This window comes from Talpa europaea (genome assembly GCF_964194135.1).
Source record: "Talpa europaea genome assembly, chromosome: 3".
Lineage (NCBI taxonomy): Eukaryota > Metazoa > Chordata > Mammalia > Eulipotyphla > Talpidae > Talpa > Talpa europaea.
Genome location: NC_140069.1, coordinates 29804587 through 29876675, shown reverse-complemented (window position 1 = coordinate 29876675; position 72089 = coordinate 29804587). Strand labels below are relative to the sequence as shown.

General features: G+C 36.6%; 1 protein-coding gene across 5 annotated transcripts; it reads left to right on the top strand.

Moving 5' to 3' along the window:
• Window positions 1–17636: 17636 nt before the first annotated feature.
• MTDH (metadherin) lies at window positions 17637–71583 on the top strand (the record flags this gene model as incomplete). Of its 5 annotated transcripts, XM_084229542.1 has the most annotated exons (13): window positions 17637–18017; window positions 29968–30069; window positions 47625–47709; window positions 48365–48541; window positions 49953–50018; window positions 51311–51547; window positions 53961–54050; window positions 56251–56349; window positions 62726–62850; window positions 65377–65484; window positions 67864–68004; window positions 70748–70904; window positions 71499–71583. In XM_084229542.1, the coding sequence occupies 13 exons, from the start codon at window positions 17637–17639 to the stop codon at window positions 71567–71569; spliced, it is 1839 nt and encodes a 612-aa protein (XP_084085668.1). In that variant the 3' UTR covers window positions 71570–71583. The 5 variants fall into 5 exon arrangements, with proteins under 5 accessions (XP_084085668.1, XP_084085669.1, XP_084085670.1 ...); XM_084229543.1 differs by lacking the exon at window positions 53961–54050; XM_084229544.1 differs by lacking the exons at window positions 49953–50018; window positions 53961–54050.
• Between the last annotated feature and the right edge of the window lie 506 nt (window positions 71584–72089).

Sequence of the window (72089 nt, the reverse complement as noted above, 5' to 3'; positions counted from 1 at the left end):
GGGCAGCCATGTGTTGACATGAAAGTTCACCAGATGGGAGTAGCCTGGATTGGCAGGTCACAGCAAGAAAGTCACCATCTTCTTCAAACTTCCTGTGAGGAAGAGATGATCTTTATAATGCTGAGCCACTTAGATTTAGAGGTTCATTTATTACCAAAACATATTCTATTCTTCCTTGCCTACATTCTCCCAGAAACCATACTCACTCTTATATCTCTCCATTTTACCAATGGAGAAATAAAGATATGTTAACAGTGAGTTGCCTAGACTTAGTCAATAAATAAAAAGGATACCTTGCCTTCTGGGCAAAAGCTGTGTCAAATGAGAAGTATGTTGAGATCAATTTAATAGGAGTTTAAAAAAAAAATAAAGCAAACTGCCCACGGTAGGCAATATCAGAATGCATTTCATGCATCAAATGTTGTTTTAGGAAGCTTTTATTTAAAATACGTATTCATGGCACAGTGCCTACCTAAATGTGTATGTACATGTGTATTAGAGAGTTGCCATGCAAATGCATTTCTTACTATATGTTACAGACAAAAACCATAAAAAATGCTTCATTATCCTGCTCAATGAGTTATTTAATGAGAGTCATTTTGACAAAGCTGTATAAGAATATTAATGAAGTGGGTGCATTGTTTTGATAGCATTTAATCAGAAGCTTTGTTACCAGAGGAAAAAATAGCATAAGAAGCATTAAGGATTCATTTTAAGATGCCGGGAAAAAAATCAAAAACTGTCATTCAGTGTTAATTAAAATAATATTAAATGTCAAAGAAAATGTAAGGGAATTCTGGGTAGCTGGAAGATGAAGGTTAGCATTTGGATTTGTTTACTCATCCATCCATTTATTCAGAAAATATTTATTAAGAGCCCATCGTGTGCCAGACACTAGGCTAGGCTCTGAGAAAACGGCTGTGAATAAACTAGAAATATTTTCTGCCTTTCTGGAGTTTTGTCACAAAACTCAAATGGCAATTGAAACTATCTTTTCTTGTAGTTGAGTGGTATTCCATTGTTTATAGATGCCATATCTTTTTAATCTACCCAGATGTCATTGGGCATTTAGGTTGTTTCCATCACTACCTAGTGAAATAGTGCTGCAATGAACATAGGAGGCCAGATATCCCTTCCAATTTAGTGTTTTGCATTTGGGAGATAAATACCAAGGAATGAAACTGCTGGATCATAAGGTAGATCTATTTTCAATATTTTGAGAAACCTCCATATTGTTTTCCAGAGGGACTGGACCAGTCTACATTCCCACCAACAGGGTCCCAGAACTCCTTTTTTCTCCATACCCTCATCAAATCTTTTGTTTCTGGCTTATTTTTGACAGGGGCCATTTTCTCAGGAGTGGAGTAGTTTGTATTTCCTTGATAAGTGTTTATCTGACTTATTGTACAAATATTTGCCTAAATATTAGATATATTTATATCCTTGTATGTGTGTGTGTGTGTGTATGTATGTGTATCTCCAGCTATATTTTTCTTACTCAATTTCAAACTACTAGGAGATAACCTGGGAATATTTGTCAGTGAGAATGGATGGAACTTATTTACTTCTGTAACAAGAAGAGAGAAATAGAGCCTGCATTTGTTGTATTTACTTTGATCCACAGGGCTAGACTGAGGGATTTTGTCTGTTACCTCATGTAAACCTCACAACAACCAGGAGATGTTAAATTTTAGCCTCATTTTGATGGATGAAGAGATTAAGTCTCAAAAGGATTAAGTAACTAGCCTGAGATCACACAGCTGGTGACACAGAACCAGGATTCTTTTGGCTGATTCTGAAGCAACTTTTTGCACTGTGCCATGGTAATAACCTCTTCAAGAATATTCTAGTGGTAAGACAACAGGCTAAAGCACAAGAATGCACTGTTGCCACAATTAGCTAGTCGTGAATGCATTAATTAGACAATTAGGAATAAATTTAGCCCACCTGTAGTTCAATTACAGTATCTTAAAGGATTCTTTTTCTCATGAAACAAGAAGGAAGTGGACCAGGCCTCAGCACACATACTTGAGGAAATCATCAAGTGCTCAGTCTCCTTTAGCTGCACATCATCAAGCTTCAGCATATGACTTTCTTCTTCAGGGTCGTAAGAGTGTTACTTGATCTCCAGGTATTGTCTCTACATTCCAGGCAAGAAGTAAAAAGATAATAAATATTATCTAAGTACTTGAAGTACTTCCCTTTTTTATGAGGGAAACAATCACTTTCCCAGAACTCCCATCCTGTGAGCTTTTGCCTACATCTCTTTGGCCAGAACTAGGTCACAAGACCACCCAACTTGCAAAGGATCCAGAGAATTTTGTCTTTTTAGCTGGACATAGTAATACTCTAACCCAATTGGGTCTTTGTTACAAAAGGAAAAGGAGACCCTGAATTTAGGGAAAGTGTAGGGACAGGAATGGACACAATATTTTTTCAAGTGGTTATCTTAAGAGAACTGTAATTATAAGCAGTGCTAACAGGGGAAACCCATCTCACTGAAGGAAATGTTCTTCTGACTGTAATGGCATCACCCACAAAAGCAGTTAAGTGTTCAAGTGAGGACTCCATGCCCAAGTTGATGACATTACTGCCATTCAAGTAAGCAAGTTTGATTTCCTAATCAGGAACGTTCCCTGTGGTACAATAGCCCTGAGAATGAGGAGGGTGGGGTCAGTATGAACTTTCCTTATTAGCCTATGACACACCCCCATTACCACTGCCACAATTATACAGTCCAGACCTTACTCTCTCCCAAGAAGTACCTTCTAACCCTGGAAATATTCAGAAGTCCAAAATCTAAGCATGAGAAGCCTGTCTCTCGTGATCACTGTAGGATTAAATGGTCTTTTTCAGGATTCTATTGTTTTGGCTTTTGGTTCTTTTCAGGATTTAATTTAAAGAAAGGATTTGTGCTGCTTATCTAAGGTGGTATCTTTTGTTATAATTACTAAAAGTCTAATTGGGCACTTGTATGTGGAAATGCTAATTTAAGAATGCTGCTGCTTTTTTTGCAGTGACTAATCTCTGATGTCCTACTGGAGTGCCAGTCCTTCAATTGTCCATCAGCTATCCCTCTTAGAGCTGTCAGACTCTGGAGCTTCCCACAAATTTTTTTTTGAGTGACCTGCTCAGCCTCTGGGGTCAGGGTCAGACTCTTGCACAGGGCCTTCACACCCAATCAGCTGTTTCTTCTGGCTCCATTTCAATCTCAATTCATATTCTATTTGAAGGACTGGAAGTAAAAACTGAGCCAAAGAAATAGCTAGAAGGTGACAACCACTAAGCCCCAAGGCTTTAAATAGACTAAGATGCCACCTAAGGAGAAGCCTCCTTTCAGAGATGGGTACCTACATAGTGACCATCTCTAGGACCTGGTAGCAGCCCAGTTAAAATCAAGGTGGGCCAGCAGCACCTCCATTTGCCAGGAGACTTACTCCTATCCATGTAATATATGGAAAAGTAGCACTTGTTATGCCAGAAAAAAAAAATATTTTCCAATACAAGTAAGAGGAATGTTTGTATTTGGTCAGTTATTAATTCATCTTACTCTAGTAGTTACTGAACTTCAGATAAATGATTCTTCACCCCGAGAGACTTTAGTTCATAAGGAGTCTTCCAAAGGCAGGGTAGGACAGGCTCCTAAATGTGTAAAAAAAAAAAAAAAAATAGAGCTTAACTGGCAAGTGCACATCCACCTAGAGATATTCAAATTTTAAAATATTTAAAAACAGAACTGGCCTTACAAAACCAAAACACAGCTGCAGACAAATCTGGTGCACAGATGCTGGCTTGCTTCACTGGCTCTCAGGTTAAGTAAAAAGATAATGAAAATCATCAAAGGCTTGGAAACGCTGCAGCTTTTTTATTTAACTCCATGGTTTCATTTTAGATAGCATGAATTGACTCTCTATGAAAGATAAGGTGATTCACTCTTGATCTTTATCCCACCTACACTTTTCTTCATCCCACTTTTCATTGCTTATATTACATTTTACTTTGCCAAGTTATAAACCATCTCATTGTGTTCTGTAAATCATGATACTCCTAGTTAGTTTTTGCTCTATTTTTAAAATGGACCCAGTGTCCATTTCCAGATTCTTTAGCCACTCCTAAATTCTTGACCTTCATTTATTTCCTTGACTACATTTCAATGTCAACTGGCTTTTTGTTTTGTTTTGTTTCAAGAAAGTCTCACCAGTTTTCATATCTCACCATTGTTTTTTTATGTTTGATGTCTCATGTTTCATGTTTGAGAAAGCCTGCTTGTTGACTTTATAACCAAACAATTGTTTGGCTGAGTTGCATGGTTTCTTGTCTCCAATAGTTTGTAAATACTGCTCTATTGCATTCTAACTTTGAAACTTGCCAAGAAGTCTACATATCGTAAGCTAATAGGTGATGACTTATTTTTTTTTTCCAGAATCATTTTCTTATCCTTGAATGTCAACAGCTTCATCAAAGTATGTCTCAATGTTTGTATCATTTTTCTTACCTTACAATGTACCCTGATAGCTAAGGACAAAACTTGTTGATTTCAAGAAATTTTCTTCCATTAGATATCTAACTACCCCTCTTATTCCATTTACCCTGTATGTTGGATGGTCTCTGTCCTCCATATTGATTGCCTTCTACATATCTTAATGTTTGTCCCTTTTCTCCTCATTCACTGATGATTGCAAGCACTTCCCCCAGTCCACTGATTTTATTTTCAGCCATTGTCTGTGCTGATCTTTGCTCTTCCTAAATTATTTATCAAATCTATAATGATGTTCTTTAGGTTCTCAATTAGTTTTGTTAGCTCTGAAATTCCCCTGTTCACTTCATCCTGCTTTATTCTCTCACTTTTGGCCCTTAGTTTTATGCACTAATAGCATCATAAAGTTACTCTATGCCGTACAGCACTCCCAGGAGTGCTGAGAAGGTATTTGGAGAAAGCATATTTTTATTTTTTTAAAATCCATCCATCCCCTTTAAAAGTGTGTCTTTTTACATGTTCTGTTATTTCTTTTTCTTCTCATTCTTTTCCTTCTCTTTTTCTCACTCCAATGTGGTTGCTTACTTGACACATCATTTCTTTGTTTTCCATTAGATCATGTGCTTCTGCTTTATATAGGACCAGTCTGTCAAATGTGTTGGAGTTCGTTTCACTCCACTTACCTGAGGACAGGGAGGGAGGTGTGTGAGAGGAGACCCTCCCTGGATTAGAAGAGCCACTGGTTTCTCCTCTGAGGTCCTGTGAGGCATCCTGCTCCAGTGCCCACCCCACCCAGCTGTGGGTGTTGCCCTCTCATTCATTCAGCTTCTCACCCCAACCTGTAAGTCTAGAAGCCACGGAGGACTTTTTTTTTTTCTTAATAACCGATCCCTTACTCTGTCAAAGATAGGTAGGTGTACATGGACCTTACTTTTCCCAGGGCTATGTACTCACTCTTTCAGACTGCTTTTGTCCAAACTGGAAGACATTAATAAAAATTATCAGAGTTCTCAATACTATCCCTATGGAGTGGTGTGGGAAAAGGACACATGTCAAAACTTGTCACTACCCTTGCTGTCCAATTTTTTTTTTTTTGTGGGACCCTTGCCCGTGGCCGGGGAACGAACCGGTACTGCAGAGGCTGCGGGCAGCCTCGCAGTCCAGCGCTCAACCACTGTGCCACCAGGGGAGGCCCTTGGCTGTCCATTTTTTAAGTTTATGCTATAATGGTCTCTGGCTACTGTTCATGAATTGTTTCCTTTTTAATGTCTTCACTGCTTCTTTTCATTTCATGAGACTTGAAGGAAGATTATTTAATATGGCTTTAATTTTCTATTTGCATTCAGTGCCTCTTTTTGTATTTTCAAATCTTAGAAATGTATAAGACTATATGGATGGAAAATATCTAGAGACATGTTGCAGGTATATAATTTGTCTAAAATTTGATCAGACCATTTATTGCTCTGGAGTAGTTAAACATTCTTCAAAATTGCGACAGTGTGATAGTTAACAAGTGTAGGCTTCAGTCTCCAAACTCTGGAGTCCCACAGACCAGCGTTCAAAATCTCCACTCTGCTCTTTAGCTCCTACAGTACATTTGTTGTTGTTGGGAAAATGTCACAATAAGAGGCATGTGTTGTGCCACTGCTGGGGCTCCAGGCCCACCACCATCAGAACTGGATGTGCCATGTACATGGCCACCTTGCCAGCGGAAGAGAAAGTATAACTGGACTGCCAAGGCTAAGAGACGAAATACCACTGGCACCAATTGAATGAGGCATCTAAAAATTGTATACCACAGATTCAAGCATGGGTTCCATGAAGGAACAACACCTACACCCAAGAGGGCAGCTGTTGAGCCATCCAAGTCATCTTAATGATTTCAACAATTAGTCACGCAATAAATTTCTACTTAAAGAAAAAAATCTCCACTCTACCACTCACTACTTGTGGGATATTGAGCAAGTTACCTAAAATGGTCTCAGTTCCCCCTTGTGCAAAAAGGGTGTGATAATAATACCTAGCTCATGAATTTTAAGGATTAAATTAAATCATACTCATAATCACAGTGCCTGGCACTAAACCGTCTTCTTTCTGCTTCCCCTTACATGATGCAGACCATGCAAGGGGAAGTTTAAGAGCTGAATGGAACATTAAAGGTTATCTTTACTATTACAAAAGATAAATTAAGATCATGAGAAATTACATCAGAAATAGTATTACTCCTGCGCGTCAGGCCCCTGATACTGGGATTGGTCAATAAATGTGACTGTTCTGATCTTGGGGAAGGCGCATTCTCATTGTAAATTATTAACTAGGTATTCAGTTGATTAAAAACACAACAAAATTATTTTAGCAGGAACTGTAACAATAATCTCAGTCCTCTGAATCTAAGTCCAGCGTGTGTTCTATTGATTGACAGCTTCTCTTACATTATTAAAGGAGCTATCTTTAATTGCAAAAAGGTTTATAAAATATTTATGCAGAAAGAACTGTAGTTGGCTTTTTTTAACTTGTTTAGGTTAGATAGACATATTATGAAAGATTATACTATTCATAAAATACTGGTCTCCCATAGAGATATACTAAGCTCATCAAAGGCTTGTTCACCAGTACAGTACAAAAGTTTTACTCAATATCCATTTAAAGATCACAGCATTGAAAATGCAGTGGTATAATTAGCTAAACAAATATGAATCCTTTAAAGAAAAAATATTTTACATATTAAACGGCAGTAATTTGGTGGTTATTTTATGTTACTTTCATCCCAGACATTCTCAGCCCGGAAAAGTCAGAGCAGGGGCTGTTTGGTAGAATGTGTGTGACTGGATGAAACTTGCGTGACGCTCCTGCTTTTCTGATGCATAGATACGCATACATGTTGTGCAACACAACCTAGGGCCCTGTTCTCCTAAGCTCAATAGGCCCCAAACAGTCCCCAGGCATTCAGACTGCATAGTTGCTGACTTACTATACAAACCTCTCTTACTCTGAACGTGGCAACCAGCTAATCAGATAAATGGGTCAGTTGTAAGTTGTTATGAGATAAAGAAGGCTGGAGATGCAACTTCCAACTCCCCATGCCCTCCAAGAAAATACAAGTTACTGTCAATTTCACAGACAATGTCTGCATCTTTTTTGCTTCATCTAAAGGAATGCCTTCAGTGGTAGAAAATTCATGGCACTGCAGTGAGAAGTAAGCTATAGTATCTCATTTGTTGGAGGTACCTAAGGGCTGTAGTAGACTACTAAGTGAAATATAAAATGACTGACTCCGGTGTGGAGGATTCCTCAAAGAAGCCCAAGCATATGGCTACTGGGTCCTGGCCTTGTATCAAAAATCTCACACCATCGTGGCTCTGATGTTACAGGACATGGTCACCCTGGTTGTTCCATCACCACCTGCTGAAATGAACCACTCTAAAATGAACCAGAGCAGAGAAGTATTGTATGACCCTTCTGCCTACTGAGCAGGAACTCCTGATCCTAACAATCATCTCTTTCCTCCAATCCACTTGGATCCAGGCTAGGGCACTGGATCTGTCACTCCCCTCCTGTCACTTAACTTGCTCTCAGAATGCACTTTTTTTTCCCTTCCCCAAACAGACAACAGGGCAACAGTAGAGCACTGGCCAGGAGACTGGAGAACACTGCTTCACTCCAGAACAGCTCTGATTAAGGTGGACACTGATGATGCTGTCTATCCTGTGCACAAAGTCAACGCACTTTCTAAGGAGCATGGGAGAAGCTCTGCCTAGTGAAACCCATCACTCTGTATGTACTTAGCTGAAAACTTAGCTACTCAAACCATCTAGTTTTCTTGGTAAGGCTGATTCTACCATGAAATTTCAGAACAAAGGGTCAGACAGAAATTTACATACAGCTAGGTTGTTCATTGTTTGCTCTAAATAAATTCAAAAGCTAAGTCTTTGAAAGTCAAACAATAGACATGCAAGTTAGAAGAACTTCTACTTCCGAAACCCATAGATGTATAAAAGAGTTCATTATACTTCATCTTTCACACTCAGTTTTTGACAACTTATTTTCAAGCATTTTGCTAATGACACATAATTTTATTTTTATTTTTTACTTTACAGTTGAATCCACAATCAACCAAGTTAGTCCAGTGAGTATTCACTTCAAACTGACATCACAAATTTTAGTATGCCATATCTATCTTCTCCCATTCCCTTAAGAAATAAAACCTCGGGGCCTCCCCGGTGGCGCAGCGGTTGAGCGCTGGGTTGCGAAGCTGCCCGCAGCCTCTGCAGCGCTGGTTCGATCCCCGGCTGCTCCCCAGCCACTGGAGGAGGGTCCCACATGGCGCGCAGACCTCTCCTGCCGCCCGCTGCTCCCCTCAGCAGTGTACTTCGGTCCTTCTGCCTGCTCTGCTCCCTGCTCTGGCTCTGGTGACTTCTCTCACCCTCCCGCGCTTCTGACTGTACCCAGTGCTTGTATAAATAAAATAAATACATACATAAATCTTTAAAAAAAAAAAAAAAAGAAAAAAGGGCCTCCCCGGTGGCGCAGCGGTTGAGCGCTGGGTTGCGAAGCTGCCCGCGGCCGGTTCGATCCCCGGCTGCTCCCCGGCCACCGGAGGAGGGTCCCGTATGGCGCGCAGACCTCTCCTGCCGCCCGCTGCTCCCCTCAGCAGTGTACTTCGGTCCTTCTGCCTGCTCTGCTCCCGGCTCTGGCTCTGGTGAATTCTCTCACCCTCCCGCGCTTCTGACTGTACCCAGTGCATGTATAAACAAAACAAACAAACAAACCAGCAAACAAATAAATAAAGCATGCCTCTATAAAAAAAAAAAAAGAAAAAAGAAAACCTTGAGGCAGTAGTTCTTCTGCCCACCTATGACTATGTAGGTGCTCCTTTTCACCACCTCCCTCCCTCTGGAGGGCAGCAGCCTTCTGGCCTGCCCATGACCTGTACCATGCCAGAGCTTCTCTGCACTGACCTCCCTTAGCAAAGGCAGCTCTCCTCAAGGCTGCCTGCCAGCGACCATGCAGGCCTCTTTCAGCAAACTTGTCCCTTTTGGGAAAGCCCTTTCTGCCCGCTTCTGTCTATGTAAGTGTCCTTTATTTTTCTGTCCCCTTTCCCTAATAAACCTGTTCTTTAAATTAAAAATTCTTTAAATTAAAAAAAAAAAACTTGATATATATACACAATGGACTATTCAGTTTTATATATGTGTTTGTGTATATGTGTCTTGCTATTTGCAACAACATGGATAAAGGTGGAGGGATTATGCTAAATGAAATAAGTCAGAAGAAAAAAGACAAATACTGAATGATTTCACTCACTCATGGAATATAGAGAAAGAAAAAAAGAAAAGCAAAGAAACTGACTAAACTAAAATAAATCCTAGAAATATGACTGCAAAACTAAAGTTACTAGAGGGAAAGGAATGTGGGGGAGAAAGCCAATGCCTTAGGGTAAAAGAATATGGGTGTTTTGATGGTGGGGGTGGTGTGGTAGCATACATCTGAGGAGGTGTTAATCATGTAGTGCTGTAAACCAAAGTTACCTCAATAAAGAAAATTAATTAAATTCCAAAAAAGGAAGTAAAACCTTGAGATTTAACTGAGCCTATTTCCCACCCTCCCTTGTACCAAAATGTGGTTAGATGATTAAGTTCTGGCCAACATAATGTGAGCAGAAGAATGTATGCAATTTCTAGGTTGTGTCTCTTAATTGGAAGATGTGTCTTTTTTCTACTTTCTTCTCTCATCTTGGTGCCTGGAACTTGGACATAGTGAAAAGCTATTCAGGACCAAGCAGGTGAGGTTAATATTTTAGTGATGATGGAACTGAAGGAAGGAAGGAGCCAGCATTATTGATAATATGTGAGGAATGAATCAGACTGTTAATACAACTTAATCTGTATCCTAATTGAAACATCTCACAATTTCGGTTTTGCCTGTAGTACACTTAGAATGTATGCTTTTGGTTATTAATTGGTATTTCATTTTCACTTAATGTTATAGACTATTTAAATCAAGGAGCAATAAAATATTCAAAGAATTATACACATTTCTGTACAAAGATGGATGATAAATTTGCTAAAATTAATGAGCATTAATGTAGTACATTGTTCAAAATGGCCATTTCATTGGCTAATTTTAAAAAATCCAAATCTAGTGTGCAAAGGTTCTTTGGTTATTCTCAAAGTCAGGCACAATGCTATCTACTTATAAAGAAGTTTTGTTTTGTTTTTCAGCAAAAGCTACAAGAAAGCATTCCAGTTATTCATAATAAATAATTTTCTGTTGCTAAATCATCTAAGCAGATGTAAATAAAATCTCTAGATCTATGTTAAACAGCCTAGTCAAAAAGTTTCCTATGTAAACTGAGATTATTATAACTATGAGCAATTTTGAAAAAGTAGATTGCTACTAGATGCAAATTTCCACTGATTAATAACTCAGAGAGCTAATTGAAAAAGGAAGTAAAACCTGTGTCATATTACCTCTCATCTCCACTCTACCTGAGAGTTTTAGAAAAGAGCTCCATTATTCTTAAAGCATAACTTTAGGCAGTTGATTGCTCTCTCTCTCTTAGATGCCCCTGCCTATGGTAAGTCTGACTATTTGGTAGAGGAGGCTATACCTTAAGCATTATGTGTGTTTTCTTTTTTTTTTTTTTTTTAAATAGAGGCATGTTTTATTTATTTATTTGTTTGTTTGTTTGTTCATTTTGTTTATACATGCACTGGGTACAGTCAGAAGCGCGGGAGGATGAGAGAATTCACCAGAGCCACAGCGGGGAGCAGAACCGGCAGAAGGACCGAGGTACACTGCTGAGGGGAGCAGCGGACGGCAGGAGAGGTCTGCGCGCCCTGTGGGACCCTCCTCCAGTGGCCGGGGAGCAGCCGGGGATCGAACCCCGGCTGCAGCTTCGCAACCCAGCGCTCAACCGCTGCGCCACCGGGGAGGCCCTATGTGTGTTTTCTTACTGCAGGCAAAGTTCACATAGGAAACTAAATAGCCTCTCAGGAATAGGAATCATAAACAAAGCAATTGCCAACTTGGAAAATTTACAACTGTGCTGTACTTTCACAAAAATATCATTTGAGGCTCACAGGAGTAAGACAATTGTCTAGGTGAAAATTAGACACACCTATGAAATATTATTTTAAAGGAATTTGGTATTTCATTTTACAATTTTTTTTTCCCAAGGAAATAATGTCCTGACATATTATCCAGAAAAAAAACATGTTATCTATCAAAACTGTCCTTTTCTAATACAGTTGATTGACTTGACTTGAAGCAATTGAAAGTCTCACATACATTCACAGAATGGCAAATTGGGATTAAGGGTGACAGCGCAGACAAAAGGAATTTTTCCAAACAGTAACCATATTTCATACTTGCAATTCACTTGTACCATATTCTAAGACAAAATGATAAAGCTCAAGTTCAGGTAATTCATCAAATTTAGGATATATTCGATGAGTCAATTCATCAAATTTAGGCTGTAGCAAGGCCACTCTGGAGTAAAACACTTACTAACTGCCAAAGTATTTATTTTAGATTATATTCTCAGTTCTATTGCCAGCTTTTGAGTGTATGAGGCTACTAATTTACATAGTCACATTGGTCTTACCCAACAAGGACACCTGTTTCCTTTCTGCTCAGCCACCAAAATAACTACTCATTTTTACAGACATTAGACCTCATATGAGGTTTGAGGTATTGTTTTTTTCCTCTCTTCGAGCAAAAACTACTTATCACAGTCTAAAGAAGTTTCCCTTTTAGTAATAAGGGTTTTATAGATTCAGAGATTCATCTTCAAATTTGAACTGGAACCTTTACAAACCACTGGTTATATTAATAGATGACATGGATTGGCCTGTTTTAAAATTTTGCTATGGTATTATTCAACAAAGTGGGCCTCAATGAAACACAAAACTTAAATAAATAATACAACTCTTAGGAAGAATTTCCAGGGAGGTATTTTAAGTTTAAATTCTATGAACTGGGCCTCCAGGGTGGTACAGTGGTTGAGCGCTGGGTTGCGAAGCTGCCCGCAGCCTCTGCAGTGCCGGTTCGATCCCTGGCCACCAGGCCAGGGTCCCACATGGTGCGCAGACCTCTCCTGCCACCCGCTGCTCCTCTCAGCAGTGTATTTCATCAGTCTGCCTGTTCTGTTCCCCACTCTAGCTCTGGTGAATTCTCTCACCCTCCCGCGCCTCTGACTGTACCCAGTGTATAAATAAAATAAATAAATCTTTTTTAAAAATTAAAAAAAATAAATTCTATGAACTAATATATATTACCCAATAAAATTACTGTCCTTTGGGGGAAATTTTACTATAGTTCAATAACAAACTTCCCAGTTTTTCAGATGAATAAAGATCTATTCTGGTTAAAAGGAGTATAGTAAATGTAAAATATTCATGTAAAATATTCAAACAATTCAGAAGAATATACAGCAAAAGAAACCCACCCCAAACCCTAGTTCTTATATGTGAGTATTGTAAACTATTTTAAAGATTTTAGAAAATATTTTTCCAGATATTCCATGTATTCGTGTATAAATTATATACACAATCTAAAAATTATTTGAATTAATTATTTATAATTAAGTTACTTTGTAACCTGCCTTTCCTCACTTAGCAGTACAGCTTTTCCATTTCAATGAATGATATACATAGATAAATATCATATTCTTTAATGCCTAGATAATATTCTTATCCTATATCACAATATATTCAATCATCACTTCGGAGCCTTCCAATTTTTTGAGATTATGTTACAATGTAATACCTATGTTTAGTGTATTTGTGTATTAGTCTATTTCTTTTGGATACTTTCCTTGCAATGGCCTTTACTGGATCAAAAACTATTTGCCTTTCAAGTTTTTAATTTTTAAAAATCTGTATTTCCAGGGCCTCCCCGGTGGTGCAAAGGTTGAGCGCTGGGTTGCGAAGCTGCCTGCAACCTCTGCTGCGCCGGTTTGATCCCCGGCTGTTCCCTGGTCACCAGAGGAGGGTCCCACATGGCACACAGACCTCTCCTGCTACCCGCTGCTCCCCTCAGCAGTGTACTTTGGTCCTTCTGCCTGCTCTGCTCCCAGCTCTGGCTCTGGTGAATTCTCTCACCCTCCCGCGCTTCTGACTGTACCTAGTGCTTGTATGTATAAACAAATAAATAAATAAATCTTTCAAAAAAAAAAACAAAATCTGTACTTCCAAATTGCCTTTAGAAAGTTCTATGTCAATTCACTCTAATTGTAAGAGACTCCTAACTGTATAAATTGTATAATTCATAACTGTGTAAGAATGCCTATTTTCCCCACAATCTTACACTGTATTTTGCCCACTTTCTCCAACTTTGGCAACATAATTAATAGGTATACTAATTGTATTCCTGAGTAAGAAATTACAACAAATTAGCAGCTTAAAGTACATTTATCTCATATTTTCTGTGAATCAGAGGACAGTTTGGACCCTCCAATCTCTCATGAAGTTGAAATATGGCTGAGTTCTCATCAGAAAGCTCAACTGCGAAAGGATTTACTTCCAAGCTCACTTACACGCCATTAAAACCTCCTAGTTAAAGGGGTCAAATCACATATTATGGATCATATATTATGGGCAGTTACAGTGCCAGAATTCTACCTTCAAGATCCAAATAAGGATATTAACAGAAATTTAGTCACAAGCAAGTTCATGACAGAATTTCATTTAATGGCAAAACAAACAAAAATCTATTAATGATTTAAATTATCCAATAATAAAATGTGAAATTACAATGGTGTCAGGAAATAAGTGAATATTTATTGTGCAAAACTACACAAAACTGTTTTGTTGTTAATTAAAATGAGGATACAATATTGAGACACCTCCCCATTTTTAAAATCATAGATTGGCAAAAACTCTGTTAGAAATCCCATAGGGAGACTGTGAGATCCTACCCTTATAAGGGTCTGAGTCATGTAGGTTACTTTTTAAAATTTTTCTTTTGAACTGCTTTATATTTTGACATCAACTACTATATTTAAAGTATATAATTTGAGAAGTTTTAACATACAAATATACATACGCTTAAAGCCCACAGAACAATGAAGATGAACATATTCATCACTCCTGACATTTCCTAGTGCCCTTTGTAATCCCTCCATCCCACTTCTCCTTGCTCCCCCTATTCTCTACTCCAAGTAATCAATGATTTGCTTTGTCACTATAGTTTGCATTTTTTAGCTTTAGCTAAGTGGAATCAAACAGTATAGTTTTTGTTTTTTTGTTTTGTTTTGTTTTGTTTTGTTTTGTCCTGGCTTTCTTTCACTTTGCATAATTATTGTGAGATTCATTGACATCATTGTATGTTTTTATAGTTCGTTCCTTTTTATTTCTGAGGGGCTTTCCATTAATGGGTCACTTTGGCTCTAGTAAAAGCTGTTTTTATGCCCAACCCAAGGTGCTTCAAGTAAGAAGTTTCAGAAGCCACTTTTCACACTTATGTTAACTTTGCCAGTTCCAAGGAACTAGGATTCTGAATCTATTTAGGCCAACCCTGATACTAACTCCTTTTAGACACAGGGTCCTTTGAGTGTTTCAAACCATTGCTTTGTTTAAATTCTTCCTAAATTTCATTCTGGGGCAATTTAATAAGCCTAATTTTTTTTTAAATAATAAATTTTATTTTTATATTCTCCATACAATTGCAACCCCCTTATTTTGACCCCAATCCCTCCACTCCCGCCCCCTACCCCCCATAGAGTGTCTCTGGTTCATAGTTTTTTGTTGATTTTGATTTTCACTTTTTTATAGTTATTCATTTTCCTGGTCCCTTATTTAAGTTTTCTAGATTCCTGCTATGAGTGAGACCATCTTAATGAGCCTAATTTTTTTTTAAGATTTATTTATTCATGCACACAAGAGCTGGGGTGCAGGCCAGAGAGGCGGGGAGTGAGAGGATTCACCAGAGACAGAGCAGGGAATAGAACAGGCAGACCAACTGAAATACACTGCTGAGGGGAGCAGCGGGAGAGACAGGAGAGGTCTGCTTTGCCATGTGGGTTGCTCCCTGGCCGGCCAGGGATGGAACTCGTGCTGCAGAGGGTGTGGATTGCTTCATAGTGCAGTGCTTACCCTCTTGCACCCCCCTAATAAGCCTAAATTTGTGAGATTTACAGGCATGTGGTCCTAGCGAGCCTTATCAGATGGACTTTATCAGTTGATGTGAACATTTACATCCATGTTAAGTCCAAAAAAGTAAATAGTGTATAACCCAACTTTTGTTTTTAAAATCTGCTTGAAAAGATGACTAGAAAAGTTGTATGTATGTGGAAAATGATTATATTGTATTACCAAAGAGAGTAAACATATATATTTTTTAAATTTCAAGTACAGTGACGGAGGAAAAAGGAGAAAGGTGATATTTTGTACAATCAATACTTGCTAGGCAGCCAGGCTAACCCCACTACTATTTTAAATAATAGCTTAATTCATAACTTCATCCCTGTTAACTAGAATGGGCAGTGCAACTTCTGAGGAAAGTCATGATCCTTCAGGTTTCTGGAACCAAAATGTAGAGGTAGGGTTATATATCTAATTTCATAAATACAAATTGAATCTGGAATCTTTCAAAGTTAAAGCAGATTCTGATGACATGTTTTGGCCTTGCATTTCACACTGTCTTTAAATCTAAGTATGTATACATCTTAGAAGTAGTAGTTTATTTTCATTATTTACAAAACTCCTTCCTACCCATTAATCACAATAGGTATTTACAACATTGTTGCAAAGTAGGTCATAATACTCCCTAATCCATTTTTGGCATTCGGTAGTTACTAGTATTATCTCCTTTCTATTTAAGAAAGCTTGTACTTAGTTCAATTAACACACTAGCTTACATGCTAATTATTATATAATGCTAAAGTAGTTTCCTTATAGCAAAATGTAATTTAAAAATTCTAAAACAGCGCCCAAACATCTTTGTAATTAAAATCTGCAAAGGCAATTCATTTCATTCCTAACCCTTCCTCCTCCACAGCATATAAATTGTCAACACAGCATATAAAACCAGAATTTAAAAAAAAAAATTCCTTATGTGGTGGTGCAGAAAAGTTTAAAATAGAACGCAACGAGGAAGCTACCTCTACATGTAAACACAAACTAATGTGCTTCCTTTACTTCTTATTAAAAGTCACAAATTAGTAGAGAAATACTGCCGCCCCCGGGCTTTCCAACATTTGAATTCTGGGGCGTAGCAACAGCAAGAGCAAGAATGAATGAACTAAAAAGGACGCGAAATCTGGCTAAAGGTTGGCAGCAATGCGTGTTAGTTGACCCTGAAGAGAATAAACACCCAATTTGTGAATTAAACCTAGGTGGTGGAAGAAGAGTGCCCAGCTTCCGAGAAGCTGAGCTCACCCTAGCGGCATCTAGCTGACAGGTGAAAGGAGGAAAAACCGTTTCCACTCCAACACCACCCCCAGAAAAAGAAAGAAGAAAACCTACACCAACTACAGGGAGGACTCTGACCTAGACCCCGTGACCGGGTTTGCTCTCCCCTCTCCCTCCCGCCGGGCGGCCTCCAGGGCCCCTCCCCTGGAATCGTTCAAATCGCCACGTCTGCCCGCTCGGGGCCGTCAGCCGCCCCCCGGAAGCCCGGCAGTTCCGCGCTCCCAGCCCGCGGTCCTGAGTCACCGGTCCCCAGGCTCCGCGCCTCCAACCGGCGCGGCCCAGTCCCCGCCCACTGCAATCTCCCGCCTGGCGCCGAGGGCCACGGCTCCGCCCACAGCCGCCCACGTGACTCTCACGGCCCGCCCGCCTGCGCCCACGTGACCCACGACCCTCCCCCGCCGACCGCGCGCGCAGAATGGTTCGCGGCCGGAGCCGCCATTGTTCCGCCGAGGGAGGACAGCGGGCCTGTCACTGGTGCGGAGACGCCGCTTAGCGGCCGCCACTGGAGACACTCCCTCTCGCCGTCCCCCTCCTCTTGGTGGCCGCCGAGTGAGGCTGACTAGGGGGAACTGGGGAGCCCCCCTCTCCTCCTGGCGGCGGCAGCGGCCGATCCCCGGCTGCGGCGTGAGGGGCGACCGCGATGCGCTCGGCCTGAGGCGGCCCGGCCCGCTTCTCCCTCGCTTCCCGTCTCCCTTCCACGGTGTCTCTGAACCCCAGCGTCATCTTGCGAGTCCCTGTGAGGGAAGATGGCTGCACGGAGCTGGCTGGACGAGCTGGCCCAGCAGGCCGAGGAGGGCTCGGCCCGCTTGCGGGAAATGCTCTCGGTCGGCCTAGGCTTCCTGCGCACTGAGCTGGGCCTCGACCTGGGGCTGGAGCCGAAGCGGTACCCGGGCTGGGTCATCTTGGTGGGCACGGGCGCTCTTGGGCTGCTGCTGCTCGTCCTGCTGGCTTACGGCTGGGCCGCGGCGTGCGCCGGCGCCCGCAAGAAGCGGAGGAGCCCGCCTCGCAAGCGGGAGGAGGCAGTGGCCGCGCCCGCCCCGGCCCCTGACGACCTGGCTCTCCTGAAGAATCTCAGGAGCGAGGAGCAGAAGAAGAAGAATCGGAAGAAACTGCCCGAGAAGCCCAAAGTGAGTAGGGGAGGAGCGGCGGTAGGGTAGGGGCAGCGGTAGGGTAGGGGCAGGGGGCCGGCGTGGAGACCCTCGAGCGAGCGGGAGGCCGAGCCCCAGGTGCCCCAGCCAGCAATGGAAAAGGAAAAAAAGTGAGGTTCGTCGAGAGCCGGGATGCGCATCTCCCCAGGTGGAAGAGGTGGTCAGTGGACACCTTACTTGGGTATTGATGGTGGCTCAAAAGGAGGTATAGGGCCGGTGGGGAAGACCGGTTTCGAAGTTAAGTCAGGGTATGGTATTTCATTAAAAGCCCAAGAGGTCAGGCCGTTTCAGAACCTTGACAGTCAGGAGAACATAACCTTCCTTGAGGCCTATGGGCAGGCTAGGCTGCATGTGTGGAGAGTCGCAGGATCTTAAGGTGGTGTTGGGAAGTTGTGCGCCTGAAAGACCTGTCTAGTTCAAGTCAGTGTTGAGATGGTAGCCAGTGGAGGAGAAAAGACGACCTAAAAAAAGTCTGGGACTTAGAAGATTGAAGGTACCCAGGTCTAGACGCTTCCATTTTAGTTGGGACTGCTAAAGGGAAATGGTTGCTCTTATTCTTGTGAATGTGACCAGTGGAGGCCACACAAGGAACTACCAAGTCCATTGCCTGATGGACTTGGGGGTACATGGCTCTGTGAGGAGAACTAAGGCAAGTTCAGCCAGATGTTATGGGAGGTTTGAAATAGGCTAAAGGGATGACAGAGCAGAATGGTGCAGAGAGGCATTGGGGCAACGATTTTACTAGACCACGTGTGGCAATGCAGAGCTTCACATTCGTTTTATCGTAGCTTCATGTTTCATGTCTGCGTTCTTTATTGCCTTTTCCCCGTTGCTGACCCATTATATATTTCATAGGGTTTTTTTTGTTTTTTTTTTTAAGCAACTGAGCAGACAGTAGGGAGGGTGGGCAGGATAGAAACAGTTCTTACTCTGTTAACTCCACTGGTGAAGACCTTTACAATATAGTAAAATAAATGCACCCAAAGTCCTGCTATGCGATGTGCACTCTCATGTTTGGCGAGCAGTGGAGGTCTACTCATAGGACTTTAGAGTCATTCATGAAAACTAGCGTAGGAGACAGATTCATAAATCTAATATTACAGAGACTGGTAGGTGCTATGGAAGTGTGAGCAGTGTTAGTGAAGTTTGGAGGGTAGGAGACTATTTTTATTGGAGGGATTTAGCAAAGTTATTGGAGAAAGAGGGACTTGAGTTCAAACTAGAGTAATGAGGTTTTGTTGGTAGCAGCACAATGAGAAGGCTGTATTAGAGACATGACATGGCCCAGTTAGGCCTAGGTGAGCATTCACAGGCTTGCTGACTAAGAATGCAAGATAGGTGCACAGAAGCTAGACGAGGGTACAACTTTGTCTTAAGAATACTACCTTAAGAGAAGAGAACTGCTTTGGAACATACATAATTACATTTACATTTGTAAAGAGCCTCTAATATTACCTGAAAGTAATGTTATGGTGGAAATAGAGAACCTGGCTCTAAGATAAGGAAAGAATTTGATCTTGAAAATACCACACACATTAATAAGCCTAAGCCCTGAGTGGAGGAACCTGAGTGGTTGTGAAAATTTCATTTCCCAGTCCGGGCTTCTAGAATTTCAGATTGACTTGAGTCAAGAGACAGGTGCTCTAAGAGCCCATCCTAACTACATCATTACACTCAGATGACTCATCTGAAAAAGGAACACAAACTCCTGTGAAACTTGTACTGTGAAAAATGCTCTTCAGACTTAGGACATCCTCCCGCTCATTCTTGCCATGAGTTGAGGAATGGGGGAATGAATCTGTGAAGCCAGTATTAGCTGTGGGAGTGGAGAGTTAGAGACTAATGCAAGGGTTGAATGTTGATTGAATGGAAAAAATACCTTCCCCTACCTAATGATAAAGATTTTTGGAGAACTTTATCAACATTTACAAGATTGTGACTTTCAAATTTTTTTGGCTACCACCCATGGTAAGAAATATTCAATACATTCTCCATTACAATACCCTGACCCACATCCACATCAAATAATTCTGTTGGCTTTTCTTTATGATGTTTGTGACCTACTAAATTGTTTTCTTTTTTGATTGTGAGACATGACCCATAGAAAAACCTGCTTTGTAGGCTTAAGTATTAAACTGCCATTTATTTAGCATTCATATGCTTTGCACTGTGCTGAGTGTTTACTTGGAGAAAAGCCGGGTACAAATTGAAGGCAGTATAAAGGAATATGATATTTGTATGTCTTACTGGAAGGGGATATAAAATTAAAAGCTCAGTTTCTCCCCAAGGAGCTTTTTATACCAGTTGTGGAAAAAGATATAATCAAATTAACAATACATCCCCAGTTTGGGCCCACATGGGCATAAAAGACCTTATCACAGAGTTTGGCTTTGAAAGTGGATAGGAGAAGAGAGGCTGAAGCAACAACAAAAACCCAAGGGAGGAAAACTTAACTCTGTTGGCCTGATAGGAATGGGGAACTCTAAACTTGAGTAAGGCATTTAACATCTCTCTATTAAGCTTATCTTGTTTTATACAGTGAAGGTCATTGTTGAGTTATAACACTGCAGGATTCCTCAAAGTATAATCCCTGATTGCTTGAAATTGAGGTAGTTTCTTGTTAAAATTTGTAGATTCCTGAGCCCCACCACAGTGCTAAGAAATTCAGAATTTCTCTGGAGCTGGGTTTGGGGAATCAGCATTTTTGACAGGCCCTCTTGCCTATCTATTAGTTTGAAAATCAGTCACTTGAATAGGGTCACCAGATGTATAATAAAAGATTTCTGTGTGGAGTCATGTTAAATCTTAAGCCTTTTCATTACTACAACATTCCTTTTTTTTTTTTTGTGGGACCCTGGTGGCCGGGGATTGAACTGGCGCTGCAGAGGCTGTGGGCAGCCTCGCAACCCAGCTCTCAACCGCTGCACCATCAGGGCGGGGGGTCCCTACTACAGCATTCTTATATATGAAAAAACACCCTAATGTTTTAGGATATACTCGCTCTGATTCAGGTGGATTCAGTGATGTAAACTACTGCAGTTTCTTTGAAAAGTTATTCTACATTTGCTTAAATAACAATTTTCATCATTTTATCACAGTATTTTTAGTTTTGTCTTAAATCATTTCCAATTTCACAACCCCATTCAAAATTTGTTTCTAGCTACTTTTTTTTTTTTGTAGAATATGTGGTGTTGGGTGTTTTTTGTTTTTTTTTTTAATTGCTTATGCCAGTTTATTTTATATCCCCGTGCATGTTGCCATCCATCATTTAGGGCATATTTTTTATATTTTTGGAAATCACTCTTATTTGTATTTTCCTTGACATCTAGTTCAGTGTAAGTATTAGATAGACTTTCAGTAACTATTTTTACTTGACTTAATCTGAACAATGATTTATATGGATGTGAGATCTCAGGTAAATTGTTTTTAAAATTATTGCTTTAAATTTCAACTAGAAGCCCATAACCAGGGTCATCTTAAAAGAAAATTCATTTTAGTAAATAAGTTATTTGTATTTTAGTAAGAATTTTCATGAAGATTTGCCATATTGCAATTGTCAATAGAGAGCACAGCGAACAAGAAAGTAGTGTTTTGGCTTGTGTACACCTGTATAACATTACCTAGTAGTTGGCACTCAATAAATAATCATTGAATGCATAATATATGAAGCTGTCCCACGAAGGTATTTATGCAACTTATCCCTATTCTTCATGCCTGGAAAAGGCCATACAAGCCATATTTTTATTTTTTATAGTGAAAATTACCTATGTTTACCTTTTCTGACTAGAATTATATGAAGTCCATCTTTCTGTGGCCAATACATCACTCTAATAATATGTGGTATCTTGTAGTCATTATTTCTGTCTAGTAATCACTGCCCTACTTTTAGACTTTATTACCTTTTACTTGGTGGATTCTGACAGCATCCTAACTGGTTTTCCTGCTTCCAGTCTCTTTGTTGTCAACCCTTTCTACCCACTCATGCCAGTTAAATCTTTTAAAACCCTACTGTGATCATATGACTTTCATGTTCACATTTTTTCAGTAGTTTTGACATCACCTGTTAAATAAAAATCCAATCTGACATTGCATTCAAGGCCTCCTCCTTATCTAACCCCATCTCAGATTTATTTCTCATCATTACTTATAAGACATTAATATTAGTCCTCTGTGGTTCTTTATTCATATTTTCTTATATAAAAGGCAACTCTCTGTCTACCAATTTCTACCTGTTCTTCAAGGCCCAGCTACAGTGCTGCTTCTACTATTAGCCATTCTTAGCACCCCAGCTAGAGGTAATCTTTTTGTATGGTTTTTTTTTTTTTAAAGATTTATTTATTCATACAAGCACTGGATACAGTCAGAAGCACGGGAGGGTGAGAGAATTCACCAGAGCCAGAGCAGGGAACAGAGCAGGCAGAAGGCCCGAAGTACACTGCTGAGGGGAGCAGCGGGTGGCAGGAGAGGTCTGCGCGCCATGTGGGACCCTCCTCTGGTGGCCGGGGAGCAGCCGGGGATCGAACCGGTGCCACAGAGGCTGCGGGCAGCTTCACAACCCAGCGCTCAACCACTGCGCCACCAGGGGAGGCCCTGTATGTTTTATTTTTCATGAGAGCTAAAACAAGAAGGCAGAGTGTGCCTGTAGGGTAACTCAAGAATTTTTTACAGTTCTGTATGATCAGTATTGATTTGAGGGTTACAAATAAATTTTAGTGAGTGAGGTAAATTCCTGAATGGACTCCCTGAATAATGTGGATCAACTATATATTATTTTCTATCGGTAGCTGGACCTTTCCTCTCAACTTCAGCACCACGGGACTTGTGGGCTTGTGTATACTTGATTTCTCCAATTAGAAATGTGGACTTCAAACTTCATCTCCAAAACAGAACTCAATTCCCTGCCCTCTCCTGCTCTTTCCTATTTCTATAAATGTCTTAGTCCATCCGGTTAAGTATCTAAGAATCATTTTGGATTCTTGCCTTTTCCTCATCTCACAGCTAACCCATCAGCAAGTACCATCAATTTTATCTCCAAAATGCATAATCATTTTGACTAATTTTACTGTCACCTTAACTCACTTGTTACAGCAGTAGCTTCTGTTGACTGGCTCCAATCCTTCCTCAGCACTTTAGTAAGTGCTTTTTTAAAAATAAATTACCATACTGTCTAAAACCTATACTTTGGAAGCTTCTGCATTTATAATCTAAACTTTATAGAACAGCACCTGGTTTTGTTTCTAAATGACTTTGAGTGGCTCTTATTTGCTACCTCCAACTGTAGTGATCTTTCTTCAGTTCTTCAAACTTCCACAACCCACTGCCTTTACATGAACTGTTATTAACACTCTGGGACAATCTTGTCCCCACTATTACCCTTTAGATCTTATCTTTAAACTCTTATCTTATCTTTAAACTCAGCCTCCAAGAAAATCTTTTCCTCATCACCCAGTTGAAATAAGCGACCCCTCTTATTTTCTGTCTCAGCCTGTTACATGTTTCCTTTATTATAGTTATCCCAGTTTGTAAGTTATTTACCTATTTCCTTTTGGGGAGACAGATCTTTTCCTCCAGCTGATTATGAGGCTTAAGATAGAATGAGATACAGGGCCTCCCCTGGTGGCGCAGCTGTTGAGCGCTGGGCTGTGAGGCAGCAGAGGCTGCCTCTGCAGCGCTGGTTTGTTCCCGGCCGCCTGCAAGGGAAAAAAAAAAAAAGATGCAATGACATACATTGTGCAAAAATGAAAAATGATGTAAGAATTATAAATAAAATAAAATATTTTTTAAAGAAATAATAAAAATAATGGTAATGGTAATTTAAAAAATACAATGACAAACAGTATCTGGCATATAAGAGCCTTTGGTAATTATTTAGTTCATAAATGCTGAATGAAGTAGCTAAAATGACACCTTGCATTTTAATTAGATAATCTTTTATTGGTCTAAATAAATGTGTCGTGCTCACTTCGGCAGCATATATACTAAATAAATATGTCTTTTGAGAGATTCTCAAGAGAATTATGTCTTCTATTTTTAAGTAGTGATTTTGCTGTCTTATCCTAGGTAGTAATAAAAATAATATCACTTGCCACCTTCCTGATTTTCTTTTTGCTTTTAAGTTACTAGTCACCTTAGTTTTTAATTCTTAAAAGAATAGTCATTGATTAAAGAATCTGAGTGATAGATAAAGATAAATATTCCCATTTTGCAGAAAAAGAATCTTGAGATTTAGAGAGATTAAATGATTTATTCAAGGTCATAGAGCAAAGGAATTTCCAAGGCAAAACAGTATCCTAATTTCTAGGGTAAGAACTTATTGTTATTTTCACTATACTTCTCTGGGTTTGATAGCATGTTCCAAGAAATTATATTGCATTCAGAGAAATTCAGTTTTCCCAGTGAGTTGCAACTTTCTTTATTCTTTTAAATTTTACTTCTAGAATCACAAGTTTCTGCTGAAAAGTTAAATGACTTTTACAAGAGCTCCAGAATTTTGACTCTGTTTGATTATACAACAGGACTTTTTCACCTTGTCATTTTATTCTGGAAGCCTAGCAGAGAAGACCTTTAATAGTTATAACAGAGAAGATCTTTAATAATTATGCTCATCTTAGACAACCAAGAGCAGCAATAAAACCCTCTGAACACTTGTTTTTGTTGTACTTTGGCATTATTGATTAATGTTCTTAAGGTTGAAAGTATTTTTAAATTATTGGACAAAATCAGGAAATTTAAGTGAGATATAGGTGTGTTTGACCTATTTTAAAATTTGTTTTTTTCCCCAACTATGCTAGTTGTTTTCAATCTGTTCGACATAATGCCAGTATTCAGAAGGCACACATTAGGATCCAAGAAAGAAGTGCATGGACATGTCTGCTATATCCCCTGTTTCTTATCATTACCATCAGGGCTAAAACCTTGCAAACCAGAGCTGTACATTTTCAGCATAACTTGGCTCTGACATCTCTATGCACTGTAAAAGCAGCCCTGGACATCCCTGATGAAGTAAGGAGATAATTTGGAATCCCTGAAAAGAGTTGAGGTTTTGGCTCACTGGTCATCTTGCCCACCCCTTTCCCTTTGTGTGTGTGTTAGGGCCAGGACAAGGTATGCCTTTTGGCTTGTATTCCAGTATGTGCTGTTACTGTATACCTGTCTTCTTGCTTTGTTAGGTTCTGGGCTTGAGGACTGGGATTGCACCTATTTTGTTACAAGGTTCTGTGTTCTAATCGAGTATTGAGTGAATGAACATAGGCAAATAATACATAATTTTCTTAGAAAATAGTAAAAATATAAATAGTGTTTTTTAAAAGAAAGATAATTACACTGATGTCTCTCAAACAAACCTGGACTGTTTCTAGCCTCTGAGAGAATATCTCTACTTAACCACTTGTATTCTGTTACCTTCTCAAAAGAATTCATGGCTGCAACATTGGACCTGATGGATACACATGTTCTTTGTTGACCCTCTTGGCCACCAGGACTTACTATTCATTTTGATCTTGCTAGTATGAAAAATGGCCTGAGTACTGGTCCATCGCTTTGATGGCCATCATAGCTATGGGGAGGAAAGGATTTTGAAGATACTTTGAACTTTGCCTAGCAAGTCAAGTATGCTTTCAGGTATTCTCTCATTTACTGTCACTTTAACAAGAAACCTACATAAGACAATGCTTATTTTCTTCTTCATATTTACAAATAATGAAGCCAATGGTTAGGTCAAGGAAACTGCTTAAAATTACAGTGGCTAAATTCAGGAGTTGATCATTAATCTCAGATTTATCCAACTCTAAAGTTCATGAACTTTTCATATTTAATATGTTGGTATTTGATAGACTGCTTTTGTAGGTTCTAAACTTAGGAATTTTCCAAGTAGTTTAAAGTCATAGTTTTTACATTTTGTGGCTAGAAATAAAATTTACCAAAGTAAAAAATAGGATTCCAAATAGGTTGGAATAGGTTTCATTTTAGAAGTCAAATGTTAAAACTAGCTGCTTCCTTAGATACATATTCATTTGCAGTGTAGAACCAATTTAACAAATATGTAAAGGGCCTCCCTAGTGGTGCAGCAGGTTGAGCATAGCGCTGTGAAGCTGTCCACAGCCTCTGCAGCATGGGTTCGATTCCCTGCCAGCCAGAGAGATTCCCACATGGCGCCCACAGATCTCTCCTGTCACGCCTGCTGCGCCCCTCAGCAGTGCTGCTTTCGGTCTGGCTGCCTGTTCTGCTCCCCGCTCTGTCTCTGGTGAGTCCTCTCACCCCCCACGCCTCTGACCTGTACCCCAGTTATTGTATAAACAGAAAATAAATCTTTAAAAAAAATAAATTAGGTATATATATCATTTAAAAAAAACAAATATGTAAAGAATCTTCAAATTGAGTAGAAGGCTGTTATTAAATATATCTTCTGAACTCAAAAATTCTGGACAGCAGATTCCTTTCATATGTCTTTACTCCGATAGTTTATAATCTAGTACCTGGCACAGAAGTACTTTATAAACATTTATGCAAATTAATAAATTGAAGATTAGCTATGTGAACTTTATTTCCTTGAAATCAGAAGTTAAATAAGACCCTGCTCCTTTGCTATGTCGCCCCCTCCTGTTTTATTTTCCTGATTCTTAATTATGTGTCTTCATTCTGGTTTATTGTCATACCTCCCAACACACACATACAAAACTATGATCTTCTATACATGGACTTTATTTTTTTATTTATTTTATTTTTTTTTTTAATGTGGGGTTATAAGTCAACTATACTTTTTTTTTTTTTAAGATTTATTTATTTATTTATACAAGCACTGGGTACAGTCAGAAGCGCAGGAGGGCGAGAGAATTCACCAGAGCCAGAGCCGGGAGCAGAGCAGGCAGAAGGACCGAAGCACACTGCTGAGGGGAGCAGCGGGTGGCAGGAGAGGTCTGCGTGCCATGTGGGACCCTCCTCCTGTGGCCGGGGAGCAGCTGGGGATCGAACTGGCGCTGCAGAGGCTACGGGCAGCTTCGCACCCCAGCGTTCAACCCCTGTGCCACCAGGGAGGCCCCTATACATGGACTTTAAAAAGGAATTCAGGATGGAGCTGGGAGAATGTTCAATGGTTAGACAAGGCTGTATCTGCAAGAAGTTTTACCATATACAAATGGTTGTCTCATTTTCCTGTTATTTGTTGGTTTTCCTAAATTTGAAGAATATCTTGAGTGGTTTAATTTAAAATAAGATTCTGTGTTATATAGGAAATTAATTTTGGTTGGCCCTGGAAGGGAACACCTCAGACTTCTCCAGAGAATTTTAAACTGGGGTACATTAAGAGGCCCACGTAATTTGCTAATCTGAAAAAACAAACAGCCATATATTAAGGCTCCATGATCAGAGAAAATAATACTTGGGTTTAAAACCCAGTTTGACAGTCTCTGGATTAGAATTGTTTTTGCAGTTAGTTACTTCTCATGTGAACAGATCTATGTGATAATGTTCCCATTTAGGGATTTGCTAAATCAAATGTGGTTAACGGTTTCCGGGACAAGGCTGACTTGATCAACTAGTGGCAGAGTAAGAGCATAAATTTGTACTGTTGATGGCTAGGAGAAACCAACCAAGCATTGTATCCTTTTTTGCCTCTAAGAATTCTGTTGACTATACTCTTGGGTTGGACTTACTGTTTCGTGGTATCAGATATTTATGGGGAGTTGTTGATGACTTATGGGATCCCCAGGAATTATAAGAGCTATACCTAAAGCCCACAGTGGAAAATTGGGAAGTCTGCATAGCCAGGAAAAAACAGCTGCAGCTCTTGCTACTTACAAAAATTGATGTTACAAAGAAGGAAGTAAGGTTGTCACAGGGTGGGAAGGGGGACTCACCTTTGGCTTGTTGATTATTTCATTCTACGAAATAGAAACTGAGTGTTGTTCTGTAAGTCACACATTGAGGGCTTCAGGCTTTGTGTATGTTTGAAAGGCAAGGTGGTTTTCATCTTTCAGTTGGAAGGCTTTATCAGCACTGTTGTAGTTGGTCTCAAAGGAACTACATTGAACTTCTAGTAGATTTTAAAGATCATTTTTTAACTGCTTAAGTTCTCACCTTTTATCACTTAGCAAATAATTTGGAATGACTCCGTGTTGTCATTTACATGAGTAAAATGGAAGTGATTATGGTGGAGTTTCCTGAATGTGTTAAATGAAGTTTGCAGATCCTAACCTTGTTAGCTTCCAGTTAAAGAGATGAGAAAAAGTATGGAATTGGGGCTGCAAGATGCCTCCGTTGGTATAAGGCTTATACAGAAAGGTGAAATTAACCCCAGACTATAAGAAAAAGTAAGTTTGGCTATAGAGGATGGTATGAACTAAAGAAACAGCATAAGCATTGATAGGATGGTGACATTGGAAAGGAGAGTTGAACTTAAGTTTTATATTCCTGATGTGGATGTGACTCAATTCAAATTTCATTCTGAGGCTTCCTTTTCTGTACACTGCTTTCTCCCCACTTGCCTCACTCCCTCACTCCCTGTCACCCACATATACATTCATACAGAGAGAGATTAGAAGAGGTAACATAAAAGTGACAAAATAACACAGAAGAAACCTAAATCAAGATGATACCTGGTTTTAGCATTTGCCATCTAACAGGTTACTTAGACCTTACTTAAGACCTTATAGATTAAGTTTGGATTAATAGGGGTTTTGATCAGCAAAAAGGCAGTGTTGTTTTTATTTTTCTACTATAATTCTTTGGGAAGCCTACAGATTGGTTTTTAGTATGTTATAGGTCTCTTTCCAACTATATAACGCTGATCATTTTAACAGCTGCAGGTAAAACTACATTATGGAGACTTTGATCGCTCACATTGTTTTCTTGAATAGAGTTCTGCTATCGTGTGTGGGCAGTGTGGTGGGAATGACCCTGTAAGAGCTGGAGTGAAGCAGCTGTAACCAGTACACTGACACACTAACTTGTGTGTCCAGGAGGAGGGGAAATGGATGAATGAAAAGGAGCAGGATCCAGAAACTAGTGGTTAGAGTAGGTGCTTGAACCTCATTCTTCCAACTCCTTCCTTTAAATTTGTTTCTGACGATGAGGCTTGGAAGTTTTATCTTTAAAAAAATCTCAAAAACTGGTGATTCTGATTAAAAGCGAGGCTTGGGATTTACAGACTTAATTCTACTCATGAACACCTCCAGGTGCTATCATTTTATTTTAGGAATTTTAAGAAAGCCTGAGGTATCCTTTTTAAACTGTGGCATTGTGTTGGCAAAGTTTCTTAATCCCAGACCAGTAGAGTCATTAGATTGTAGAATTATAGGGGTCGCTAGAAATTATCCAACACAGAGATCGATGAACTATGGTCCTTGGGCCAAATCTGACCTGCCACATGAGTTTATAAATATAATTTCATTGTAACATAGCCACAGTCATTTTTTATTATCTATAGCTGCTTTTTTGCCGTAATGGGAGAATTTTGTCTTTGCAACAAAGAGATTAGAGGGCCTGCAGAGCCTAAAATACCTTCTTTCTGGGTCTTTACAAGAAAAGATTGCAACTTTTGAATAGACAGTATTTTATAGATGTAAAAATAAGACTCAAAGATAATGAGTTAAATAGTCTGAGATTACACAGCTAATTCATGATCAGAGCAGAGTATAAAAACAATTTAGTTCTCCTTTTTCCTGCTTCCATTCCATCATTTTTTGTTGAAGGGAGTGATGCCCAGGTGATATCAGCAAAGATATTTGTAGTGTAGAATTTTGTTTATTTTATAAAACTGTTCCTGGGAACAGTAGTCCATCAGTTGATTGTATAAAAACCTTTCAAAACCTTTCAATTTGAGTCAGGAGGTAGAATCTGGTGGTGGTATATTCTGTGTCCTGAGTACAAACCTTTACTTTAGTCTTATCTGATAAGCAGTTTGATAACAAGATGTTTTTTGTTGCCTGTGCAGCCAAATGGACGGACTATTGAAGTAGCTGAGGAGGATGTTGTCCGGACTCCTCGAAGTGTAACAGCAAAGCAGCCAGTGGAGACAGACAAGAAAAACGAAAAGGTAAGCTTGGAAGTCTATGAAACATAGCAAGGTTCTTAATAAAGAGAGTAACATACTGAAATGAAAAAATTTAAGTTATACACCCCATTTAAGAAAAACAGAAAATCTGAATTTATTGTAGTAAATGGATAGTGAAAGTTTAAACGCTTTTTTTTTTTTGTAAGAACACTGTATCACCAAGTATTTTAAACATTGCTGTGGCATTATTAAATATTCACTATACCAAAATTAATTTTTTTTTTAAAGATTTATTTTTATTTATACAAGAACTGGGGTACATACCAGAGGCGTGGGAGGGTGAGAGGATTCACTAGAGACAGAGTGGGGAACAGAATAGGCAGATGACCGAAAACACTGCTGAGGGGAGCAGCGGGCAAGACAGGAGAGGTCTGCTGCACTATGTGGGTATCTCCCTGGCCGGCTGGAAATCAAACCTGCACTGCAGAGGCTGTGGACAGCTTCACAGCACTGTGCTCAACCACTGCACCATCGGGGAAGCCCAAAATTAGTTTATTCATGACTTGAACTTTTTTTATATGAGTGAGATTTCTAATATATAACTTTTATTTGAAAACAATATTGTGCTTCCTTTGTTCATATAATAGTGCACTTGTGGCATAAAAAATTTAGCAAAATTGTCCTATATTATTAAGTGTCGGGGCAGATTTCTGTTGTGATAGAAACATAATGGTGTTCTTATTAGATAGTTTGACTTTGTGTAACAAAGGGTATGTTCTATACTCAGGTCAATGTTAAGAGGTCTGTGTGTCCACTGTTACATTTTCAAATAAGACAATCATCATACCCTATAAATGGTTTATTTTGGGGATTTTATTAATTTTTTTCCAGTTGCCAGTGTTAGAATTGACCCATTTGGATTTGAATTTGATTTGAAAGTAGGCAAAATGTATAAGAAACTCATAGTAGTGGTTCTTTCTTTTGGTACATTAAGTATTCCCCTCCTTTTTTTTTTTTTTTAAACTCTATTCAGGAAAAACAACCACAGTATTTTCTAGGAACTAGGGTGCAACTGTTTCATCCTCATAAAATAGTGGTTCCTGCAATTTCTTAATGCTTGCAATTTCAAAATACCTTTGAAAAGTTGGTGAGATCAGTTTTCCCCCTATAACTCAGTGAAATTTGTATAGGGTCAAAACAGCTATAGGTAGGGGCCTAAAATGAAGAATAGTTGTGAGAAAGAATTAAATGCATGTGTGACTTTGCCTTTGACAGAAAAATAAATAGTAAATGATTTATGTTAGTAAATATGCAGCTAATTTAAGGTTGCGAATTTATAGCATGAATAATTTATATGGCTAATGCAGATTTATGCTTCTCCCATCTAGTATTTTTTAGTTTCTTGACTTTCTACTGTTGAACATTTTATACTTATTCCTGCTTCCACACCCTGAAGTAGCCTGAAAAATTTGTAGTTGGAACAATTAATGAACTTCCATTTATCTCTGATAATTGAACATATAGATTAATTAGATTGGGTGTATGAGGATAAAAAAACACCATTTAAAAACCACTATTTGAGGGCCTCCCCGGTGGCGCAGTGGTTGAGCACTGGGTTGCGAAGCTGCCCGCAGCCTCTGTGGCACCGGTACGATCCCTGGCTGCTCCCTGGCCACCGGAGGAGGGTCCCACATGGCGCGCAGACCTCTCCTGCCCCCTGCTGCTCCCCTCAGCAGTGTACTTCAGTCCTTCTGCCTGCTCTGCTCCCCGCTCTGGCTCTGGTGAATTCTCTCACCCTCCCACACTTCTGACTGTACCCAGTGCATGTATAAACAAACAAACAAACAAACAAATAAATAAGAATACATGCCTCTCTCTCTAAAAAAAAAATAATAAAATAAAATTTAAAAAAAAACACTATTTGAAATTTCTTATGTTAGAAAATAATTATAGCAGTTGACATTATTTATAATATGGTTATTTTATTTATTCTTGCAAGAACTCTAAGGAGGTGGTATTACACCTATCTTACAAATAAGAAACCGAGACTTAAATTAACTAAGCTGTTAGAAGTGTAGTCAGTTCTAACCCAGATTATCTGACCTCAAAGTCTGTGCTCAGTAGCTTTCTGTTCCTCTCAAAAACTTTTGTCAGGGAAGTAACATTAACCACATTGTATAGAGGGGTTATGTAGTTTCATTAATTTCATACAGTTTCTGAAGTAGGATTTGAACCTTATTCTCATGTCAAAACTCAGAGGCTTTTTACTTATTTTATTTTTTTTCAGAGGCTTTTTAATCAATTGACAGTATTTTCTCCTTTCAGTTGCTGTTGCTTTTTTAGTACAAAGCTTCTACCTTGAGTTTGTCATCTATTTCATATGACTTTTTGCATAGTAAATGTTACAACTCATGACTAGTGTTTCTTTTTGCCATCCTGCATTTTATAGCATATTATGTTATGCTTTCTATCTTGGTTCATTTCAAGCAACTGATGCTATTATAATAAATTTGGTTTTTTTATGTTTTAAATATGTGCTGTTTTTTGTATACTTTTTTCCCTTGTGAATACATTATTTTAATACATTATTTTTCTTTGTAAACAGATCTAAGCACATCTTAGATCTGCTTAAGTACCGTAATATACATTTTTGTATATTTGCTTTCATCTCAGAACCTATATCTTGGGCCCTTTGAGAAGTATGATTTGCAAGTAATTGCATTCTAAGCTGTGGTATTGAATACCTTCCCTTGTTAGTTGAGTAAACCTTATAATAAGAAATTTTTCTAAAAACTGTATATGATAACGCTTCTAGATCTTGGCTAAGCAGGTTAAACTACATAGTTTTCTGGGTCTTTATTTGAATATAAAGGTCAATTTGAACTGGGCTTACTAGAGTATATATTAGACCATGAGCCAGACTGACTGCATTGTGTTATACTGCATGCTGAAGGGAATAAAGAGAAATGTAAGATGTACTTACCCTCAGAAAGATTATAGTTAATTATAATTAAGGAAAGGCAAGCTCAAGAAAAATTATCTGGTAATATAGGCATAAAGTGCCAGATATTCAGAGGAGATTTACACTATTTGGGTACCCAGACAAGACTGATTTAATTGGACTGCTAAGGATGCATATGGCGTTTCAGTAATCACAAGAAGAGGGTCTAATTTTTGCAAGGAGAGAAACAAATGAGCAAAATCAGACATACTCAGCAGAATGGCTAAAAAGATTGTTAGTAAGAAAAACAACTGAAGCAAAAATATATAAAATTTGGTCACCATCAAGGTTGTTTAGAATAAAGTCAGTTATGTCCTGCCAAAATACTGATAACATTCATTATAAGTATTAGTAAGCTTTGACATTTTAATGATGCTGCACAGTTACAAAATCTTTTCACTTCTCTTAATCTTGATGAACAGTTCTGGCCTTTTTTTCTTTTTTCTTTTTTCTTTTTAATAAAGCTCATTAAAAACTTAGTGAATTGCCCAAGATTACTTTGCTGCTAAGTAATGTTCCCTCAATTTCTCTGAATAACAGTGCTCAAAGTGTGGTCCAGGGACCCTTTTTTTAGATCCCAGAAGACAAAAACTATTTCCTTAATAATTCACATTATTTGCCTTTTTCATGATGTTGATATTTGCACTGATTGTGCATAAGCAGTAGTTAGAACTGCACAAATCGAGGAAGTGATACCAAACCACAAACGGTTGTGTTCTTCACTGCAGTCCACTCACAGCAAAAATAATAATGCTAGTTCACTTAGTGTGCCCTTGACAGAGCAGTAAGAATAATTTGATTAAGTCTTGACCTTTGAATACATACTTTTTAATTATGAGAAATGAGAAGTTTGTGTAAAGTATGCTGCATATGGAAGAGCAGTTTTTATCTTGAGGAAAAACATGTGCAATTGAGTTTTAAACTAGTTTAGTCACTTCAGATTACTCCATTTTTTTAAAAAGATTTATTTATTCATACAAGAACTGGAGTACAGTCCAGAGGTGTGGGGGGTGAGAGGACTCACCCGAGACAGAGTGGGAAACAGAACAGGCAGACTGACCAAAACATACTGCCGAGGGGAGCAGTGGGGGAGTCAGGAGAGGTCTGCTGCACCATGTGGGTAGCTCCCAGCCGGCGGGGGTAGGGGGAATCGAACTTGTGCTGCAGTGGCTTCGGATAGCCTCATAGGCTGCGTATTAACCCCTTGCGCCACCAGGGAGGCCCCAGATTACTCCATTTTTACTTGAAAGAACACTGATGGACAGGCCATGTTTAGACTTGAGTATTTGCAAACATTTTCTCCAAAATAATTAATGATTCTGTCATTTCCAGGGAAACACCTGATGTATTATATGTTGCAAATGATAAAATATCTTGTTGCCAATAAAAGATTAGAAATTTGAAAAATTTAAATCCAGCACCATGAATTTGAGGAGTTCCTAATACTCAAAGAATTTCTGATATCTATTGTTTTTGTTTTTTAAGATTTATTTATTTATTTATACAAGCACTGGGTACAGTCAGAAGTGTGGGAGGGTGAGAGGATTCACCAGAGCCAGAGCGGGGAGCAGAACAGGCAGAACGAGGAAACACACTGCTGAGGGGAGCAGTGGGCGGCAGGAGAGGTCTCCTGTGCCATGTGGGACCCTTGCCCCACAGCCGGGGATCGAACTGGCGCTGTAGAGGCTGCAGGCAGCTTTGCAACCCAGCGCTCAACCGCTGCGCCACCAGGGAGGCCCTCTGATATCTATTGTAATATTAACATGTGATTTCTAAAAATATGTGTGTGTTATATATATAATGGAATGTTTCAGCATTTTGGAACATTTGAATAACTCAGTGAACCAATATTTTCCAAATGACCTATGCAAGCACGTGTTACAAAATCAGGCAAAAGTTGCAAGATAGACCAATGGGTTTTATTTATTGTAGTAGAATATGGAAAGTTCATTGATGCAGTTTTAGCTTCCATATTGAAACAATTTTTAAGATGTTGCTACTGGACACATTTTGGTGTGATATACTTTCCTTCCTCTACCTAATACCTGCGTGACTTTCCATTGCTCTTAGAAAACATTCCACAATTTTGGCTATAACCTGAAGACCTTGCCCGTGGCACACATCTGTTTTCTTGCCTCTTAACCTCTCTAAGCTTCAGCCACATTATTTTTCTTTTTCTTTTTTTTTCTTTTTTTTTCTTTTTTTTTTTTTAAGATTTATTTATTTATACAAGCACTGGGTACTGTCAGAAGCGCTGGAGGGTGAGAGAATTCACCACAGCCAGAGCGGGGAACAGAACAGGCAGAGTGACGAAATACACTGCTGAGGGGAGCAGTGGGCGCAACAGGAGAAGTCTGCGCACGCCGTGTGGGATCCTCGCTGGTAGCTGGGGATTGAACCAGCGCAGCAGAAGCTGTGGGCAGCTTCACAGCCCAGCACTCAACCGCTGCGCCACTAGGGGAGGCCCAGCCACATTATTTTTCTTTCTTAAACAGCTTTATTTTGACATCTGCCCTAAAATTAACTTCTTTTAAATATATAATTTTAGTGTATATACACTAATTTTAGCAAATATTTTAGGTTCTGTAGTCTTTATGGCATTGTGTGAAAATTTTCTTCTTTCCAGAAGAAATCTTTTGCCCCATTAATAATTGCTCCTCATGTCTCCTTAACCCTAGCCCTGGCAACCATTAATATCAAAGAATATTATAATTATCTGAAAAAACTTTTGAAATACTCCTCTTTTATCCAATTATATATCTATGTATACATAGCCAGATTCTTTTCATATGCTTCAAGCAAACAAATATAACAATAAATTGATGTTAAAGCAGATATAGGAATCCGGCTGGCTCTTATGAATCCGGCCATTAAAGATAGTTGAAAAAAGTAAAACATGCCACTTTTTGCACTGAAATATTTTTTGTTTTGGAAAACAGTTATTTTTATAGTATAATTATATAATAAGTAATCAGTGTATTACCATGATTTTGAAATAAATCAGTATATCCAAATCTTAGTTTATATTTATTAATACAGTAGATATCAGTAGCTGTTGTCCACATAAACAAAGACTTTTTGGAGTCTTTACTACATTTTAAGAGTATCCTATGACCAAGAAGTTTCAGAACCACTGCTGTGGGTTTAAAAGTCAGAGGCAAAATTATTCCAAGATAGCTTAAATTTTAAACAAGCATAAGCTATAGCAGCTCTTGTCATAACAGGGAATACCTGCATCTCAGCAAGTGTATATATTCTTGCATTTTACCTTCTATAATACGTCTTAAAAACTATAGTTTAAAACCAGGAATTGGCAAACAGTGACCTATTGGATAATTTTAGCTCTCTATCTGTTTTGGAAAGTCTTATTGGACCAGTCACATTTATTTACTGTGTCTGCTTTTGCACTGCAAAAGCTTTTTTTTTTTTTTTTTTTTTTTGTGTGTGGGACCCTTGCCAGCGGCCAGGGAACGTCACAGCCCAGCACTCAACCTCTACGCCACCAGGGGAGGCCCTACAAAAGCAAATTTGAGTGGTTGCAACATAAGTCTTACAGTGTGCAAAGCCAAAAATATTTTCTCTTGGACCCCTTTTTTTGCTGAACCCTTATTTTAAACTTCTTATTTAGTCTTGGGTTTCATTAAAATATTTCACATCTAGAGTGCTTTGATATGGTCTGGTTCTCTGAAACTTGAACAGTTTACCTTTCAGGTTCCCTAGTGTCACAGAATCTATAGCTTCATGATTTCTTTGGTTCCCACTTAGCAACTTTTAGTTTCCAAGGTTTCCTTTAAGGTAAACAAAGTAGTTTTCTATAAAAGAGGGAGAATATCTTATCAGAGAATCTTCACTTGTGCCCTAGGCTTTTTGTCTAACAATTAACATAACTGAGACTAGAACTAGGATTTCTGCCTTAGCCCACCATTTTCCCACCAAAACTATGGTTGTAGCAGGTAGGAAGTGTCCAGAGGGGGTCAGAACATGGTAAATTTGGTTTTAAATATGGTGGGATTGAGGTGAGAATTGGATCTCAAAGTGGAATTAATTTATTAGTGAGTGTATTAGAAATGTAAGACTTACATCTACAAAAAAGTTCAGGCCTAGATAAACAGAGTTCTGAAAAAAGACTTCATGTAAATTTTTTTAAGATTTTGAGTTGATAGCCATACTGTTTGTGCAGTGTACCATAACTTAGAAATTCACACCAAACATATTTAAATAATTTAGTGTGTTGGATGATGGATCAAGTATACAAATATAGTATCTCATAGGTTGTATGAGGGGGGACATTGAGGGTTGGGTAGACAGGGCTATCTGTAATAATGTCTAGATTTAGGTTGTTCCATTGAACCAAATGTTAATTAAATACCTTCTATGTGCAAGGTACTGTTTCAGGCATTAGGGATGTATGATTGATAAAATGATATGAAACCTGTTCTCAATAAAGTTTAGTGAGAGAAACAACTAAAAATAAGCAGATACATTCTCTGATGTCAGGTGGTGATAAGTGTTCTGCTATCAGGGTGAGGGGGAAGAAAGTAAGTGTAGATTATGGGTACCCTAAACCAGCAACTCTTCTGCTTCCCTTCAGAAAATGTATCAGAGTGGTACTGAGTGGAATAATCTTGCTGTAGTTTAAATTATAACACCCCTTCCCTACCACCAAAATGAACAACCCCTTGCAAACCTCTCTGCTTTTAAAAAGATTTGTAATACTTTGCATATTAATCTCATCCTGATATTGTGTCACCACATTACTAAGATTAAGAACTGTTGAGATAGATAAAATAGAGAAAGGTAATTGGTATGCCTGTTGCACCATCCATACTTTCCAATTTACATATGCAGTTCATCTTCATGTTGAAACAAGAAAAATAAGTAGTACCAAATTATGAAGCAATATAAAATAGGAACTTGCCGTATTTGTTGAAGATAAAAGTAGATGAAATGAATTGTAAGATAGTGATTTTCAGACTTTTTCTCAAGTACCTTTAAAAAACAACCATTATCATTACCAAAAAACAGGAATTTTGACATAGTGAAAGTAGAAAGAAACAAAAATCTCAGAACACAGAGCATTTTTGCCATGAATTAGTGAAAACTTTATACCCAGCCACTAGCCTACAGACTTAAGTATTTGTAGTATACATTTCTAACATTCAGAAAATACATTCCTCTTTTTCATTTGCCATTTCCTTTGCCATTCCTGGTATTACTGGCAAAGTTTACAGATGGTTATAGAGCTGTGTACATTAGAGATGGCAGTTCACCAAATTTTTAAGGATCAGTTCTTTCAGAATAAAAAATTAACAAATTGAATAAGAATTACATTCAGAACCTGGCTACCTTGTGTGCAAATATTAGCTAATTGGAAAATAATCACTTAAAAATTATTTAGTGTCCTTAGAATCTGATGCTATACAAACATTAGATTATACTTCCAAAATTGATGTTTTCAGCATGAATAGGGCACTGCTATGCCTTTCTTTATACTTTGTAGTTCTTTAAAATTGCGAAATCTTAGAGGGCAGTTCTCTGTTTGAATAGATCTAGTTTTTGCTGCCATTGTATACCTTTTGTCATTCTAAGTGATGTCACTTATTTGGGGGTGTTTAATACTAGAAATATCCACTCTTAAGAAGTTTAAAGTGAAGGATGAGTCTAATTATGAAAGTAATTTTTGTAAATTACTTACAATATTTTGATAGTTTCAGTTATGTGAACTTGAGAGCAAGTTCTCATAGTCCTAGAACTACTTGAAGAAAAGTAAGCTTTACTCATATTTTATATATGGCTAATCATTGGCATCCTCATTTGGGATGTTAGAGGGTAGTAAAATTCTAGACAGTAGGGATCCAGAGAAGAATAAGAAGCTACAACTGAAAAAGTACCTTAACTGGGTTCTTTGCTTATAGCATAATGTTGCAGATTGCAATTTACATATGCTTAGTTCCATGAGTTAATTGATTGTATTACCTAGTTTAAACGAAATTAACCTTCAGTAAACAGACCGCAAAACTGCAGATTGCAGATGACAATAATGCACGTAAAAAAACTAGGAAAAGAGAAGATGCTACTCTTCTAAGAACTATGTCAACTACACCATGAATTTAAAATGATTTGATCAGATCTGATAAGAAATTCATTCCAATAAAATGAAATTATTGAGAAGGTATTTAAAATAGTAATATATTTCTACTTTTGGTAAGAAACCTTACCAATTCTCGTTGTGCCTTGAGATTTTAGCTGATGATATGCTGAAACAATTCCAATAGCAAGATATCTAACATTGAAAATGTGAGGACTGACCTCTACAGATTTTTCTTAAGAGATGTTTAGTTATATAGTACTCAGTATGACAGAAATTTACTGCATATAATCATAAATATTTAGAGTCCTCTTTTGAAGTTTCTTGTTTAAAAGGAAAGAGATACCATGAAGAAACACTTGTTCTTTCTGCTGTGGAAAAATTAGCAAAAAACAATGTGACAGTCTCCCAAAACACATTGCTTCGTCAGCTTATACTGCAGCATAAAATCGCTGCTGATGGTTTAAATAAATTAGTAGCAGAGCAAATTACCCAATCTGGAAGGCAGAAAATTCAGCTGTTTCTAATATCACAGTTTAGGGAACTTGCATAACTGTATTTCAGTAGTGAAATGAGCAACTAAAGATAAGATTTACCCACAGTTATATTGTCATCAACAATAACTAATTTTTTTGTGTATAAAAACAACTGCTTTAGAGGCCATTGTGACTGAAATTAAACTTTAACAACCAAAAAAGTCAGGGCTAGGGAGATAAGGTTATAGATACATCACCACGCATGCAATTCATTCACTGCATTATTTAATTACAGTGGCTACAGTGGCAAGAGAGGGTAAGGCCAGATTGCAAACTGGAAGACCAGACTTTTAAATTAGGGTAAGGGAGATGCAATAATGTTTCATTCTATAAGGAGATGAATTGATTATACTGTGGCAAAATACTGCTGTATGCTGACAGACTTTCAAAGTAAGCCATACATTTTTCTTTTCCTAAAAATCAGGTTGCTCCATATCTGTTGTATACAATGATAAATGGTTGCCTACTTACTAGATAGTCTGAAGAAAAATTTATACTTAATCTGTCCCTACATTGTTAAGGAGAGATTATCAAGGTGTCAGAAAGTAGCTGTTTTGTTTTGTTTTTTAAAGAAAATCATGCAGGTCCTCCCCAGTGGCGCAGCAATCGCTGCGGAAAAACCCAGTGCTGGGTTGTGAAGCTGCCCTCAGCCTCTGCACCGCTGGTTCCATCCCCGGCCGCTGGGCAAAGGTCCCACATGGCCTGCAGACCTCTCCTGCCTCCCGCTGCTCCCCTCAGCAGTGTACTTTGGTCCTTCTGCCTGCCCTGCTCCCTGCTCTGGCTCTGGTGAATTCTCTCACCCTCCTGCGCTTCTGACTGTACCCAGTGCTTGTATAAATAAATAAATAAATCTAGGAAGGAAGGAGGGAGGGAGGGAGGGAGGGGGGAGGGAGGAAGGGAGGAAGGGAGGGAGGGAGGGAGGGAGGGAGGGAGGGAGGGAGGGAGGAAGGGAGGAAGGAAGGAAGGAAGGAAGGAAGGAAGGAAGGAAGGAAGGAAGGAAGGAAGGAAGGAAGGAAGGAAGGAAGGAAGGAAGGAAGGAAGGAAGGAAGGAAGGAAGGAAGGAAGGAAGGAAGGAAGGAAGGGGAAAGAAAGAAAATCATGAAACTAAGAGTGTATTCTAAAAAGTTTAAATACTATGTGATTTTGTTATTAAAAATGATTTTCTGTTACTTGTAAAAATTCTCGTATCTGCCCAACTTTTAAAAGAAAAACAGTAAAGCAGCCCAGTTTCTAGAATATAGAATCAAGTCCAAGTGCCAACACTTCCTAATTACATGATCTCTGTTGGTTAGTCACTCTGTGCCTCCTCCCTTTTCTCATCTCTAAAATGAATATAATAGTATCTGCCTCATAGAGTTATTTTGAGGCATATATGGGTTAATTACAAAGAGCTATCTCTAAGTCATAACTCTACAACCAATTTAAGTCTTTTTAGTGAGTTATTTGTTAAAAGAAAAAAAAGAAACTTCAGATTCAATTCCAGGAACAACTGACTGATATTGAAGAAAATTTAAATTTTACTAGTTAAATTTCCACAAAAAAATTTCCTTTGAATGCTTAGAGGATAAGATTGAAAAATTAGTTTCATGGGGGAGCCAGCCTGGTGGCACAGGGGGCTGCGCTCCCTGGTGTCCGCAGCCACTGCAGCATGAGTTCAGTCCCTGGCCAGGAAGCTACCCACATGGCACAGCAGACCTCTCCTGCCTCACCAGCTGCTCTCCTCAGCTGTATATTTCAGTCAGACTGCCTGCTTTGCTTCCCACTCTTTCTCTGGTGAATCCTCTCACCCTCCACACCTCTAGCCTGTTCCCCAGTTCTTGTATGCATAGATGAATAAATCTTTTAAAAAAAATCAGTTTCATGGACAGTAGCATATGTTCTCTGTTTGTATCTCTTTACTTTTGTCCGACAATATTTAATACCAAGTATTAAAATGAATGAATTTAGATTTTCAAAAATAATGAAGAAATTTGATCATAATGCTCTAACGAAAAAGTTGTTTTTACAAATACATGCGCTATCAATAAGAGATGTATAAAGATTACAAATAAACATTTTAGAGTATATGCTTAATTTTTTCTCATATAAGTATTAGAACAACAAACTTATTTAACCCATTGCTTTAAGAGTGAACAGCAAATCCCTTTCTCTGGTTTACTTACTGAGGTATTTTATTTATGGGAATTGCCATATTCCAGACATGGATTGCTAGCTGAGTTTTGCATATTTAGATAACTGCTCTTAATAAGATTTTTGAATTCTAAATTCACCTCACAGGCATCACAATTTCTTAAATAGTTATCAGTTCAGGGGCCTCGTTGGTGGCGCAAGGGGTTAAGCACCGTGCTATGAAGCAATCCACGGCCTCTGTAGCACGAGTTCAATCCCCAGCCGGCCAGGGAGCAACCTACTTGGTGCAGCAGACCTCTCCTGTCTCGCCCGCTGCTCCCCTCAGCAGTGTACTTCAGTTGATCTGCCTGTTCTGTTCCCTGCTCTGTCTCTGGTTTATCCTCTCATTCCCCCACCCCCACATCTCTGGCCTGTACCCCAGCTCTTGAATGCATAAATAAATAAATCTTTTTTAAAAAAAAGTTATCGGTTCATCCAGTTTGTATATATTTTTAAATATATACAGTTTTTAAAAAGCAGTGTTGGTGGATTTATCTTTATCACGGCTTTTTCATTAAAAGAATGGAACCATTTGCTATTCAGGGTGCAAATATTACTTTAAATTCCAAGCCACTGAATACCTACTGTACAAATGCTTATTCACTGCCATTTAATACATTCTTATCTTAGCTCTGTGTGTGTGTGTGCACACTCACGCTTGCACACATACACATGTGCATGCATACATATATAACACTGATACAACTTCTAATGAGACTATTATAGTTTAAAATTTTTGTAATATCTGCATTGTGTTTATGAAATGGAGAGAAGACGAAATATGAAATTATAATGGAAGCTGGTAGGAAAATATTTTACAGTCACTTTTTTTAAGATTTTTAAAAATTTATGTATACATACAAAAACTGGGGTGTAAGCCAAAGGTGCAGCGGGTGAGAGGGGAGCGGAACAGGTAGATCTACTGAAATACACTGCTGAGGGGAGCAGCGGGTGAGACAAGAGAGGTCTGCTGTGCCATGTGGATTAGCTCCCTGGCCAGGGATCAAATTCATGGTGATAGCTTGATAGCACCGAGACTTTAACCCCTTGCACCACCAGGGAGGCCCCTACAGATACTTTAAAAAAAAACAAAAACAATTATGCATACAAGAACTGGGGTGCAAGCCAGAGGTGCAGGGAGAGTGGTGAGAGTATTCACCAGAAAGAGTGGGGAGCAGCACAGGCCTATCTGCTGAAACACACTGCTAAGGGGAGCAGCAGGCAAGTCAGGAGAGGTCTGCTGCACCATGTGGGTTGCTCCTTGGCCAGCTGGATTGACTTGGTGCTGCAGTGGCTGTTGATCGCTTGATAGCACTGTCTTTAACCCCAGTGCCACGAGGGAGGCCCCTCTACAGACACATTTTTAAGATCGCGTCTAATACTTTAAGAGAAGTCTATTTCAAATGATAGTAGAGGTTTTTGATTAAGGGTACTTTGTGCTATAGTTGAGCTTTCCTGCAAATGCTAGACAGATTTCCTCAAGCAGATTTATTTTCTTCTTCATGCATCAATCTTTATCATGACCCATTTGAATAAAATAAAATAGATTTTATTAATATAATGAAATATCTCTTATTCTCTTGCCTTCAAGGAGTGCATATTCGAAAAACTGGAACCTTGCCACATGGAAAGGTGGCAGGAAATTTGTGACAAATTTCCAAATTCATGGCAGTTTTAGGTGTTTAGAGATGTGAAATTTTATGAGAGAGTAAAAGTAGACAGTTGCAGGGATAAGGTAAATGGAGTGGAACTTGAAATGTATTAAGAAAAATAAAATGAGGGCCTCCCTGTGGCGCAAGGGGTTAAGCACCGCACTATGAATCAATCCGCAGCCTCTGCAGCACGAGTTCGATCCCCAGCCGGGCAGGGAGAAACCCACATGGCACGCAGCAGACCTCTCCTGGCTCACCCGCTGCTCCCCTCAGCAGTGTATTTCAGTCTGCCTGTTCTGTTCCCCACTTTGTCTCTGGTGAATCCTCTCACCACCACCTCCCCCAACCCCCGCATCTCTGGCCTATACCCCAGCTCTTGTAGGCATAAATAAATAAGTCTTTAAAAAAAATGTAATGAGTTCAAGTCATTTCAGGAAGGTAGCAGATGGTTCAGAGTGCAAAGAAAATCACCCTAGTGCCCTTGTTGCACCACTTTATTTTGAGAAAAAATTCATGATCAGTTCAGCTGGTACAAAGGCAGGAATTTTTCAAGGTAACAGTCTTACTGGAATCAAATGATTATGTATGTGAATGAAAAAACATCATGTTGAGATCAGTTTGCAGAAGACTTTATACATATATGAGGAAGTTAGACTTTGTAGATAGGAAATATCTGGGTTTTGTTAATGGTAATGTAAATTCGTTGGACTGGTGTAGACATGTTGGGAGGGTAGCTTTGAAGGTAAAGGTTTCTGCTAATGTCTTATTTATGTTTCTATTTCACTTGTTAAATTATAACGTAAGTAGAGACTTCTGTTCAATACTATATACTGAGCTCCTAAAACAGTGTGTGGCACATAGTAGGTATTTAATAATTATTGGTTGGATGAAAACCATTCAAGAGGCAAGTTTAATTACCCATGTTGGAGTCTAATAGCAAACAGAAGGAAAATATAACTGTTGACACAGGGAACTACTAGAACGTTGTATTTGCCGTGTTCCTTCATAAGCGTTGACTAGTAGAATTGTTCAGAAGTAAGTGTTCGTTCAGCTCAGCAGGATAGTCGGGGCACATAGTATGTATTCATATTTATTTTAAAGCTTTTTATAATATGTTATTAAGTGACAACTAGTGAACATTATTTTTTCCTCCTTTTTAAAAAAGTTTATTTCTGCTTCCAATTTATCATTAACAATTTTTTTTAGTGGTGGTGACATCACTATTTTTTTTCAAGTTTATTTTATATATTTTTTACATCATTTTTCTTTTTTGTACAAAGTATGCATTTTTATCTTGGTTATTATCCCTGTAAAATTCCCACCCCCTTTGTTTTGATCTTATTCCCCTCCTCCACCCTGTACTATGTCTCTGGTTTATAGTTGTCTGTTGATTTTGATTTTTACTTTATTACAATTAGTCTTTTTCCTGATCCCTTATTTAGGTTTTCTAAATTCCTTCTATGAGTGAGACCATCCAGTGTTTTTCTTTTTTTTTTCTGGCTTATTTCACTAAGCATGTTCCTTTCCAGCTCCATCCATGTTGCTGCAAATGGCATGAGTTTATCTTTTTTGATTGCTGAGTAATATTCCATTGCGTATATGTACCACATCTTCTTGATCCAATTATCTATTTTTGGGCATTTGGGTTGTTTCCATAGCTTGCCTATTGTAAATAGTGCTGCAATAAATATAGGGGTGCAGGTGTCCTTTTGAATTAATGTTTTTGTGTCCTTTGGGTTATTATTTATTTTAATTTGTTTTCTTACATCATTGTTAATTTTTGTACAGTATTTGATTTCTCCCCTTAGGTGTAGTTACTGTAGTTCTCCCACCAACATAGCACCTGTAACCCACCTCCACAGATCTCCCCTGTTTTGACCCCTCTCTCTCCTCACCCACTGCTGCATGCCCCAGAGTTATGCTTAGCTTGGAAGTTTTGTCTTTTTCCTGACCCATTATGGTTTCTAGTGAGCATTATTTTTTGGTTAATTAATTTAAAAGGGAATGATAATCTTTTTCTGTAGTGTTTGTTTTAGTGACAAATCATAGTATATATTTCATTGTAAATGTAATTTCTATCCATTTTTCATAGATTCCCTCTTCTAAAAATATCTTGTCTTAATTTGTGTATACTGCTTTGTAGTTAGCAGTCTGCTTTAACTCTTATTTAATTCTTAAAATAAGTTTATGTGAAGTTAATAGGAATTTTTATCTCATATGAGAGTTGGGGAAAAGGGTTAAGAGTGATTTAGCCCCTAATTAGGTAGTTAATTAATTTTTAGAAAAGTGATTTTATCCCCAAATCACATGTATGATACATGATTAAATTTTAATTTTGAGTTAAATGTAGAGAGTATTGAATATTTGCAAGATTGAAACACTGGAATTAGAACGGGATTTTAGTCCTGGTTTCACATGTAATAACCTGGTGATTTTAGACAATTTCTACAATCTCTTTATGGCCTCAGTTTCTTTGTTGTAAAATAGGCATACCTACTTTAATTAGTTCCTCTAGGTTCCACTATACATTATGGTAGCTATTTGCCACACGTCGCTATTTAGCACTCCTTTTTATATGATACCTATTATTTTTATATTATTTACATACTGAAGTGATAGTATTTTGGATATGTTGAGTTAAATATATTACTGAAATGTTACCCATTTATTTTAACTTTGTAACATGTGTCTCCTACAACATTTTAAATTATATATGTAGCTTGCATTTTATTCCTAATGGACACTGCTGCTGTTCTAGACATGGAGTTGTCAAGCTCCAAACCCAGTCAGATGCCTATTTTTGTTAAGTTTTGTTGGAACATATTCATTTAATTGTTACATATTGTGTAATATATGACTACTGTTATCCAATAGCTACAATTGTGTGATTGCTACCTGTAGTCCCACAAAGCCTAACCTATTTACTATTCGGTTCTTTATAGGAAAAGTTTGCTGCTGTAGTCTGTAATTGACAGATGCTAATAAGTGTGTTATGTTTACTTAGGCGTGAATATGATAGAGACAGACAGAGAGACAGAAAGTAAATTAATGGTGGATGCCAGTGGATAAAAGTTAGTAGAGCGTGACTTCTAATAAGTACAGGATTTTGAGGGGGTGGGGGGTGAAGAAAATATTCTGGAATTAGATATGGTAGTAATTGTACAACTTCAAATATACTAAGAATATTGAATTTTATACTTTAAAAGTAAATATAATGGCATACCAATGATATTTCAATTTTTTTAAGTGAATATGAGTCTGTATATTAAATAGTACATTAAATATTACACATGTGAGTGATTAATGAGAACCTGCAAAGAAACAATGTAGATCAACTATGGAAAAAGTAAAAACTTTTTAAAATAACATATTTCTGTTGTCTAAGAAAATTTTTAATGGTCTTTAAGAAGTCATGTTACTTCAGAATATTTGAAAGTTCTTTACTGTAGGAAAAGCAGTTGCATGTCATTTACTGCTTACCCATAAAAAAAGATTTACCACGATATATATTCTCTTTAGTTATTAAATTTAAGATAATGCACAACAATGTATTAGCCAATCTCAAATAAATATATGAATACAAAGCATAGATAAAAACACTTATGAATATTTCTTCTCTTCCGGAAATACTTAGCTAAATATAGAAATAATGACTTTATGAATTTATAATTTTTAGCAAACTTTCCAGAGGAGGAAATTAACAGAAAGGAACTTGAAAACTACTCCATAATATCCATATCTTGAACATGTGTAGGTGTTTATTTGTGATGTAAGTTAGGATAGCAGGATGTCTAAGGGCACAGATTTTGGAGCAAGACAAAACTACTTCCTAATGACAACTCCATCATTTACTAACTTAATGTGACCCAGATAGCCTATTTAATACTCACCATCTCTAAGTCTTCATTTCCTCATCTTTGAAATGGGAGTGATACCTTCTCCAATGAGCTTTCCATGGAATAAATAAGAAATAAGTGTAAAATACGCAACAAATAAATGGTGACATATTACTATTGCCATTCATGTTTACTTTTCTAATCAAACATTACTTTTTTTGATTGTCAGCACTATACATTTCATATGTATTTTACTGACTTCTACCTTTATAAAAACAAAGTGAAATATTAAGTAACATTCTATTTTACTTTCAGTCAAAGAAAAATAAGAAGAAATCAAAGTCAGATGCTAAAGCAGTGCAGAACAGTTCACGCCATGATGGAAAGGAAGTTGATGAAGGTACTTGAGCAAGTGAAAAGAACTATAGAAAAATTTTTCTTTTTTATCCCAATGCATTATATAAAAGTTGCATTTATTTCACTTAATCTCGTATCTAGTTTTTTTAAATAATACAGATTTTAATGTACAGATCTGTGACATTGTTAGAAAATACTTTTTGAATATAAATTATTAAGCATACAACAGTTCTTTTCCTGAAGGGAACTGCTTTGAAATTTAAGGTATAGCTTAATATCTTGAGCAGTTGAGAAGTCATTTGTTTTGTCTCTGTTTTCTAAAAGTTTTGATTTGGGTTTTTTCCCCATTCTTAAATATATCATGCAACACTGTCTTGTTGTTTCTAATCAGCAAGATAAAAAAATATTCAAGATAATTTATATCTGTAATTTTTTCTAAACCATAGATACAAGATTTGATAAAAATTACCAGAATAAATAATGGTAGTTATTTGCTTAAAGCAATATAATAATACCAGGAAAAATTCTTAGTATAATTTAATAAGCACTTTTTGTTTTTAGTTTAATATCTAAATTTATCCTAATATTTTGTCTACTTGCCATATCTCCCCCTCAAAAATGAAACAAAATAAAACAAAAAAACAATCTTTTTGTCTTCCCCTTGCTGAATAACATTTTTTTTTCTGGGGCTATGTCAGGAGCCTGGGAAACTAAAATTAGTCACAGAGAGAAACGACAGCAGCGTAAACGTGATAAGGTGCAGACTGATTCTGGTTCATTGGATTCAACTATCCCTGGGATAGAAAATACCATCACAGTTACCACCGAGCAACTTACAACTGCATCATTTCCTGTTGGTTCCAAGAAGAACAAAGGTATATTAGTGGAACATAAGAGTGATACATCAAATCCAACTCCTTTTAATCAGATGTACAAAATATCATTATGTCAAAATCTGACTCTTTTGAACTGCTTAACATCATTGTGCTGATATACCCTTCTTCATGAGAGCATTGCTGACCACGTACCGGCTTACCTGATTTCAACAGTTAACTTGTCACGTGCTGCCTAATGAATGGCCTATTAAATAATAACTAAATTGCTTTTCTGCCTTGAGTCATATGAGAAAATGCTTCTTTTTCCTCATGTATATTGCTTTACCCCAACGCTCTTACATCTCCATTTCTTACAGTAAACAAATCATTAAATGTAATTAGTTGTTCCCATTTTGCATGTTGGGTGCTTTCATTCCAAGATGAATGATGAAGCAAAGCATGTTCTGGGTAATGCAGGTTCTAGCTGGATTTATCACCCCAACTTTTTGAGAGGGCCTTAGACTACACTAGAACTTAAAGGTTGTAGAGCTAATATTCTTCCCTTGTATTTCAAATGCTCAAACTGACCAATATTGATGGCTTCATTGCAACTTTTTACATTGCCATCAGTTTTACCGTGGAGACAACAGTCTGCAAAGTGAAGCTGTTCAATTTGCTTTCAAGATATTGACTTATCTCCCTTGACCATTTAATTATCTTCCCAACTTCGACGTTGTCTCCAGACCACTTTCTTAGCCTTGGTAACTTTTACTTTTTTTCTTGATGACTTGGTGGAATTTATTGCTATGGTACAGCAATGACTTCTACTTACTCATTTTAACTGTTACAAAATAGCCATGCTTTATTGTTTTTGTTGGTGACCTCTTTTCTCTGTCTTGTGCATGCCTTCCTTGCTAGCACAATCCTATGTCTTGCTAGCTTTGGAATACATTGTAGTCATCATTATGCTTTTTAGTGTCAGAGAAATACTATATCTGTTATAACATTTATTCTCACCTCTTGCCATATTTCCTAAGTCCTGGTCTCAAATGCTGGCTAAGTTCTTAAGTTGGTGTGTTTGCTTCCAGGATTGTTGAAAGGCAGCTGGTATTGTTGAGAGGTGGCAAAGTTGAATCCAATTACAGAGCCCAGTTCTCCAGTTCTCCTAATTAAAAGACTCTTGATAGTCATTATAGACCAGCAGTTTCTCTATATATTTGGGCAATTTTCCAGGATCTTTATTGGCATTTCAGTTGACTGAGACTGCAGTAATTAGATAACATAACTCAGTTCCTTTAGGACATGTGAAATATGTTGTCAGTAAAATGGACATTTTTCTATTGTAAGAATTTAGTGGTAAAAAAGCAATTTGTTTTAAATAGTAAATAAAATTTAATTTGTATGTTACTCCTAATTTAACATGCATAGTGTCCTATTAGCATTAAATAAATTTTATTTCTATTTCAACCAGGTGATTCTCATCTAAATGTTCAAGTTAGCAACTTTAAGTCTGGAAAAGGAGATTCTACACTTCAGGGTGAGAGAAATTACATGTAACTTAAATTGAAGGTCCATCAAAGCAGAAACTTATATTCATGTCTCTTTCCTCACATGAATGACACAGAAGAAAAAAAGGCTTAAAAATGATTTTTAATTACTAAAGTAACATAAGCACAGTCCAGAGATTTTGGAAAATAGATAAAAAGAAAAATCACTCCCACTTCTAATAGTCTTTGGTATGTTCTAGTTGTTCTTCTCTCCCCTCTTCCCCTCCCCCATATATAAAAACATTCTTTCAGTAATAGTTTATATGTAATTTTAATTCTTGTTTGCATCATTTAAGCAAGAAAGAAAAAGTTTTGGGGGGGATTGGGTTTAATATAGGCCTATCTGGGATTAAAAAAAACTTAACCCCTAATTATTTAAAAAAAAATAGCCTTAATAAACTATTTTAAACAAGTTCCTTAATAGTATTAAGGATTTCACAATAAATGGACAGTAGTCTTAAGGTTATATAGTGCTTCACAAATAGAAAATGTATTTTATTTACTCATTTATGAAAAAGTTAAATTAAGTAGCATGGTATACATTATATGAAAACAAAAGTAAAACATAAATTCAGAAATGAAAAAAAAACCTTCTCATTTTAGGCTTGTTCTTAACACTGTCTGCTTCCTTCATCCCCATGGTTCTCAATCCTGGCTACACATTATAGTCATCTAGGAAGCTAGAAAAACAACACACACAAACACATATAAAAGTCATAAACACACGTACTCCTGTGTATATTTGTATGTATACACACATTCAGCTGTGTGCATATACCTTCATATGAATATATACTCATACATCCTGATGCATGGGGCTGACCTATCAGTGTCTTCTTTTAAGAAATTTTTCAGTTGATGTTAATGTGCAGCCAGGTTTTAGAATCACATAAAATATATCCATAAATATTTAAGGAAAGAACATGTAATTAAAGAGAAGTCTTTATGTTCTTAGTGGGTAAGTATTCTGAATATAACAGAATATGATATTTTCCTATATGCTCTGTTTTACTTCCTTTCAGGCCATCATTTGGCTGTTGAAAACATCATTAGTATCTGTGTTAAAAGTTCAAACCTACTCTTAATTTTTAAATTAAAGTCATCCATGGTAGTCATGTCACTTTTTAAATTGTTCGCGTCTGTTTGAAAACTCACGCTATTTAGAGGATGGGTTGAGGCATGGATGATAACTATAACTGAGTAATCATAGAAATTTTAAAATATCCCAGTTTTAGCAAAGAGTCATCTTTCAATTTTTAATCTTTTTTTTCTTTTCTCTAAGTTTCTTCAGGATTGAATGAAAACCTCACTGTAAATGGAGGAGGCTGGAATGAAAAGTCTATAAAACTCTCCTCACAGATCAGTGCAGGTGAGGAGAAGTGGAACTCTGTCTCACCTACTTCTGTAGGAAAGAGGAAAACTGAGCCATCTGCTTGGGTTCAAGACACTGGAGATGCTAATGCAAATGGAAAAGACTGGGGAAGGAGTTGGAGTGACCGTTCAATATTTTCTGGGATTGGTAAGAACTGTTAGAGAATGTTAAGTTCATTTAAAATTGTTTATCTGGTGCATTTTGAATTTTCCATGAATAAAAAAAGGAACCATGAGTAGAAAAGTTAGTAATGTCATGTAGAAATGTTATTAATAAATTAACACATCACAAATCCTGCACGTGGTGCAAAGTGGCAACTAAAGTGAACAGTAACGTTTATTATTTTTAGTGCCTTCAAATACTTTATCACGTGATTATCAGTATATCTCACTAGTATAATTGTATTTTTAGTTACGTAATAAATATTTTCTGTGAACAGACTTTTAGATTATTTTCAACAGTTCTACTGTTGAGTTTAAATAATAATAGTAAATAAAAATGATTAAAATGCAGTTTTTAGCATCCATTTATATACTATTTTACAATCTACAAAATGCCTAATTGTAATTAATTTTTACCCCTGGAATTAAAGACCATTAGTTGAAAACTTATTTCTGTTGAGAGCTATCAAGTTAAAAGCAACTTAGTTTCAGGTGTGTGTGTATGTTATAGAAAAGTAATTAATGTTAATATAGAAAACAGCAAAAGGAGAAGGAAAACCACTGTTATCATACCACCCAGTGACAACAAGTGTATTTTAATTATCTTTATGGACTTCTTCCCCTGTGTACAGTTTTGATACTTTTTTTTTTCCCATAATCCTCACACATAATCCAAATAAGCTAGGCATTTTTATGTTTCCTTCCTCTTTGTAAGTATTTTTATTTTATGGCATATTGTGTAAGGGTAGTATAGATTATTTAATTCTCCAATATTATTCATTTTTTTCTATTTTTAACCATTGTAAATATCATTGCATTGAATATATTTTGTTTAGGATTATTTCTTTAGGATAGATTCTTGGGAGTGATACTGGGCTGAAGGGAATATGGATATTTATAATGCTTTAGGACTATTATCAAAGTATTTGCTAAGAGAGTTCCAATTTAAACTGTCAGCATCAGTATGAATGCCATTTATGATATGTGTGCCAAGGTTGGGTAGTCTCATTTTTTTTTAATATTTTCTAATTTGACAAGCAAAAAGTAAACTATTTTGGTTAACTTTTTAAAATCACTGATGAGGTTGAATATTTTTCATAACTTTCTTAATATCTGTTTCTTTTAAAGTTGTCTATTAATGTTCTCTGTCCATTTGTCTAATGGCCTCTTACTGTTGTTTTTTAACTAAGTTGGATTACTCATAATTACTCTGCATTACTCATAATTTTTTCTGTTATGCTTGTTGCGGATTTTTGAATTTCCTTTAGTTTGGGAGGGCAATAGAACAATACAATACAGAGCTTTTTGTGCTTAAATAGGAAAGAAAACTGTTCCTTCCTATGTAGTTTATTTTTCTCATCACTTTTAAGCTCTTAGACTCATTTTGACTAATGTCCCCAAGAAGCAAACTCTAGATCATTTATTAATATTGTTCTTGAACTTGACCTTTTCTCCCCTTGTAGTGTCCAAAAATTGTGTAAAAATACCAGAATTTGTTTGGAGGAAGAGATAATCCCTGAATTCCCAACATCATTTTTAGCTCTAAAGAAAGCATACATTTCTATGATGTAAAGAAAGCATCCTTTCACATTTAATAAAAGGCTGAATTTTATTGAAGAATGTTACTAAGACCTTTTGAGATATTTACAGTTTCTTATAAAAGCTATGTAGTATTTTCAGAATTAGGATGTAAATTAGATGGTATTTTCTTAATGTTTGTACAGACAAAATTAAGGATCAGATTAGATAGTTAATTCCTTCCTAGATGGGTTAGCAAAATTGAAAGGGAACTGTGTTAGGTTTACATTGACTCATTGAGAAGATGTAGGTATAACTGGTCTCATTGATATATATGTTCTTAAAATACTCATAAGAAATAAACCTCCGGAAAATGTTGACATGGAATGAGCATGGACTAGTTGAGGCAGTCCTCTTTGCTATGAATCCCATTTCTCCCCAAATACTAGTTTTTATAAAAAGAAAACAGGCTTGTTATTTAACCTGTTGGAACGTCCTATTTAAGTAGTTGTGAAGATTGACTGTATTGAATGTCAAGTACAAGTGCATGGCCCAAAGAAGTAGCTTGATTATAGTAGATAATAAGACAGTTTGCTATAAGATAGGGTTTTGGAAATTGACTCCACTTCCAGCCATGGCTCAGCTGTTTGCTAGCTATCAAAAAGTCACTTAATGACTACTCTGAAACTTGGAAGAAAAGTGGTTGGCGTAAGGAGCCCAGCACATAATAGATAGTCAGTAAATATTAGCCTTTGCTCTATTAAGTGGTTCTTATTTCTAAGCTTATCTTTAAATATTGTTATCATAGTGTTAAATCTGTACATATCTGTCAAGTTTCATTGCAAATTGAAGGTTCCAAGTGACGTTCTTTATTTTAACAGCTGCTTGGTCTAGTGTGGATAGGGGAATGAATACCTCTGAACAGAATTCTGCTTCTTTTGCATCTCTCACACTTAACTCTGCTGTTTCTGGTATGTGAAAACGGTCTTTCATTTAGTTAACAAAAACATTTCTGTTTAATTTTAGCACTTGCTATTTGGAAATTAACGAACATCAAGTACTGCTATCAATATAAATAATAGGTATATAATATAGAGTGCAGAGGCCTTAATAAAAGAGGGAGAAAGAAAGAACTAAATTTATACCTGCAGGTAGCTCAGTTCCTTTCTATAATGAAGATAGAAAGATTCTGTGATCTAAAGTAACTGAAAGTATATTGTACACAGACAATGCAAATAGAAGGCCTTCCCTAAAGGTCATGAAGCTTTTCTGTCATCAGTTTTCTATTACCATACTTCTCCTTGCCCTTTCTCATCATGAGTTTATAGCTAACCTTTCAGGTTTTGTGAACCTTCACATAATATCTCTGCTTTTGAGTATTTGTCAATCACTTGATTTAGAAAGTACACTATTACTAATAAACTATAAATTCAGCATTACTTAAATGGATATGCCTTTTATTAATCATATTGAAGCTATATATTCTTAACAAATATTTCGTAAACATGGGGCATTTTTAGTTTGTAATACTTGGTTCACATGAATTCATGAACAAACCCAGGGTACTAAATTGTAGTTATACAGTAACTTGAGTTACCAGTCTAGAATAGGAATCAGCAAACTTTTTCTGTAAAGAACCCAATAGTAAATATTTTAGGCATTCAGCCATATTGTTTGTACTGGAACAACTTAATTCTGCCTTGGTAGCAAAAAGAGCAGCCAGATATGAACATAAACAGATGAGTGAGTGTACCTGGTTCTGATAGTATTTTGAATTCTTTTCCAGTCATTTAAGATTGTAAAAACTTCTTGGTTCATGAGCCATACAGTAAATGGGTGGCTGAATTTCACCTGTGGGTTGTAGTTTGCCAACCCTTGGTTTCATAGATTACATTTCAGTTCCAGAAGTACTAGTTAGTGACCTCCTTTATTTGGTGATTTTGTGTGACACATAAGCTGTTACCTTAATATATCTGAATATACTCAGGAAAAGCTGTATGGGCTGCTAAAGAAATAACTATAGTGTTACTGTAATGCTTTTAAGCAGCTTAATTGTCAACTATGTATAAATTTAATAGGATTTCTCTATTAAAATTTATGTAAATATATAACATGAATATATATCAAATAGTTATATTAGTAGAATGCTGATAAAATCTTCTACGGCTAAGTTATTGTTAGTAAGGACTTTGATGAGATGTGATTGTATGTAGGTCATTTATACTAACAGATGTTCTTCTTAACCATTTTTTTATGTCAGTGACTCTGAATCCAAAATGAATATCAGAGTCACCTAAGGAGTCCAATACACACAAAAATTCTGATTCAGAAGGTCTGTGATATATATTTCCCTGATGGAGAACCACTGCTTTTTTTTACCTTTATGTTTTAAAATGAATGTATGGTTATAGTGAAAAGGTTTTGACCTGGCGTCCATTATCTTGTATGCCCCCAAAACTATATACAAAATTTGGGTAAGTTCTGAACATTAGTCCACCACAGCTTCATTTCAAAGGAATGTTTGACACACACACCCTACCCTTCCCTTTTCTTACTTACCACCCCCAGAAAAGAAAAAGGAAAAAAAACATAGAATCTAATTTCTCGTCTCTTTAAATACACCTCAATTGAACTTGGTTTGTAAGCCACTAGCATAGTTCTTATCTCTTTGACCTCTCTCTGTATCACCTCTAGAAAATCATCTATTTCTTTAACTTTTCCTTAGGCAACAGGTTCTAGCAGACTGAGACATTTTCTAGTTTTCTTTTTCAGGGTTCTAAGGGTATAGCTATACCCCGAAACAGTCAGGATTCCTTTTGTGCTTTACTGTTTTCCATTAAGAAGAAAAAACAAAACAACTTTTTTTTTTTTACTTCTTGAAATTCATAGATAACCAGACTGAACTATATATTACTATATGTTATAACAAAAATCTAATGGATTCATACTAGGGAAAAAATATGTATTTCCTCATCAGTTAGAGCAATACTTAATCTGAAATTATCCTCAATTCACTTTTCTTTTATCTTAACTCTTTTTCTAATGTCTGAATTTTTCTTTTAGGGGAAATAAAAAATAATTAAGTCTCCATGTGCAAAGTATAGAACTATTGTTGTGAAACATCATTAGAAAATTCCATTTTTAATTTTATTGCATTCGTTTTCATTTAAGGGTCTACTGCTGAGCCAGTTTCTCAGTCTACCACTTCTGATTATCAGTGGGATGTTAGCCGTAATCAACCCTATATCGATGATGAATGGTCTGGGTTAAGTATGTCCTTTTAAAAATTATCAGTTTTTCTTTTTTTTTTTTTTCCAGAATTTTCTTTCTAGCACCCTAAATTCATGCTTTATGTTTTAATTTAATCCTAATTTCTCATCTTTTAGGTTATAGTGATACAATTTAATATCAAATGTACTAGTAAATTGATGAATATAGAATTAAATCTACATTCACTTTTCATGATTGAGGCAATATTTAAAGAATATTTTCTTATAGTTACTCTGTAGTTTTTAAAACTTTTGCTCTAAATAAATGCTTTTTTTCTTCCTAGTTTTAATATAACAATATATAGAATGGATTTGCAAGGTATGCAATTTTTTTTTTTTTTTTGGTAGAAGAGCATTTTCTTAGTATAGTTTGCTATTGGAGCATAGAAAGGCTAAAAAGAAGAGTCCTGAAAATGAGAAAGGAGAAAAGAATATGGTTTTTACGTTCAGAAAGCTCATACTATCTTCATTTTTTAAAATATCTTTGCTATTTTCTTCCCACAACCTGAAACCTTATAATTTTTATGGCACATTTTTTTGTACTATTTATTTAGCTTTTTTATGTTATAGAACTTCTGTTTTAGACTTTGTAAAAAAGACTGTGTTTTGTTTCCTCAAGTACAGTTGAAAGACTGAAGATAGAAACTGTTACTCTTGTATCCTCAGTCCTTAGTACAGCAGTACATACACAGGCATTGGTAGTGATAATGATAATAAAAGCAAGTATTTGCCTGTACTAGGCTCTGGTCTAACTCTTGTGCATACTGTTAACTTATTTAGTGCTTGTAACAAGTCTATGAATTAGGAATTATTTTTCCACACTTCCCAAAAGAAACTGAGGCAAAATTGCTTAATTTCCCTAGGCCACACAGCTAGTCAGTCAAGGAAATGATATCAACTATGGTAGTCTGTCTCCAGAGGTCATGCTCTTCACCACATTACAGCCTTCGTGGTGATTATAATCATGAAAGTAAGCTTTTAACACAAAACAGAGATTCATCAATAACCACTCTCTATATAGATTAGTTGAAGCACATTTCTTACAGATTAGGGAGTTGAGATTGGAAAGGTAGATTAAGGAAAGCCATTAGTAAAAAGTCTCGAATTGCTGACTTGAAGATTAGGGAGCTAAGTTTGAGTACTAATTTAGAAGGTAGATTCTTATTCTAATGCTGTCTTTAAAACACAGTACCTCATATTGCTTGAACTTTGTGTCTTGGAATCTACATTAGTTGAGCTGTAAAATTAGAGCAAATAATGTCATATCTACTGCATCAGGCACTTAGATTTTGATGAGGTGTAATGAATGAACATGAACATTCTTTGTAAATTAAAATATCGTATAAATCCAAGGTATTACAAAGCATGTGAAAGTAATTTTTAGAAAGAAATAATCTTATCTGTTGAGAAGATCGATTATCTGTGTGAAGAATAAAATTGAGTGATTATAGAATAATAGGAGAGATTATAATATGAAAAACACGATTTGTGGCCAAAATAAAGATTGAAAATCAGTATATCCACAGGACTCTGTACTTAAAGTAATATGCATCAGGAACACTGTCTTCCTCAAGTTTGTTATGCTGCATTGCTAGTCTTTCAAGTCTAAAGTTTCTTTTGACTTCATTTTCTCTGTGAATTTTATTTTTTGTGTTATGTTTAATGTAGCTAACTTTGATAGTTAATTGTAAAAATATAGAGTATACGATTCAGTATTTGAGATTACTGATTCACAAAATATGTTTTTGCTTTACACTTACTGTGAAATATGACTACTATACTGACCCTCTTATTTGAGACATAGGCATTATTATTTGACAAAAAGGCATTGAATTTACCCAAGCACTTGGATATAAGGTTATGATGCTAAAAATAAGATAACATTTTTTTAAAGGCAGAAATTTAATCTTTCAGTTTAATCTTGACCATAAAAGAATAATATCATCATAACCCCTGTAAAAATTCAGATGTTGAATAGAACTTTGCTTTTGTTGGCACTCCAGAGTGAATGAGTTAGCTGCATCACAGTGAAGGGCTGAGAGCATGATCTTTTGAGGACAGACTGCCTGGGTTTGAATCTTACCTTCCTTGCCTTTGCTCTTAGGGAGTGTATGATAATTTACACCTCACTTTTACTTCTGTAAAAATAATAGTCGTTCTCACACAGAACTGTTGAGAGAGTTAAATGATACAAAACACGTGGTACATAGTAAATCATTCAGTAAGTGCTATGGTGCTATTGTTGATTTTCTTTTTACTCAGCAAGGTTAGTTAGTGTTGTGTATTTAAACACTGAAGAATGTCTTTCTAACTTGTTTTTGTTTTATTAAAGTTAATGCTGAATTAAGTTCTGACAAGAAACAGCTGACAACCATTTTCCTACTGAAGTAAGATAGAGACTAGCAATGTGATACATAAACCTAAAAAATTCCACGGCAAATTAAATGGATGATAAAATCCTTATCATTTTGATAAAGAAGCTGATGACTCTTTGAAAAGACATTGACAGACTAATGGTAGAGTTTTGAGAAATTATTCTAATTATAGAGAGAATTATATGCTATGCATAATTTTAAAAGAAACTACATCTGAGAAGTTTATTCCCACATTCAGCCGATGAATCTTAAGAATTATGCATTGAGAAGTCTCCCAATAGTCTTTATGTAGAGATGATCGGCGTGCTGCTTTAAATTATTTTTATTTGATCACAGTTATTTTAAAAAACAAACTTGAAATCAATAAACCTGGAAAAATCATCATTGGGCTTCAAAAAGCCAATAAGGGTTTGTGCTTCTGCCAATTTTCATGTAGAAGTTAAACAACAGACTACAGTTGTACTTCAAACTTTGTGACTCTCTGAACAGTTTTAAGAATGCTTTTACTGTATGCATTACTAGGTCTTTATCCATCCCTTTTTCACCATTTCTATTAAGAAAATAGTTTTTATATTTTTATATATTTGGTAAACGAGTCTAAAATAATTTTTATGTATTGCCTAAACTTTTTACATAATCTCTTCTGTCTAGAGGTCTTAGAAACCTGGCTGGTAGACCACAGTGTTCCAAATCTAGGTGTTTATTTGTAAGGTCTCGGCAAAACCAATAACTCCTTTGGCATTTAAATCTCTTAATGCCATTGTTAATGAATATTTGGTGTAAGATGAGCAATTGATTCCAGATATATAGATTACTTTATGCTTGTAAAAATGATTTCTACATTAAGACCTCCCAAGTTTATGTTATTGAGAGATTTATCAGGATCGTGAGAAATAAATTCTTAATAACATATCTTGAAAGCTTATAAACTGGCTTTTTTCACCTTTGGATTTAGATGACTTATTGACCATGGAGAAGAGAGTTAAGAGAAGTACTAAAATAAAAAATAATAATGGGCAGAGTAAGTAATTTCCAAAAGTTCCAACACTGCAATATCAGTAATAATAATACTGAAATCCTCTATAGACATCCAAAGTTTTCAGTAGTCTCAATTTCTTTTTATTTTCCTTTAAAATGCAAGTCCAGGGCCTCCCTGGTGGCACAGCCACACTGTGAAGCTGTCCTCAGCCTCTGGAGTGCCGGTTTGATCCCTGCCGACCGACTGGGGAGAATCCCACATAGCTTGGCAGAACTCTCCTGTCTCGCCCGCTGCTCCCCTCAGCAGTGTATTTCAGTCAGTCTGCCTGTTCTGTTCCCCTCTCTGTCTCTGGTGAATCCTCTCACCATCCCACACATCTGGCCTGTACCCCGGTTCTTTTATAAATAAATCTTTAAAAATAAAAAAAATAAAATACAAGTCCAATTTCTAGTAATAGTGAAGGAGCCTGATTTGCTTTTAAGAACCATTTTCCAACCAAGTTCGCTGGCGTTCACTGGCGTTCATTTACATACTAATGAAATGTAAAAGTTGAGATCTCAACACTGTTGACACTTAAAACCACTTCAAAGGAAAAGGGTATCATTTGAAAGTGAAGAGAATTGGAACAAGTGTGAAAAAGCTAAGACCTCACAGTCTCTTTTCTTAAAAATTTGACATTTACTATTTTCTATCAAACCCATGAATGGTGGTGATAGAATCCTTTTTTTTTTTTTTTTTAAACATTGGTTCACAACACTGGATGTGATTTAGGGGTATAGTTCACATCTAGGTTACCACACCACAGCACACCCACTACAAAGGCACCAATAATCCTCTACTATAGCCCATTTAAGCTGACTTTCTAATGTTTGATGTCATGCATGATACCTCAGAACAATAGGAACCTTTTATTGAAAACATAGTGCATTACTGTGAATTTCATATAGTCCTCTCAGCAGCTCATGAAGTTGGTATATACTTCATTTAGATTAAGGAACTACCAAAATTTCAGTTATTAAGTAGAACAATATTCTGATGTAGATCTGTTTGACTGAATCTAAGGCCCAGGCTCTTAACTTCTGTGTTTATACTGTGCATGTAATACTGGCTCTAGATACCTCCTTGTGCTAATGAAATTTTGGAAATGTAGGCAGGCACTTCCTCTTTTTTTCTTTTTTTTTAAGATTTATTTATTTATACAAGCACTGGGTATAGTCAGAAGCGTGGGAGGGTGAGAGAATTCACCAGAGCCAGAGCGGGGAACAGAACAGGCAGACTGACGAAGTACACTGCTGAGGGGCGCAGTGGGCGGCAGGAGAGGTCTGCGCGCCATGTGGGACCCTCACCCAGTGGCCAGGGATCGAACCGGCACTGCAGAGGCTGCAGGCCCAAGGAATTTCCTCTTTTGTAACATTTTTCAGACTTGTTATTGGTTGTTCTGTACTTTTCCTGCACTAGATTATAAATTACTGCTTATGTTTTCAACCTTTCCCCATCCTCTACTGATTTAGCCTTTCTAACCTTTCCACATCCCCTATGACACAGTCTGTCACTGTGCACTTAATTAGCTATTGTACTTACCTGTCTCCATCCCAGAATAGACAAACTATGTGAAGAGGGATTATATCATACTCATTTTTATATTTCTGATTCTTTCCTAGCTCAAGTTCTGGTATACATAATAAATGCTAACAAGGGTAATAGATTAAATCCCTATTATTCCACTATTAAGATATATCAATTTTTGATGTTTTGTTCCTCATAAATTTAAAGTCATATCATGCAGACAATTTTGTTCATGATTTTTTTTCCTGTAGTTTTTTTCCCCCATATTATATATTCTTTCAAAATACAGGTTTTAAAATCTTTATGGGGATATATCATAATACTTTTCCTTTAAGCAAAAGTCCTAAGAGTTTACCTGGAAAAACAAGAATAGCAAACAAAACAAGAGTAATGCGAGGCAGATTTCTCACTCTAAATACTAAAATGTATTACAGTTAGATAATTGATACTTGTATTTTGATAAAAGTAGCATTTGACATTAGTGGGGAAAGGTTGGATTTTTAGTAAATGGTTTATTAGTATGATTTGTTTTACGATTTCAAAATGAAACTCAGTGTTATCATCTTAAACCAGTGTAACTGAAACTTAGTTATATTAGACATTACAGACATGCATATGGTAATAATATATGATGTCTGGGGGAGAGGAAGGAAGAATTAACTTTGAGAGTTACTTATTTAACCCCAGGATAAAGCCAAAGAATGTTTTTTCCTTTTAAAATAAAGCAGTGATAGCTCCCCAAAGGAGGTAAGATGCAGTGCCTCTTATATTGAAAGAAAGACATTTGGAAATCTAACGTTAAAATTTATTCTTGAGAATAGGATGCTTTTTGCCCTGACTCAAAAATTTTGAAATCATTAGATAAAAGAAGCATTGAATAATCTAAAACATCTAAGAAGGTATAAGTTATGTTTTAAAAGAAGAGGTGAAAAAGAAGTTAGATATTGTCATGACTTGATGAATTTAAAGAATAACCTAATATTAAAGCTAAAGAGGAAGAAGTATAGTATAAAATTTCATTTTATATTATAGGGGGTATATTAAAAATTGATTCTATTCCCTACAGAATAAATCAATTCCACAAAAGTTGTAATAATCATGGGGTGAAATACAACCAGGCTTTAGACTAAATTAGAGTTGGACATTGAAAAGAGAACAAACTCAAGAAACTGATAACAAAAGAAGTAGGAAGTGTAGAATTAAATGAGTAATTCATAAGTCTTATGGAGTTTCTTAGAAATTCCATTTTATTAGCCATATGATGTGCCTAGTAGAAGTTGAATAGAGGTTTTTACTATCATGTCACTGATTTTTTTTTCCTAGCTTTTAAAATGTACTTGGGAGAAAGAAGAACAATAGTTTAATCTTAAACTTAGTTCATCATGAAGAATTTTAGTTTTTACATTTTAGTTTATGACAGAAATGATAGATGCCTAATTCAGACTGTTAACTTTTAGATGGTCTGTCTTCTGCTGATCCCAGCTCTGATTGGAATGCACCAGAAGAAGAGTGGGGTAATTGGGTAGATGAAGAAAGAGCTTCACTTCTAAAGTCCCAGGAATCAGTTCCTAATGATCAAAAAGTGAGTAAAGGGATTGGTGGATATATTGATTTGTCTATGCGCTCAACTATGTTAGAATTGTTATTAGAGGTTACATTTTACTTATAAATATCCAGTGGTAGAATTGCTTTGTAAAGGCATTATTATTATAATTGCAAGTGTATTTAGGGAAGACTAGATTGGTTCCCAATGAAAGATTAAGAAAAGTTTCATGTCAATAGCAAGACTGAGAATATCATGAAAACAGCATGGGGGCAAGAAAATAGGTAACACATTTGGCAGAGACCTTATTAGTATATATATGGAGAATCAGCTGGTGATAGATCAGTTGTTTACATGTCTGTCTTCCCCTCTAGGCTGCATTTCTTTAAGAAAGGGACCATGAAGTTTTTATTTCTTTCAGCTCTAGTAACATGCTTGACTTTTAGTAAATGAATAAATAAATGAAAGGAATAATATATGTCATATTTTTATGGAAATCAGTAAGTAATGAGAATCTGTTGACAACTTTTAAACTAGGGATAACCTAATCATTGCTAGGGTTAGGAAAAATGAGGCTGCAATAATAGACTAGAAGACTAGGTTTTGAGGCTAACTTGTACTATTTTGGATATGAGTCTAAGAGATCATTACATGAATTAGGCTAAGAGATAACAAACTAAGTTGATGGCTTTGAAAAATGGAGATTGATAATGAGGAGGCTATGCATGTGGGGGTGGGAGTGTATGCGAAATTGCTATACTTCTGCTCAGTTTTGTTGTGCACCTAAAACTGCTCAAAAAAGTCTTTTTTTAAATGAGCTTCCTGATATAAGGCTTTATTACAAAGGAATTAATCCTAATATTGGTTGAATATTTAGTGAAGGTATAACCAAAAATATCTTCTGTGGAACTTCCCTATGCCTAGTCATCAGAATTAAACAGAACCAGTGGATGGAGTAAAGTTATGACAGCAATTCTTTTTCTGAGTACATTCAGAGACCATCTTTTATATTTCTAAGCAAAAACAAGGTACCATCAAAATGCCCATCAATTGGGGAATGAAAACAAAATGTGATACATTTGTACGATGACATGTTGTTAAAAATCAGTAAGAAAAAACTACATTAATATCAGTATGAATAGAATTTCAAGCACGTGCTGACTGATGATGGACAAGGTACAGAAAAATACAGTATCCCATTTATGTAAATGTGTATGGAGTCACAGAAATTTATAGAAAAAATTGATTAACTGGATGCAAAAAGAAGTTTATGATAGTGGTTACCCATAAGGAGGTAGTGTCTGTTGGTATGGGGTAGACGGGGATGTAAAGGAATTTTAAGTTGGTTGGAAATGTCTTTTACATTAAAGTATCTAAAGTTGTCAAAACAGTGACTTTTATTTGAGTTCAGGTTGCTATAGAATTGTTTTCAGCATTTTCCCCATGAACAAAAATAGTGTTCTTATGGCTTGGTTATAACGGACTGAGAAGCAAACTTGTGACCCGAATATCCCTTCATAGACTACATCTGTAAATTCATATGGTATTTTAATCATTACAAACCTATGGTGAAAACTTCTGTGGAGGTTTCTCCATAACTGGCAGCCAACTTGGACTGAAAATCTCTTGGCTAAGTGTGTGCAGAGTTTGATTTTATTTTGTTTTTCTCTCTGCTTATAATTTCTATAAACTATTTGGTGGTTCATGAGGCACCTAGTCTTATTCTAATGACTATGGTGCTGAGCAAAGAAATAACAGTTTCACATATCATTTCTCCCTATAAAGAGAGTATAGGAACAAGCAAATAACACTTTTCTGTAGGAAATTCAACTGTATGGTATATGTATGAAGAAATATTGCAAATATACTAATTTATCAATCTCAAGTCACAGTGAATTTTTGTCATGCTGAATATTTCAATGACATTGCTTCTCAAATTCAAATTTTTTTAATTAAGCTTTTTATTTTGAGATAATTATAGTCATATGCACTTGTATATTTCTGTCACTGCAAGAATCCTTCATGGTGCCCTTTTTTATAGCCACACTTTTCTTTCCTCCCATCTCTGCCCTCTTTGTGCACTCGGCAACCAGTAATGTTTTCCAGCTATAATTTTGTCATTTCAAGAATGTTCCATAAATAAAATTATATATAGTATATGACATTTTGGTACTTTTTTTTCACTCCTTATAAATCTAGAAATTTATCCAGATTGTTGTGTGTGTCATTAATTAGTTGGTTCTTTTTTACTCTGAAATAGAAGTTGCCTCTAGCCCCACGGAGTTTTTAAAACACCAGGATTTACATAGCTTTTTAATTGATCTTGTAGTGAATAATGAAAGATTTAAGAAAAAGTGGCCTATCACAATGTGAGAATGAAATTCTGTTTGCTTTGTTTATTTTTAAATACATAGTTACCTAGTTTTGAATCAGTATGATTACTTATTACTAATTATTTAGAATTCAGGAGATAATGCTGAATTGTTTGAATGAAATTATTTCATTTTCTGAATAATGAAAATTTAGCCAGTTGGTTCACTTTCATACTGTTGCTCTTAATGTCAGGTTTCAGATGATGATAAAGAAAAGGCAGAGGGAGCTCTTCCAACTGGGAAATCTAAAAAGAAGAAAAAGAAAAAGAAGAAGCAAGGTGAAGATAGTTCTCCTGCACAGGTAGACAATCAAAACAGCAAACATTCATTGAGCCCATATTGCTAAAGTGAAAAAACCTCTGCTGCAGATTCTAAAAATATGAAGAGAGAACAGAAAGCATTTGAAAAGTCACTTGTCAGGATTTTATATATCATAGTCTGATAAAAGTTGCATTGCTCTTAAAAAAATCATATCAAAGGTATAAATTCCAAAATAAGTAAAATTCCAAACTAGATGCATTTTGGGTTATATTATGGTGAAATGGAAAAGGAGATACACTATTTTGTACATACAAAAATTCCCTTCACATAACAAATTTAGCACAATTAGGAAAACCGTGTGCATTTGGAGTATTTCGTTGAACTCTAAATGTGCTATAGATGAAAACAAAGATTTTAATTTCAAATGCATAAAGTTATCATAAATACACAAATTTATTTTGAAAGCACTATCCCCATTACATTATAATGTACAGAAATCTCATTTTTTACTTTAAGGCATGTGAATAAGTAATTGTTTTCATTCCTTTCAATATAGGAGGTAGCCAGAATTCCTAGAGGAATAATCTACATAGTAATTCTCCTATTTATTCTATTTGGAAAAGTTTCTGAAGGACTTCTTAGGAAATAATGTGTTATGAAGCACAATCCTTCATAAATTATACAAATCCATTACTAATATTAGTTTTTTCTCCCATGAGCATTAAGGCTAACATGACTACACTACATATAAAAACCTGAAACTCCACAATAGGTGTGCTTAACTGAGGTAGCTGATGAGAAATGTTATCGACAGCTACCCTTTGTTAGTGATATTACCTGAAATCCATTTAGCCAAACATTTCCTAGATTTCTGTGACTTCAGTTATAGCCTTTACTAATACTGCTTTTCAGGCTTGTGGATTAGGTGAGTTTCTTTTCAAAGAAATTTGATAGATTGGATATATTCTATACATTTCACCTTAAACTTGCCAAAGGTCATTAAAATGTGAAAGTTCTTTGGTACTCTGATACTTCTTCTAAAGAAATTTTTTTTTTTCAAATATAGTGAATAAGTTACAGACTTTAGAGTCAAATCTGGATTCACATTTTAGTTCTGTCATTTGCCAGTTTTTTGTTTTAAGTGTTTTGCTTTGTACAAATTACTCAACTGCGTAAGTTGCTTTGAGAATTAAATGAGGTACTCATTATGAGAGGTTCTGCAAGCATATAGCACATGGTATTCTATCAATAAATTGCTAATTTTAGAATTTGTTCTCTTACCAGTAAAGTGTTTTGTTTTGTTTTATTGAGGTAACATTGGTTGACAGCATTGTATAAATTTTAGGAGTACTGTTTCACAAACCTCTTCAAATGTGTCACAAACCACACATCATCAGAGTAGTAAAATTCTTTTTAGGTATGTTATGTGGTTGGTGACTTTCTTCACTGTTAGTGTTCAACTTAAAATGAAAATAAATTGATGTCTTCTCATTAACTTTGTATAGATTACAAATCTTACATGCATTCTGTCAAAGCTACTTGCTCAAATTAAATCCACAACAAAATTTTGAATTACTGTCTAACTCATATTAAACAAGTTTTATAAATATTATTGAAAGGATACTTTCAAGATTGTCTTGGCCTTTGTTAAAAAGAACAACCATTTATATGTTTGTGTTTACTTAAGAACAGTGCAGCTCACACTGATGCCCTATTTAGTATATTAGAGTTCACACTTATGTCACATTTAATATGCTTTAAGATTATTTTGCTGAAACTTTTTAAAAGTTTGAAGGCCCAGAAATGGAAATGCTGAAGTTTAGATAGGACCTTATGGGGGATTATCCGGGCAAAATTTATTTTATAGTTGAGAAAAGTAAGGTTCACAGAAACTAAATGATTTGTCCCTAGGATTTTACAGCTGGGCTGTGGCATAACCAAGATTAAAATTCCTATCTCTGTCCTTTCTACTATGTAAGCTTAATTTATCTAGAAAATGCACAAATGTATAAACATTCTATTCCCTGAAAATGTCATATGTGGTGCTATTTCTAGTCTTAGCTCATTTATCAACTAATTCACTGTGTAATTATTTAAAAGGAAAAATACTTGCTTATTCCATTTGAGTTGATTTAATAAGTTGAATAGTTTTCATTTTGAGAGTTAACTTTATCATTTCTTAATTCACAGTTGATTTAAATCCCTGAGGAAACAAGGGATGATGAATATGTTTCAAACCTACCTATGTATTACAACTCTAAATAATTGTTTTATATGCTCTTTTAAGTTACTTGGACAGTTTCTAAAATGAAATTAACCTCTTAAAATATCTGCTGGGCGTTATTATAACAAACCAAATAAATTTTCATTAGTAAAAATGAATGATGACTATCATCTAATAGATTACTTTTCTTTATAGGACACAGAAGAATTAGAAAAAGAGATTAAAGAAGAGCTTCCAGTGAATACCTCTAAAGTCCGTCCAAAACAGGAAAAAGCTTTTTCTTTGAAGACCATAAGCACTAGTGATCCAGCTGAAGCACTTGTCAAAAATAGCCAGGTAATTTTTTTATATTTAAAGAATAACATTTTAATGACTTAGAATTATCATAACTAATATTCTATTGAAGTACCATGATAAGCACTTGAAATACACTGATTTATTCCTCACAACAACCCCCTGAGAAAGGTAGGATCCATTATAAAAGTGACGTTAGAGATATTTAATAATATGTCCCTAGTGATACAACTGTCAGTGGCAAAACCAGAGCCCCTAGACTGTATTGCATCCTGTAAAGAATCTAGGCATGGAAGCGATAAATAGCCTAGAGAAAATGGGACTGCTTGCATTTTTCCCAAAGCGTGCACATGTGACTTTAGTTCAACCTCTCAAAATACAATTTTTTTAAAATTTGGTGACATGGTCTTGAACTTTGTGCCTTCTCTTAATATTTTTCACTTTGTCAGGGAGTATCATTTTACAGAAGGTCTCGACTGTAACACAAAAACCATAGCTCTTTAAAATCTGATTTCTAATGAGGTAAATTACATCATATTGAAATACCTTAAGTCTTATTAGAGTTCATGTATTATTTATACTCATACAAAGAAATGTATTGAGAACGTATTATATAATACCACACACTACTTGAGCTTCTGGAGATACATCATAGAACAAATCAAAGAACATTTCTGACTTTGCGAAGATTACATATTTAACAAAACAATTTTTAAAGATTTATTTTAGTTTTATTTATGCATACAAGAACTGGAGTATAGGCCAGAGGTGCAGGGAGTGAGAGGAATCACCAGGGACAGAGTAGGGAGCAGAACAGGCAGATCTACTGAAATACACTGCTGAGGGGAACAGTGAGCGAGACAGGAGAAGTCTGCTGAGCCATGTGGTTTAGCTCTCTGGCCAGGGATCGAACTCATGCCACAGTGACTGGCAATAGCTTGATAGCGCTGAGACTATAACCCCTGCGCCACCAGGGAGGCCCTAAAACAGAAGCTTAATCATACTTCCTTTTTGGATTTGTTGCTTTAAATTCCTTAACAGTATTTTGAGATAAAAGGATAAAAACTCATTACATGTTTTAGGTTTAATAATAGGACTGCAAAAATTTGGTCATGGACATTTTGAGATTCCACTTCATAAGTCATTTTTATTTATTTTTTAAATATTTATGCATACAAGATCTGGGATGTAGGCCAGAGGCTCAGCAGGTGAGAGGATTCATCAGAGACAGAGGGAGGAGTAGAATAGGCAGATTTACTGAAATACACTGCTGAGGGGAGCAGTGGGTGAAACAGGAGAGGTCTGCCATATGTGGGTTGGCTTCCTAGCCAGGTATTGAACTCAGGCCATGGCAGCAACAGCTCTGACACTAACCCCTATGCCACCAGGGAGGCCCACATAAGTCATTTTTAGAAGCCATCTTATAAAGAATATTTGAGCCCCTCTGTGATTTGAGAGAGTAGAGAATGAAAGGAGATTAAAAATAAATAATCTTTTGAACCTGAAACACAGGAATTTAAGGAAGCTGAACTAAGTAGCATTAAACACAGCTTTAGATGCCTGCAATAGCAAGAAGGAATCCAAGTAAGTTACCTGAATGTACATAGCTTCCACCTCATTTCCTTTCCACTTGTGTCCTCTGGAACCCAGGGAGCCTTGGATGAACAAGGGGCAAGAGAAACATTACTTACCCTTGTTTTCTCTATTCAGAATAATGGTTAAGCTTTTCAGCTTTTGGCGAAATGATTTACTCACCTATTATAGCTTCAAGACATTCCAAATATTGGAGTTTCTATCATTACCTGGTCATGACCATTCATCAACAGTTAGGCTTCTGTGAAGCAAATCAGCTTACCTTCTCTCTGCTCCCAGGTTGGAGAGGAAGAAGCAAGACCCTAAGCATTATAATTTCTCTATTAGATAAACTCCTGGAGATTTGGACCTCATTTTCACCAGTCACTTTAATTGGCAGGACATGTAGCCACAGCCTGCTTTTGTCTGGGGCTATATTTTTCCTTGGCTAAGAAACTGAAGCTATTGCTGCTGCTATTTGAGATATCCCTATCTCTTCAGAAGTATACAAGTGGGTGTCACCTACTGGTAGTTCAGAAATGAGCTATTTTCTTTTTGTATTTCACATGAAAAAGATTGAGGAGTTTAAGAGTCGATGGGAAGTGAGACAGAAACTTTGAATCCCTATCAGATATAAAATCATGCTGTTGGGCCTCCCTGGTAGCGCAGGCAGTTGAGCACTGCTCTTTGTAGCTGTCCGCAGCCTCTTCAGCACGGGTTTGATCCTGGCCGGCTGGCGAGAATCCCACATGGTGAAGCAGACCTCTCCTGTCTTGCCTGCTGCTCCCCTCAGCAGTGGATATCGTCAGTCTGCCTGTTCTGTTCCCTGCTCTGTCTCCAGTGAATCCTTTCACCCTCCCGCGCATCTGGCCTGTACTCCGGTTCTTGTATAAAAATAAATAAATCTTTTTTAAAAAATCATGCTGTTATTGCAATAAAAAATATGTATAATTAATGAGAAAATGGAATAATTCATTCCTCTTTGAGATTCAGTAAACATTTTCATCGATTTTTCTCAGCTGTATTTGTGGATATTGTAGGTGAAGATTTATTTGGCTTTGTCACTAGAGGGCATGCATGAGTTGTGCTGCTGACATACTGTTTGGAAACCACCTTAGTATTTTCTTGGTTGCTAAACAGCCTCTTGGTGTTACTGTGATATTTAGTTTTATTTGAAATTTTTTATAAAAATCTAAGTTTTTTTCCAAAATAGCCTATCAAGACTCTTCCACCTGCTGTTTCTACCGAGCCATCTGTTGTTTTATCAAAAAGTGATTCTGACAAGAGCTCTTCCCAAGTGCCACCGATATTACAAGAAACAGATAAATCCAAGTCAAATACTAAGCAAAATAGTGTGCCTCCTTCACAGAGTAAGTGAACCTCATCTTTCCTTCTTTCCTGTGTTTCTGTATTGTTCGTGTGTTAAGATCTAACATAATTAGACTTCTTAGAGTTCTAATGGAGTAAAATAGAACAGCCCTTCCCTGCTTTGCAAAGGTTCCTTAGCACTTTCTGCACCTCAGTTGTATGAGGACCAAGAAACTAAAATAACTGCAGGTGAGGGAAGGAGCCAAGCACATACTCAGAGAAGGACTTGGTTCCTGCCCTTATCCGTCAGATCCTCTATTCTCCTGTGCAGATGTTCTTGAGACTACAACGTTTTCTGTGCCTTTTCCCACCTCTTTGACTGAGTAATACAAAATATTTTTTCTAGGTCAAAAGTGGTGAAATATCCAGGTGATTAAAACCAAATGACACATTGGGATTGAAAGGAAAAGAGGAAGGCTTAGAATAACCTAAAGACATGTAGCTATAATTGAAATTTTAAACATAAAATTTGTGAACTTACTAGTGGAATGTTTCTATTATTGCTACCCTGTTAGATTTTTGAGACATAACAGTATTTGCTCACTTCTTAATGTGTTTCTCTCTCTCGCTTTTTTTCTTTTTCTTTTTCCTTTTAGCCAAGCCTGATACTAGCTGGGAATCTCCCAAACAGATAAAAAAGAAGAAAAAAGCCAGACGGGAAACGTGAAATTTTTCCCCCCCTGAATTGGACATGTGTTTGCAAACACTGTCTTGAAGATTATGCAGTTTATGCAATAATTTGTGAACATGTACAGAGTTTTATATAAATTTAAACCAATTTTTAAAACAAAACTGTGAACACAACCACCGTAAAAACGGAATCAAAGGAAAGTTAATTTATGAAATTAAGAGGTCAGCAGAATATACTACAGTGCTGGAAGACACGTGGGAAAGTCTTTTCCATTTAGCAAGAATGATCTTAATTTAAGAATATTCTGGTTTTACAACAGTACCCTGTTTACAACAGATTGTGCCCTATCTCATCTGCAGCTGTGGAATAAAGGAATATGATTCTCTAGAGAGTTACCTACAGATTAGTAGGCAGCTTCTTGGATCTTGTGCACTGAACTTATACCATTTGAATCTGTTTTATGCTTAAATCAAAGTGCTTTGATCAAATGCATAATCTGCCATATCTTTTACACATTTGTTGGTAGCAATTTGTATTAAAGGAATCACAAGTGCAA